The sequence below is a fragment of the Oncorhynchus gorbuscha genome, linkage group LG08, assembly GCF_021184085.1.
Source record: "Oncorhynchus gorbuscha isolate QuinsamMale2020 ecotype Even-year linkage group LG08, OgorEven_v1.0, whole genome shotgun sequence".
Classification (NCBI taxonomy): domain Eukaryota; kingdom Metazoa; phylum Chordata; class Actinopteri; order Salmoniformes; family Salmonidae; genus Oncorhynchus; species Oncorhynchus gorbuscha.
Genome location: NC_060180.1, coordinates 22,099,476 through 22,171,564, shown reverse-complemented (window position 1 = coordinate 22,171,564; position 72,089 = coordinate 22,099,476). Strand labels below are relative to the sequence as shown.

General features: G+C 42.9%; 2 protein-coding genes across 7 annotated transcripts in view; one reads left to right on the top strand and one right to left on the bottom strand.

Annotated features, from left to right (window-relative positions):
* The window catches only part of LOC124041348 (cullin-9-like), a 74,442-nt gene extending 65,526 nt beyond the window's left edge, over positions 1-8,916 (bottom strand). For 2 of the 4 annotated variants that reach the window (XM_046358838.1, XM_046358839.1), the window contains exons 1-2: positions 8,639-8,913; positions 7,037-7,693 (exon numbers count right to left, since the gene is read on the bottom strand). In XM_046358838.1, coding sequence (XP_046214794.1) covers positions 7,037-7,688 — 652 coding nt within the window. In that variant the 5' untranslated portion in view covers positions 7,689-7,693; positions 8,639-8,913. Of the gene's footprint in view, positions 1-7,036; positions 7,694-8,638 lie in introns of all 4 variants that reach the window. The other 2 variants (XM_046358840.1, XM_046358837.1) reach the window with 2 other exon arrangements.
* Positions 8,917-24,585: 15,669 nt separating this feature from the next.
* Positions 24,586-70,746, top strand: LOC124040798 (synapse differentiation-inducing gene protein 1-like). Of its 3 annotated transcripts, XM_046357901.1 has the most exons (5): positions 24,586-25,007; positions 32,294-32,420; positions 36,826-37,471; positions 39,219-39,356; positions 69,510-70,746. In XM_046357901.1, exons 3-5 carry the CDS (start codon positions 36,932-36,934, stop codon positions 69,666-69,668), a joined length of 837 nt encoding a protein of 278 aa, XP_046213857.1. In that variant the 5' UTR covers positions 24,586-25,007; positions 32,294-32,420; positions 36,826-36,931; the 3' UTR covers positions 69,669-70,746. The 3 variants fall into 3 exon arrangements, with proteins under 3 accessions (XP_046213857.1, XP_046213854.1, XP_046213855.1); XM_046357898.1 differs by lacking the exon at positions 32,294-32,420; XM_046357899.1 differs by lacking the exon at positions 24,586-25,007 and having other exon boundaries at positions 29,967-32,420.
* Positions 70,747-72,089: the final 1,343 nt, after the last annotated feature.

The window sequence follows — 72,089 nt, the reverse complement described above, 5'->3', positions numbered from 1 at the left end:
TATCTGGACATGGTTTGACAGCATAGCAAAGGATTGTGATGACCACATAGGAAATAGGATGATGTATGTTTAAATTAATGTTGCTTTTTTTGCAAAAATAAATATATTTTTTTGCTTAAATTCTTTCTATTTTTTTGTTAGCCGGCCTGCCAGCTTAGTTGCATCTGCCACTAGCAGTCAGTGCAGTCAGTTCAGCTATCCCCATTGAGACCGTGTCTGTGCCTCGACCTAGGATGGGCAAAACTAAACATGTCGGTGTTCGCCTTAGAAATCTCACTGGAATAAAGACTTCCTGCCATTATTGAAAGAGATCATGATACCTCACATCTCAAAATAGGGCTACTTAATGTTAGATCCCTCACATCCAAGGCAGTTATAGTCAATGAACTAATCACTGATCATAATCTTGATGTGATTGGCCTGACTGAAACATGGCTTAAGCCTGATGAATTTACTGTGTTAAATGAGGCCTCACCTCCTGGTTACACTAGTGACCATATCCCTCGCGTATCCCGCAAAGGCGGAGGTGTTGCTAACATTTATGATAGCAAATTTTAATTTACAAAAAAAGAAAAACATTTTCGTATTTTGAGCTTCTAGTCATGAAATCTATGCAACCTACTCAATCACTTTTAATAGCTACTGTTTACAGGCCTCCTGGGCCATATACAGCGTTCCTCAATGAGTTCCCTGAATTCCTATCGGACCTTGTAGTCATGGCAGATAATATTCCAATTTTTGGTCACTTTAATATTCACATGGGAAAAGTCCACAGACCCACTCCAAAAGGCTTTCGGAGCCATCATCGACTCAGTGGGTTTTGTCCAACATGTCTCCGGACCTACTCACTGCCAGTCATACTCTGGACCTAGTTTTGTCCCGTGGAATAAATGTTGTGGATCTTAATGTTTTTCCTCATAATCCTGGACTATCGGACCACCATTTTATTACGTTTGCAATCACAACAAATAATCTGCTCAGGCCCCAACCAAGGATCATCAAAAGACGTGGTATAAATTATCAGACAACCCAACTATTCCTAGATGCCCTTCCAGAATCCCTCCACCTACCCAAGGACGGCAGAGCACAAAAATCAGTTAACCACCTAACTGAGGAACTCAATTTAACCTTGCGCAATATCCTAGATGCACCCCTAAATGCACCCCTAAAAACAAAAAGACATTTGTCATAAGAAACTAGCTCCCTAGTACACAGAAAATACCCGAGCTCTGAAGCAAGCTTCTACAAAATTGGAACAGAAATGGCGCCACACCCCTTTTTCTCCCCAATTTCGTCGTATCCAATTGTTGTAGTAGCTACTATCTTGTCTCATCGCTACAACTCCCGTACGGGCTCGGGAGAGACGAAGGTTGAAAGTCATGCGTGCACCCAGCCACCTTGGCTAGCGCACACTGAGCCCAGCCCGCCACAGGAGTCGCTGGTGCGCGATGAGACAAGGACACCCGTACCGACCAAGCCCTCCCTAACCCGGGCGACGCTAGGTCAATTGTGCGTCGCCCCACAGACCTCCCGGTCGCGGCCGGTTACGACAGGGCCTGGGCGCGAACCCAGGGACTCTGATGGCACAGCTGGCGCTGCAGTACAGCGCCCTTAACCACTGCGCCACCCGGGAGGCCACATAAACGGAAGTCTTCTGACTAGCTTGGAAAGACAATACCATGCAGTATCGAAGAGCCCACACTGCTGCTCGATCATCCTATTTCTCCAACTTAATTGAGGAAAATAAGAACAAGCCTAAATGTATTTTTGATACTGTCGCAAAACTAACTAAAAAGCAGCATTCCTCAAGAGAAGATGGCTTTCACTTCAGCAGTGATAAACTCATGAACTTCTTTGAGAAAAAGATCATGATCATTAGAAAGCAAATCACAGACTCCTCCTTAAATCTTAATGTTTTTCTAGAATCTTGACTAGAACCCCAAAATTTGATCATATTACTCCAGTGCTAACCTCGCTACACTGGCTTCCTGTAAAGGCAAAGGATGATTTCAAAGTTTTACAGCTAACCTACAAAGCATTACATGGGCTTGCTCCTACCCATCTTTCCGATTGGTCCTGCCGTACATACATACACATACGCTACAGTCACAAGACGCAGGCCTCCTAACTGTCCCTAGAATTTCTAAGCAGCTAGAGGCAGGGCTTTCTCCTATAGAGCTCCATTTTTATGGAATGGCCTGCCTACCCATGTGAGAGACGCAGACTCGGTCTGAACCTTTATATCTATTTTGAAGACTAATTTCTTCAGTAGGTCCTATGATTGAGTGTATTCTGGCCCAGGAGTGTGAAGGTGAACAGAAATGCACTGGAGCAACGAACCACCCTTGCTGTCTCTGCCTGGCCGGTTCCCCTCTCCACTGGGATTCTCTGCCGCTAACCCTATTACAGGGGCTGAGTCACTGGCTTACTGGTGCTCTTCCATGCCGTCCCTAGGAGGGGTGCGTCACTTGAGTGGGTTGAGTCACTGACATGATCTTCCTGTCTGGGGTGGCGCCCCTCCTTGGGTTGTGCCGTGGCGGAGATCTTTGTGGGCTATACTTGACCTTGTCTCGTTATGGTAAGTTGGTGGTTGAAGATATCACTCTACTGGTGTGGGGGCTGTGCTTTGGCAAAGTGGGTGGGGTTATATCCTGCCTGTTTGGCCCGGTCCGGGGGTATCGTCGGATGGGGCCACAGTGTCTACCTACCCCTCCTGTCTCAGCCTCCAGTATTTATGCTGCAGTAGTTTATGTGTCGGGGGCTAGGGTCAGTCTGCTATATGTGGAGTATTTCTCCTCTTATCCGGTGTCCTGTGTGAATTTAAGTACTCTCTCTCTCTCTCTGGACCCGAGCCCTCTCTCTCTGGACCCGAGCCCTCTCTCTCTGGACCCGAGCCCTCTCTCTCTGGACCCGAGCCCTCTCTCTCTGGACCCGAGCCCTCTCTCTCTGGACCCGAGCCCTCTCTCTCTGGACCTGAGCCGTAGGATCATGCCTCAGGGCTACCTGGCCTGATGACTCCTTGTTGTCCCCAGTCCACCTGGCCGTGCTGCTGCTCCAGTTTCAACTGTTCTGCCTGCTGCTATGGAACCCTGACCTGTTCACCGGACGTGCTACCTGTCCCAGGCCTGCTGTTTTCAACTCTCTAGAGACAGCAGGAGCGGTAGAGATTAGAGGTCGACCGATAAATCTTGAAACCTTACAGTTAACTAGTCTAACACAATAACGACCTGCCTCTCTCTCGTTGCACTCCACAAGGAGACTGCCTGTTACGCGAATGCAGTAAGTCAAGATAAGTTTCTAGCTAGCATTAAACTTATCTTACAAAAAACAATCAATCATAATCACTAGTTAACTACACATGGTTGATGATATTACTAGATATTATCTAGCGTGTCCTGCGTTGCATATAATCTGACTGAGCATACAAGCACACAAGTATCTAAGTATCTGACTGAGCGGTGGTAGGCAGAAGCAGGCGTGTAAACATTCATTCAAACAGCACTTTCGTGCGTTTTCCCAGCAGCTCTTCGTTGTGCGTCAAGCATTGCACTGTTTATGACTTCAAGCCTATCAACTCCCGAGATGAGGCTGGTGTAACCGAAGTGAAATGGCTAGCTAGTGTGTATTCTGGCCCAGGAGTGTGAAGGTGAACAGAAATGCACTGGAGCAACGAACCACCCTTGCTGTCTCTGCCTGGCCGGTTCCCCTCTCCACTGGGATTCTCTGCCGCTAACCCTATTACAGGGGCTGAGTCACTGGCTTACTGGTGCTCTTCCATGCCGTCCCTAGGAGGGGTGCGTCACTTGAGTGGGTTGAGTCACTGACATGATCTTCCTGTCTGGGGTGGCGCCCCTCCTTGGGTTGTGCCGTGGCGGAGATCTTTGTGGGCTATACTTGACCTTGTCTCGTTATGGTAAGTTGGTGGTTGAAGATATCACTCTACTGGTGTGGGGGCTGTGCTTTGGCAAAGTGGGTGGGGTTATATCCTGCCTGTTTGGCCCGGTCCGGGGGTATCGTCGGATGGGGCCACAGTGTCTACCTACCCCTCCTGTCTCAGCCTCCAGTATTTATGCTGCAGTAGTTTATGTGTCGGGGGCTAGGGTCAGTCTGCTATATGTGGAGTATTTCTCCTCTTATCCGGTGTCCTGTGTGAATTTAAGTACTCTCTCTCTCTCTCTGGACCCGAGCCCTCTCTCTCTGGACCCGAGCCCTCTCTCTCTGGACCCGAGCCTCTGGACCTCTCTCTGGACCCGAGCCCTCTCTCTCTGGACCCGAGCCCTCTCTCTCTGGACCTGAGCCGTAGGATCATGCCTCAGGGCTACCTGGCCTGATGACTCCTTGTTGTCCCCAGTCCACCTGGCCGTGCTGCTGCTCCAGTTTCAACTGTTCTGCCTGCTGCTATGGAACCCTGACCTGTTCACCGGACGTGCTACCTGTCCCAGGCCTGCTGTTTTCAACTCTCTAGAGACAGCAGGAGCGGTAGAGATTAGAGGTCGACCGATAAATCTTGAAACCTTACAGTTAACTAGTCTAACACAATAACGACCTGCCTCTCTCTCGTTGCACTCCACAAGGAGACTGCCTGTTACGCGAATGCAGTAAGTCAAGATAAGTTTCTAGCTAGCATTAAACTTATCTTACAAAAAACAATCAATCATAATCACTAGTTAACTACACATGGTTGATGATATTACTAGATATTATCTAGCGTGTCCTGCGTTGCATATAATCTGACTGAGCATACAAGCACACAAGTATCTAAGTATCTGACTGAGCGGTGGTAGGCAGAAGCAGGCGTGTAAACATTCATTCAAACAGCACTTTCGTGCGTTTTCCCAGCAGCTCTTCGTTGTGCGTCAAGCATTGCACTGTTTATGACTTCAAGCCTATCAACTCCCGAGATGAGGCTGGTGTAACCGAAGTGAAATGGCTAGCTAGATAGTGCTCACTAATAGCATTTCAAAAGTCACTCGCTCTGAGCCTTCTAGTAGTTGTTCCCCTTGCTCTACATGGGTAACGCTGCTTCGATGGTGGCTGTTGTCGTTGTGTTGCTGGTTCGAGCCCAGGGAGGAGCGAGAGAGGGACAGAAGCTATACTGTTACACTGGCAATACTAAAGTGCCTATAAGAACATCCAATAGTCAAAGGTTAATGAAATACAAATGGTATAGAGAGAAATAGTCCTATAATTCCTATAATAACTACAACCTAAAACTTCTTACCTGGGAATATTGAAGACTCATGTTAAAAGGAACCACCAGCTTTCATATGTTCTCATGTTCTGAGCAAGGAACTGAAACGTTAGCTTTCTTACATAGCACATATTTCACCTTTAGCCACTAGCCATGTGTAGTGGTCCTTCTGTAGCTCAGTTGGTAGAGCATGGCGCTTGTAACGCCAGGGTAGTGGGTTCGATCCCCCGGGACCACCCATACGTAGAATGTATGCACACATGACTGTAAGTCGCTTTGGATAAAAGCGTCTGCTAAATGGCATATATTATTATTATTAGTTAACTAGTGATTATGATTGATTGTTTTTTTTATAACTTACCTTGGCTTCTTACTGCATTCGCGTAACAGGCAGGCTCCTCGTGGAGTGCAATGAGAGGCAGGTGGTTCGAGCGTTGGACTAGTTAACTGTAAGGTTGCAAGATTGAATCCCCCGAGCTGACAAGGTACAAATCTGTCATTCTGCCCCTGAACAAGGCAGTTAACCCACTGTTCCTAGGCCGTCATTGACAATAAGAATGTGTTCTTAACTGACTTGCCTAGTTAAATAAAAGTGTAAAAAAATATATATACATGCTTTTTTAAAATTATTATTATTATTATTTAATCGGCCAAATAGGTATCCAAAAATACAGATTTCTGATTGTTATGAAAACTTGAAATTGGCCCTAATTAAATCGGTCATTCCGATTAATCGGTCAACTTCTACTCACTACACAGGTTCCCATAGTTAGGTGCAGGATGATGTGCGTTGTCATAAATCTTGCCCTTGGAGGCAGAACTGAGCAATTTCCGCTAGATGGGCAAGCTGCAGAGTCAAATTTGGCTATATTGTAAAAATTCAGGAAAACCAAAACAAGCTTTTTGGTCTGAATTTAAGGTTAGGCATTAGGGTTAGCAGTGTGGTTAGGGTTAAGTTTAGCTTTAAAATAAGATTTTATGACATAGTGGCTGTGCCAGCTAGTGACCTTCTTGCAGAGCTGCATTCAGGGCAAGATTCATGACAATAAATGCCAACCTGCTAATTAGGCTTACCGTTGCCCACAGAATCTCAATTTCAAAATTAAAATGGGAAGTGTTGTCAGTCACTGACAATAGAAAATGCTAGGAAAACTAAAGCTAAATAGATATTAACTAGTGGCTAAATCAATAATTTAAGGTCTTTTTTGGCAAATAAAGCTACGAGTCATGCAGAAATACCATTATTCAGGACAATGATGCTTACAGACGAATATTACACATATTGACTGATTTACCTAATAGGGGTCTGTGTTTTACATTGCAGCACATGCTCAGTCATCCAATAAACAACCACACTCAACAAACTGCATAACCGAAAATAAACTGTGTCCTGCACTATAAACGTGTTTTGGATAGTAAGGGGGAGTGGAACTCCAGGCAGATGGGTCATGTTTTACACCAACACACCAAAAACATCAGGTATCATAGCCTAACGAATAAACAGACTACAGAACCAGTGTGCAGATGTAAAACAGACAGGGGCCAAGTCCTCACATATTAAGTAGACTACACAAAACATTTCCCCTTTTCACAGCTCATCAGTGATAAAGAAATATTAATAGTGGTAAAGGACCGTCTAGGTGAAAGCAAGAGGGCAGAAACACTGCCTAGCCTACTAGTAAGCCTGCTTTTTCTGTCTTGTCAGTTAAGATCAGTGGTCTATATTGAAAGGAAGGTGATAAGTATAGAATGTATTACCACCACGTCTCAGTCTCTCTACTCTCATTTCCAATATGGCTGACACTGGAACAGTATAAGAATGAAATTATCAAAGCCCCACCATACCTGCGTCATGAGAGGCCAGAGCCCGGAGCATCTTCCCAGCACTTCTGCGGGTTTGTTGCTCCTTGTTGCAGAGCAGCTCCATGAGCAGGTCCAGGGCACCCGTCTCCTTGAAGACACCCACCAGTGAGCCGATGCTGGCGTAGGCACTCAGCACATGGATGGTGTGTGTGATGCTGATGGCAAAGTTGCTCTTCTTGGTCATCTGCTTGCGGGCCCTCCTGACCAAGTTCTTGACATCGTCCTTCATGTCAGAGAGCTCCACCTCATCAAAGGTGACATCATTAGGGAAATCTCCGCCGGGCCTCTCCTCTGCCTCCTGAAGGGGCCGCTGGGCATCTGCCTTGCGCTTGCCCAGCAGCGTGGGGCAGTTGGCGTAGACGTCCTCCATTGACATCCACATCAGGATGTTCTCCGTCTTGCTCTCGCCTGAGGTTGAACCGCCCACCCCTGAACTGCTTCCCCCTTCTCCTCCTGTCTCATTGCTCCCTCCACCTGAGCCACTACCGTCGTCTATGGCCAGCAGGCACCAGCGGATCAGGTACTCTGTCTGGCCATCATGAGTCCGCCGCTGCCGGATCAACTCCTCTGGGTAGGCCTGTAGCTTCGGGCCCAGCTGGACAAGCAGGTTTCCATTGCGGCGTTCGCCTAACATGATCGCTGTAAGGAAAAACATTAAGAATGAATGACTAATATCAATACTTGAGGTGGTGATACTTTCACCATATAAGATCAAACTAAAATAACACTGTTGGGCAACTTGTAGCCAGGCTGTATCTTGTTAGCTGTGCACCTCTATGGAAATTAAAGTGAGATACTGGATCAGTGAGGTGTAACAAAAACTACTGGATGGGCAAATCAGCCAATGAATGAAGACTTGGCTTGGCTGTTGATATATAATAAAGCTATTGGTGAATGGCAAGTATAACTAACGTTCGCTAGTTTGCAATACATTTCCAGAAAGTTTCATTTTCATTATGACCTATTTGAATATACATTTTTCGAGAAAAAAAGGTACATATCAACACATATGTAGCTAGCTACTATAGTTAACTAAATAACGGCAGTAATTTGCATAAGAGATTGAGTAGCAGTTAGCTAAGCTATTATACAGCAGTTGCAAATTCTGACGGTCGGTAAACGCTGGCTGCTGCTATAGCGTTCGTTAACTAGTAACGTTAATGTAATTACATTTTATCCATTTTCACTATCAAAGCCCTCTTCAAACATCTGATTGTATCAGCTGGGACGTTAACGTTAGTCACCTTCACTTTTTAAACACTAGCGAAAGTTATCGTCCTATTTACTATGAAAAAGGTGTGGCTGCCAATGTCGCTGAATAACTCCAACAAGTTTACACTACAGACTGCCTCATCAGCAGGGGCCCTTTTTGACAAGGCAACACTGCCTCAAATTATTAAAGAAGCTACATTACCTAGCTAGCTTGCTAACGCCTGACTCTGTTTCTAACGTTAGCAAGAAGATTTTACTAGCTACCAGTAACTAACATTAGCTACACTTTTTTGTATATGTGATTTGGGGGTAATAACTGAACTAGAGCGGCCTAATAACACCAACATAGCAGGGGATCGGTAACTCGTTTACCTCCAGTGCTACAGGGTTTCCCCTTCACTTCTTCCCCGCTCTTCTGTCGATGGAGCTTTCTTCTCCGTTTTAATGTATCGTTTCCCAGCCTGGAAAAAGTTCGTAGGCAGCGTCTGATACTTCGGGGCACACCGCACGGTGACAGCAACGTATGGTTTAGAAACTGAGGTGACGGGTAGGAATTTCCCTGTGAAACGAACGGTTGTTACTAGTTACCACAGCCACAAAGTAAAATGGACTATATCGTGAAACAAACAAAAAATATATATCGTTTTGGTCTTAATTTAAGGTTATGGCTAGGCATAAGGTTAGTAGTGTGGTTAGGTTTAAAACCAGATTTGATTTAAAAAAAAAACATTTTAGAAATGGGCGGGGTTTATAACGTTGTGGCTGTAATAACTAGTGACGACCGAATGAAACCGCTTCACTTCCGCTTAACTTTCATATCATGTCCCCTAATGTCAAAGAGGAAGCGGGGAAGCGAGAGGTTTTACTCCAACCAAAATATGTCCACCAAAATAAGCCCACGAAGTGAGTCATTTTTGTATGGAGGCCAATGAGTGTTGAATTTGGTCAACAAAATGTAGTTGGTCATTTTCTAATATTTAATTGAATATAAATGTCGTAATGGCTAGGTTGATACCAATACACTGATATAGTGGCCTCTCGTGTCATTTTGGTAACATTGAAAAAAAAACGACTTTATATCAGAGTTTTGACTGTTTTCATAAACATAGAGGATTCATCATGGATATGACCCGTTTTAGCATGCCCATTGCCAGTGAGGGCTTCCACCATTTTTAAGTAGGCAACTGGGTGGGGATTCCTATGAGTTGGGAGTGAGTAATCAGCAAATTAATAAGAATACCATTTACTAGTTTAAAATTGAGATAGCCTCAATGATGTTGTCCATGCAGTTACAGATGTTGTCCATGCAGTTGCATCCCGCAAAGGCGGAGGTGTTGCTAACATTTACGATAGCAAATTTCAATTTACAAAAAACAAATGACGTTTTCGTCTTTTGAGCTTCTAGTCATGAAATCTATGCAGCCTATAGCTACTGTTTACAGGCATCCTGGGCCATATACAGCGTTTCTCACTGAGTTCCCTGAATTCCTATCGGACCTTGTAGTCATAGCAGATAATATTCTAATCTTTGGTCGACAGAGTTTACTTCCCAAAACTGTGAGGAATGTCTGAATTCCTTAGACTTTAATATTCACATGGAAAAGTCCACAGACCCACTCCAAAAGGCTTTCGGAGCCGTCATCGACTCAGTGGGTTTTGTCTAGCATGTCTCTGGACCCACTCACTGTCACAGTCATACGCTGGACCTAGTTTTGTCCCATGGAATAAATGTTGTGGATCTTAATGTTTTTCCTCATAATCCTGGACTATTGGACCACCATTTTATTACATTTGGAATTGCAACAAATAATCTGCTCAGACCCCAACCAAGGAACATCAAAAGTCGTGCTATAAATTCACAGATAACACAAAGATTCCTTGATGTCCTTCCAGATTCCCTCTGTCTACCCAAGAACGCCAGAGGACAAAAATCAGTTACCCACCTGAGGAACTCAATTTAACCTTGCGCAATACCCTAGATGCAGTTGCACCCCTAAAAACTAAAAACATTTCTCATAAGAAACTAGCTCCCTGGTACACAGAAAATACCCGAGCTCTGAAGCAAGCTTCCAGAAAATGGAACGGAAATGGCGCCACACCAAACTGGAAGTCTTCCAACTAGCTTGGAAAGACAGTACCGTGCAGTACCGAAGAGCCCTTACTGCTGCTCGATCATCCTATTTTTCTAACTTAATTGAGGAAAATAAGAACAATCCGAAATTCCTTTTTGATACTGTCGCAAAGCTAACTAAAAAGCAGCATTCCCCAAGAGAGGATGACTTTCACTTTAGCAGTGATAAATTCATGAACTTCTTTGAGGAAAAGATTATGATTATTAGAAAGCAAATTACGGACTCCTCTTTAAATCTGCGTGCTCCTTCAAAGTGTTTTAGTACTATATCTCTTGACACAATGATGAAAATAATCATGGCCTCAACCTTCAAGCTGCATACTGGACCCTATTCCGACTAAACTACTGAAAGAGCTGCTTCCTGTGCTTGGCCCTCCTATGTTGAACATAATAAACGGCTCTCTATCCACCGGATGTGTACCAAACTCACTAAAAGTGGCAGTAATAAAGCCTCTCTTGAAAAAGCCAAACCTTGACCCAGAAAATATTTTTAAAAACTATCGGCCTATATCGAATCTTCCATTCCTCTCAATTTTTAGAGAAGGCTGTTGCGCAGAAACTCACTGCCTTCCTGAAGACAAAAATGTATACGAAATGTTTCAGTCTGGTTTTAGACCACATCATAGCACTGAGACGGCACTTGTGAAGGTGGTAAATTACATTTTAATGGCATCGGACCGAGGCTCTGCATCTGACCTCGTGCTGCTTTTGATACCATCGATCACCACATTCTTTTGGAGAGATTGGAAACCCAAATTGGTCTACACGGACAAGTTCTGGCCTGGTTTAGATCTTATCTGTCGGAAAGATATCAGTTTGTCTCTGTGAATGGTTTGTCCTCTGACAAATCAACTGTAAATTTCGGTGTTCCTCAAGGTTCCGTTTTGGGACCACTATTGTTTTCACTATATATTTTACCTCTTGGGGATGTTATTCGAAAACATAATGTTAACTTTCACTGCTATGCGGATGACACACAGCTGTACATTTCAATGAAACATGGTGAAGCCCCAAAATCTCTCTTTTGAAGAACATATCAAGACCATTTCAAGGACAGCTTTTTTCCATCTATGTAACATTGCAAAAATCAGAAACTTTCTGTCCAAAAATGATGCAGAAAAATGTATCCATGCTTTTGTCACTTCTAGTTTAGACTACTGCAATGCTCTACTTTCCGGCTACCCGGATAAAGCACAAAATAAACTTCAGTTAGTGCTAAATACGGCTGCTAGAATCCTGACTAGAACCCCAAAATCTGATCATATTACTCCAGTGCTAGCCTCTCTACACTGGCTTCCTGTCAAAGCAAGGGCTGATTTCAAGGTTTTACTGCTAACCTACAAAGCATTACATGGGCCTGCTCCTACCTATCTCTCTGATTTGGTCCTGCCGTACATACCTACATGTACGCTACGGTCACAAGACGCAGGCCTCCTAATTGTCCCTAGAATTTCTAAGCAAACAGCTGGAGGCAGGGCTTTCTCCTATAGAGCTCCATTTTTATGGAACAGTCTGCCTACCCATGTCAGAGACGCAAACTCGGTCTCAACCTTTTAAGTCTTTACTGAAGACTCATCTCTTCAGTGGGTCATATGATTGAGTGTAGTCTGGCCCAGGAGCGAGAAGGTGAACGGAAAGGCTCTGGAGCAAAGGACCGCCCTTGCTGTCTCTGCCTGGCCGGTTCCCCTCTTTCCACTGGGATTCTCTGCCTCTAACCCTATTACAGGGGCTGAGTCACTGGCTTACTGGGGCTCTCTCATGCTGTCCCTGGAAGGGGTGCGTCACCTGAGTGGGTTGATTCACTGATGTGGTCATCCTGTCTGGGTTGCCCCCCCCCCCTCCCCCTTTGGTTTGTGCCATGGCGGAGATCTTTGTGGGCTATACTCAGCCTTGTCTCAGGATGGTAAGTTGATGGTTGAAGATATCCCTCTAGTGGTGTGGGGGCTGTGCTTTGACAAAGTGGGTGGGGTTATATCCTTCCTGTTTGGCCCTGTCCTGGTGTGTCCTTGGATGGGGCCACAGTGTCTTCTGACCCCTCCTGTATCAGCCTCCAGTATTTATGCTGCAGTAGTTTGTGTCGGGGGGCTAGGGTCAGTTTGTTATATCTGGAGTACTTCCCCTGTCCTATTCGGTGTCCTGTGTGAATCTAAGTGTGCATTCTCTAATTCTCCCCTTCTCTCTTTCTTTCTCTCTCTCGGAGGACCTGAGCCCTAGGACCATGCCCCAGGACTACCTGACATGATGACTCCTTGCTGTCCCCAGTCCACCTGGCCATGCTGCTGCTCCAGTTTCAACTGTTCTGCCTTATTATTATTCGACCATGCTGGTCATTTATGAACATTTGAACATCTTGGCCATGTTCTGTTATAATCTCCACCCGGCACAGCCAGAAGAGGACTGGCCACCCCACATATGCTCCCTCTAATTCTCTCTTTCTTTCTCTCTCTTGGAGGACCTGAGCCCTAGGACTACCTGACATGATGAATCCTTGCTGTCCCCAGTCCACCTGACTGTGCTGCTGCTCCAGTTTCAACTGTTCTGCCTTATTATTATTCGACCATGCTGGTCATTTATGAACATTTGAACATCTTGGCCATGTTATGTTACATCTCTACCCGGCACAGCCAGAAGAGGACTGGCCACCCCACATAGCCTGGTTCCTCTCTAGGTTTCTTCCTAGGTTTTGGCCTTTCTAGGGAGTTTTTCCTAGCCACCGTGCTTCTACACCTGCATTGCTTGCTGTTTGGGGTTTTAGGCTGGGTTTCTGTACAGCACTTTGAGATATCAGCTGATGTACGAAGGGCTGTATAAATAAATCTGATTTGATCACAACCGGCCGTGATCAGGACTCCAATAGGGTGGCGCACAATTGGTCCAGTGTTAGAAGGAGGGTTTGGTGTGGGGGGGGGGGGGGGGGGGGTTTCTTGGCTCATCGCGCTCTAGTGACTCCTTGTGGCGGGCCGGGTGCCTGGAGGCTGACCTCTGCAGTCAGGTGAGGGGTGTTTCCTCTGACGCATTGGCGCCGGCTGGCTTCCAGGTTAAGCGGGCAGGTGTTGAAAAGCGCGGTTTGGCGGATCATGTTTTGGAGGATGCATGACTCAACCGGTTGGGGAGCCGGTTGGGGAGTTGCAGCGATGAGAGGAGATCAAAATTGTGGAGGAAAAAGTGGGTTTACAATCAGAGCACTGTCAGTTTGGTATTTGGTATTTTATTAGGATCCCCATTAGCTGTTGCAAAGGCACACGTAGCATACATATCAATAGATTCACACAAACTATCTAGGTCAAATAAGGGAGAGGCGTTGTGCCGTGAGGTGTTGCTTTATCTGTTTTTGTAAACCAGGTTTACTGTTTATTTGAGCAATATGAGATGGAACGGCGTTCCATGCAATAATGGCTCTATATAAAACTGTACGCTTTCTTGAATTTGGGGACTGTGAAAAGACCCCTAGTGGCATGTCTAGTGGGGTAAGTGTGTGTGTCAGAGCTGTGTGTTCTTATAAAAATAAGTGATGCAGTCAGTCTTTCCTCAACTCTTAGCCAAGAGAGAGACTGGCATGCATTGTATTTATATCATCCCTCTGATTACAATGAACAGCAAGATGTGCCGCTCTGTTCTGGGCCAGCTGCAGCTTAACTAGGTCTTTCCTTGCAGCACTCGACCACACGATTGGACAATAATCAAGATTAGACCAAACTAGAGCCTTCAGAACTTGCTTTTTGGAGTGTGGTGTCTAAAAAGCAGACCATCTCTTTATGTCAGACAGACCTCTCCCCATCTTTACAACCATTTGAATCTATATGTTTTAACCATGACACCACTGCCCAGCTCCAGGGGTCCCTCACCTGTATGAACTGGGATGCACTCGTGTCTGGTTTCAACAACAATATTGATCAAATGGTTACCACAATAACGGACTATATCAAGTTCTGTATACACTGTGTGATCCCCACGAGAACAATCATGGATAAATGGCGAGATCAAAAACGCATTACGTATGAAGATTGCATTCTCCCATTGAGATATGCAGTCCCTACACCAACTGAACATGCCATTCAACATGCCAAACTAAGGTACAAGAACAAGATGGAGGAGGAATTCAGCATGCTAAGCATGCCTTTCAAAAAGTCAGGAAGTGTGCAGGCTACTCCGATAAACCATCTACACAGGCTCATGATGACACAAAGTTAAGTACAAGGCAGCGGGGCCGCACGGGACACCGGGTCGAGTCCTAAAAGCCTGCACTGCTGAGCTCAGCCCCATCCTACTCAGACTGTTTGACCTATCACTATCCATTAGCACAAAAACATCTACCATTGTCCCCATTCCCAAAAAGTCTCCTCAGACTGAGTTCAACCATTATCGACCTGTTGTCCTCGCTTCACTGATCATGAAATGCTTGGATAGACTGGTTCTTAACATCCTACTGCCCACCATTCACTCCTCCCTTGATCCCTACCAGTTTGCTTACAAAGCGAGGAGAGGAACGGATGACTTGGTGGTCTGCATGCTACACAGACTCCTGGAACACTTGGAGGGAACAGGGAATTGCGCACACATCTTGTTCGTGGATTTCAGCTCTGTCTTCATCACCATCCAACGCCACACTATAATCCAGAAGCTCAATAACCTGGACATATCTCCCACCATCGACCTCAGGCCGTGAGGATAGATGACACCCTGTCCTCTGTGCGCATCACCAACACCTGGCGAGCCACAGGGTTGGGTTCTTAGTCCGTTAATCTACACCCTGAATACCAATGACTGCCAAAGCATGGGCCACAATACACTCCTTTTCAAGTACCCTGATGACACAGACATCCTGTCCCTCCTGAACGTCACCCCTTCTCCTTCCAGCAATATCAATCATCCGTTACCCAATTCAGTGAATGGTGATGCAATAACTACCTGGATCTCAACATCTCCAAAACAAAATAAATACCAACCAACTTCCGCAAAAAAAACATGACAACCCTTTCCTCATCACCTGAGAGGCCATCGAAATGGTTCCTTCATTCAAATATCTCGGAATAACAATAGACCACAAACTCACCTTCGAATAACACACCACTGAAATAACTAAGACATCACAGCAATGTCTGTCTGTCATCAGACGTATGTGCAACCTGTCCGTCAAACTCGAACTCCTTCTGCTACTATACCAGAGCATAATTGAACCACTACTCAACTACGGCAGCATCTGTTATCACAATACGCTCATAGTCTTACAACTCAACAAACTGAAGAATTTAAACTGATTGGCCTCCCCAAGTCCTCAACTCTCCCTTCTGAATAATCGCCCTTTCCATCGCAAAAGCCCGCCACATAATCTCCAGCCCAGACCACCCACATCACCTTTGCTTTGATCATCACCTTTGCTTTGATCTCCTCCCATTAGGTCAAAGAAACCAGTTGATTCTGTGCAGCACTGAACATTTCAGGAGGAGTTTAATTCCGGGGCTATCACCATAGTGAACAATTCCATGTAATTTCTCCCATGAAAGGGGGGGGCACAATTTACGCCTGACTGTTTATTTTGTGTTATTACATGCCACCAGGGGAGTAGGGCTGCCACACTGCATCCGAATCAGGTCACTTGAATATAACGAAAACTACCAAAACACAGCACACCCATTGACACACAATAACATTAATCCTGGAGCAGTACTCATAGTTCATAGTTCAATTTGCACTTAATGTCCAATAACTACTCACTATGTCATGTTGAAATGTTATGTTGCAGCTGTGACAGTCACACCAGGATCCATACAGTAAGCAGTCCTGCAGACTGGGCTAAAGGATAGAGCTGCCGCGTTCAAGGAGCAGGACTCTAACCCGGAAGCTTATAAGAAATCCCGCTATGCCCTCCAACGAACCATCAAACAGGCAAAGCGTCAATATCATACGAAGATCAAATCGTATTACACCGGCTCCGACGCTCGTCGGATGTCGCAGGGTTTTCAAACTATTACAGACTACAAAGGGAGGCACAGCTGAGAGCTTCCCAGTGACACAAGCCTACCAGACAAGCTAAATTACTTATATGGTGGCTTTGAGGCAAGTAACACTGAAACATGCATGAGAGAATCAGCTGTTCCGGACAACTGTGTGATCACGCTTTCCACAGCCGATGTGAGTAAGTCCTTTAAACAGGTCAACATTCACAAGGCTGCAGGGCCAGACGGATTACCAGGACGTGTACTCCGAGCATGCGCTGACCAATTGGCAAGTGTCTTCACTGACATTTTCAACCTCTCCCTGTCTGAGTTTGGAATACCAACATGTTTCAAGCATACCACCATAGTCCCTGTGCCCAAGAACACTAAGGTAACCTGCCTAAATGACTATCAACCCGTAGCACTTACGTCTGTAGCCATGAAGTGTTTGAAAGGCTGGTCATGGCTCACATCAACACCATTATCCCAGAAACTCTAGACACACTCCAATTTGCATACCGCCTCAACAGATCCACAGATGATGCAATCTCTATTGCACTCCACACTGGCCTTTCACACATGGACAAAAGGAACACCTATGTGAGAGTGCTATTCATTGACTACAGCACAGCGATCAACACCATAGTGTCCTCAAAGCTCATCACTAAGCTATGGACCCTGGGACTAAACACCTCCCTCTGCAACTGGATCCTGGACTTCCTGACGGGCCGCCCCAGGTGGTAAGGGTGGGTAACAACGCATCCGCCATGCTGATCCTCAACACGGGGGACCCTCAGGGGTGGGTGCTCAGTCCCCTCCTGTACTCCCTGTTCACTCATGATTGCACAGCCAGGCATGACTCCAACACCATCATTAAGGTTGCCAATGACACAACAGTGTGATCACCGATAATGACGAGACAGCCTATAGGGAGGGGGTCAAAGACATGACCGTGTGGTGCAAGGACAACAACCTCTCCCTCAACGTGATCAAGACAAAGGAGATGATTGTGGACTACAGGAAAAGGAGGACCGAGCCTGCCCCCAATCTTATCGACGAGGCTGTATTGGAGCAGGTTGAGCGCTTCAAGTTCCTTGGCGTCCACATCACCCACAAACTAACATGGTCCAAGCACAAGACAGTCATGAAGAGGGCACGACAAAACCTATAACCCCTCAGGAGACTGAAAAGATTTGGCATGGGTCCTCAGATCCTCTAAAGGGTCTACAGCTGCACAATCGAGAGCATCCTGATGGGTTGCATCACTGCCTGGTATAGCAACTGCTCGGCCTCTGACCACAAGGCACTACAGAGGGTAGTGCGTACGGCCCAGTACATCACTGGGGTCAAGCTTCCTGCCATCCAGTACCTCTATACCAGGCGGTGTCAGAGGAAGGCCCCAAAAAATTGTCAAAGACTACAGTCACCCTAGTCAGACTGTTCTCTCTGCTGCCGCACAGCAAACAGTACCGGAATGCCAAGTCTAGGTCCAAGAGGCTTCTAAACAGCTTCTACCCCCAAGCCATAAGACTCCTGAACACCCATCAAATGGCTACCCAGACTATTTGCATTGCTCCCCCCCCCCCCTTTTTACGCTGCTGCTACTCTGTTATCTATGCTTAGTCACTTTAATAACTCTATCTACATGTACATATTACCTCAATTACCTTGACTAACCGGTGCCCCCGCACATTGACTCTGTACCGGTACCCCCTGTATATAACCTCGCTATTGTTATTTTACTGCTGCTCCTTCATAGTTTGTTACTTTTATTTGTTACTTTTTTTTTGTATTTTTCTTAAAACTGCTTTGTTGGTTAAGGGCTTGTAAGTAAGCATTAAGGCTGGTAACTCTGGGTACTCAGAAAACTTCAGTGAACAATTTACAGATATCATATATAAAAGAATACATACAGTATAAGTAGAAGCAGATCAGCCTATAGTTAACAGCAACATGAACATGACCATATCCCCAGCCAACTGCAGTAGGTCAGACAGCTACATCCCAACGCCGATGTCCATGTACCCCAGAACTCCCTTATCCCCATATCACTCCTCCTCCTGTATGAGAAGTCGCTCATCAGTAGGGCCCCCTAAAGCTCCCTTGTCTTCTCCTGCATCACCCCAGGGTGCCAGTGGAGGGCTGGAAGGCCAACCAAAGTAGACAAAGCAAGGACATTTCTAAACAATGGGCTTATAACATTTTGTTCAGGGTTGGTGAAGGTACTGGGTAAGCCATCCTCACATAAAACATAATAGCCCTGGCCTAATTCTGCGTGGCATTGTTAATTTCACCCCTTTGGGCAATTATATATTCTTTAGATGTCATCCTCCATAACCTTCAAGTTAATATATATAGAGAAGCACATCATAGACCAGGGCTATACACTGAGTATACAAAACATTAAGAACAACTGCTCTTTCCATGACAGACTGACCAGGTGAAACCAGGTGCACGCTATGATCCCTTATTAATGTAACTTGCTAAATCCACTTCAAATCTAATTTTATTGGTCACCTACACATGGTTAGCAGATGTTATTGCAAGTTTAGCGAAATGATTGTGCTTCTAGTTCCGAAAGTGCATCAATATCTAACAAGCAATATCTAACAATTCCACAACAAGTACATCATATACACAAATGTAAGTAAAGGAATGGAATAAGAATATATAAATATAAATATATGGATGAGCAATGTCAGAGCGGCATAGGCTAAGATGCAATAGATAGTATAGAAGACAGCATATACATATGAGATGAGTAATGCAAGATATGTAAACATTATTGAAGTGGAATTATTAAAGTAACTAGCGTTACATTTATTTCAAGTCTGTATGTAGGCTGCAGCCTCTCTGTGCTAGTGATGGTTGTTTAACTGTCTGATGGCCTTGAGATAGAAGCTGTTTTTCAGTCTCTCGGTCCCAGCTGCACCTGTACTGACCTCTCCTACTGGATGGTAGCGGGGTGAACAGGCAGTGGCTCGGGTGGTTGTTGTCCTTGATTTTTCGGCCTTCCTGTGACATTGGATGCTGTAGGTGTCCTGGAGGGCAGGTAGTTTACCCCCGATGATGCGTTGTGCAGACTGCACCACCCTCTGGAGAGCCCTGCGGATGTGGGGAGGGGGACAGTAGCCGTACCAGGCGGTGATATAGTCGGACAGGATGCTCTCAATTGTGCATCTGTACAAATTTGTGAGGGTTTTAGGTGACAAGCCTTCTTCAACACACTGTTTGTGTGGGTGGACAATTTCAGTTTGACAGTGATATGTATGACGGGGAACTTAACTTTCTACCTTCTCCACTGCTGTCCCGTCGATGTGGATAGGGGGGAGCTCCCTCTGCTATTTCCTGAAGTCCACGATCATCTCCTTTATTTTTATGACGTTGAGTGAGAGATTATTCTCCAGAGACCACACTCCGAGAGCCCTAAGTCTACTACTGTCTGAAAACTTGATGATTGAGTCGGAGACATGCATGGCCACACAGTCATGGGTGAACAGCGAGTACAGGAGGGGGCTGAGCACGCACCCTTGTGGGGTCCCAAGCTTGAGGATCAGCAAAGTGGAGATGTTGTTTCCTACCTTCATCACCTGGCGCGGCCCGTCAGGCATTCCAGGACCCAATTGCACAGGGCGGGGTTGAGACCCAGGGCCTCAAGCTTAATGATGAGCTTGGAGGGTACTATGGTGTTGAACGCTTAGCTATAGTCAATGAATAGCATTCTTACATAGGTATTCCTGTTGTCCAGATGGGATAGGGCAGTCTGCAGTGTGATGGAGAACGCATCATCTGTGGACCTATTGGGGCGGTAAGCAAATTGAAGTGGGCCTAGGGTGACAGGTAAGGTGGAGGTGATAGGATCCATGACTAGTCTCTCAAAGCACTTCGTGATGACAGCAGTGAATGCTACGGAGCGATAGTCATTTAGTTCTGTTACCTTTGCATTATTGGGTACAGGATCAATGGTGGCCATCTTGAAACATGTGGGGATAGCAGACTGGGATAGGGAGAGATTGACTATGTCCGTCAACACACCAGCCAGCTGGTCTGCGCATGCTCTACAATCAGTGTAGATGAAGCGGGGAGACAGGTTAAAGAAGGATTTTTAAGCCATGAGACAATTGAGACATGGATTGTGTATGTGTGCCATTCAGAGGGTGAGTGGGACAGACAAAAAATGTAAGGGCCATTGAACAGGGCATGGTAGTAAAAAATAAAAAATAATTCCTAATGTTTGGTGTCCTCAGTGTATGTTTAGATTTTTTTCTCTACATTTAATAACATTTCTTGTTCTTCCTTATGTAAATATTATTTGAACCATTCTTACTCTGATGAAGCAATTGTGGGTTGTTTTGAATAGCAGGACATAAAGTACCTAACGTTGTACTTATGTTGAAGAGACAGGTTGAAGAGATCTGGCTGGGGTTATAGAGAATTGTCCCCATGTAGTCACAGAAAACCATACATCAGACATCGCTGCTATTATTGGTTTGACATCACACAAAATGTCAGTGGCTATACATGATGTTGTTGGTAGCGTCTTATAGAATCCTTGTGTCATTGATAAACTAATAGTACAAAAAACTTTTATCAAATACTGTCTATGTCTATTTTTTGGCTAATTTTGTTATACAAGGTGACTGTACTGATAGCTCGACTGATTAATTGGGACACAGCTCGAATTATAGCTTGCTTTGTTAATAGGTATATCATAACTGCATACGTTTTTAGTAACGTTTTCAACATTTTCATGTCTCTGTCCAGTATGAAGGAAGTTAGATGTAGTTTTTCAAGCCAATGCTAACTAGAGTTAGCACAATGACTGGAAGTCTATGGGTATCTACTAGCATGATCGCAATGACTGGAAGTCTATGGGTATCTACTAGCATGCTAGCAGATAACCATAGACTTCCAGTCATTGTGCTAATGCTAGTTAGCATTGGCTCAAAAAACTACCTCTAACTTCCTTCTTACAAGACAGAGAGATATGCCATCAAAATGAACATAAAATCGACATACCATTAAGGATCTGGCTAAAAATACTTGAATCAGTTGTAGAGCCCACTGTCCTTCATGGTTGTGAGGTCTGGGGTCCGCTCACCAAACAAGAATTCACAAAATGAGACAAACGGCAAATTGAGACTCGCATGCAGAATTCTGCATAAATATATGCAAATAATGCATGCAGAGAAGAATTAGGCCAATACCTGCTAATTATCAAAATCCAGAAAAGAGCAGTTAAATTCTACAACCACCTAAAAGGAAGCGATTCCCAAACCTTCCACAACAAAGCCATCACCTACAGAGAGATGGATATGGAGAAGAGTCCCCTAAGCAAGCTGGTCCTGGGGCTCTGTTCACAAACAAACACACCCCACAGAGCACCAGGACAGCAACACAATTAGACCCAACCAAATCATGAGAAAATAAAAAGACAATTACTTGACACATTGGAAAGAATTAACAAAAAAAACTGAACAAACTAGAATGCTATTTGGCCAGAATACCTGACCACTGTGACTGACCCAAACTGGAGGAAAGCTTTGACTATGTACAGACTCAGTGAGCATAGACTTGCTATCGAGAAAGGCCGCCATAGGCAGACCTGGCTCTCAAGAGAAGACAGGTTATGTGCACACTGCCCACAAGATGAGGTGGAAACTGAGCTGTACTTCCTAACCTCCTGCCCAATGTATGACCATATTAGAGACACATATTTCCTTCAGATTACACAGATCCACAAAGAATTCAAAGACAAACACGATTTTGATAAACTCCCATATCTACTTGGTAAAATACCACAGTGTGCCATCACAGCAGCAAGATTTGTGACCTGTTGCCACAAGGTCAACCAGTGAAGAACAAACACCATTGTAAATACAACCCATATTTATGCTTATTTTATCTTCCCTTTTGTACTTTACCCATTTGTACATCGTTACAACACTGTATATATATACATAATATGACATTTGTAATGCCTTTATTCTTTTGGAACTTCTGTGACTGTAATGTTTACTGCTCATTTTTATTGTTTGTTTCACTTTTGTATATTATCTACTTCACTTGCTTTGGCAATGTTAACATACAGTAGGGCAAATTTAGTCAGCCACCAACTGTGCAAGTTCTCCCACTTAAAAATATGAGAGAGGCCTGTAATTTACATCATAGGTACACTTCAACTATGACAGACAAAATGAGAAACAAAATCCAGAAGAATCAGGATTTTTAATGAATGTATTTGCAAATTATGGTGGAAAATAAGTATTTGGTCAAAAACAAAAGTTTATCTCAATACTTTGTTATATACCCTTTGTTGGCAATGACAGAGGTCAAACGTTTTCTGTAAGTCTTCACAAGGTTTTCACACACTGTTGCTGGTATTTTGGCCCATTCCTCCATGCATGGCCCATTCCTCCATGCAGATCATAGAAAGATTTTCTATGGAGTTGAGATCTGGAGACTGGCTAGGCAACTTGAAATGCTTCTTACGAAGCCACTCCTTTGTTGCCCGGGCGGTGTGTTTGGGATCATTGTCATGCTGAAAGACCCAGCCACGTTTAATCTTCAATGCCCTTGCTGATGGTAGGCTTTGTTACTTTGGTCCCAGCTCTCTGCAGGTCATTCACTAGGTCCCACCGTGTGGTTCTAGGATTTTTGCTCACCGTTCTTGTGATCATTTTGACCTCACGGGGTGAGATCTTGCGGGGGAGCCCAGATCGAGGGAGATTATCAGTGGTCTTGTATGTCTTCCATTTCCTAATAATTGCTCCCACAGTTGATTTCTTCAAACCAAGCTGCTTACCTATTGCAGATTCAGTCTTCCCAGCCTGGTGCAGGTCTACAATTTTTTTCTGGTGTCCTTTGACAGCTCTTTGGTCTTGGCCATAGTGGAGTTTGGAGTGTGACAGTTTGAGGTTGTGGACAGGTGTCTTTTATACTGATAACAAGTTCAGGTGCCATTAATACAGGTAATGAGTGGAGGACAGAGGAGCCTCTTAAAGAAGAAGTTACAGGTCTGTGAAAGCCAGAAATCTTGCTTGTTTGTCGGTGACCAAATACTTATTTTCCACCATAATTTGCAAATAAATTCATTAAAAATCCTACAATGTGATTTTCTGGATTTTTATTCTCATTTTGCCTGTCATGGTTGAAGTGTACCTATGATGAAAATTACAGGCCTCTCTCATCTTTTTAAGTGGGAGAACTTGCACAATTGGTGGCTGACTAAATACTGTTTTGCCCCACTGTATGTTCCCCATGCCAATAAAGCCACTTGAATTGAATTGACATACAAATGGTATCCACGATTTCATCTGACTCTGGGGAACTAGATAAAGGGCCTCATTGCCAAAATCCCAAAGTGTCCCTTTAAACAGAAAATATAATACAACTGTCTCCCATTCTTTTATTTTTAGATTTGTGTGTATTGTTGTGAATTGTTACATACTACTGCATTGTTGGAGCAAGGAAATCAAGCATTTCGCTACACCCGTAATAACATCGGCTAAATATGTGTATGTGACCAATCAAATTTGATTTGATGTGCACAAATAGAGCAAGCGAAAGCACTGTCCTCATACACAAAATGTTCTTCATGTTTTCAGTGATTATGTGGTGGTACTTCGTGCCTACAGATTTCTTCTCCCTCACTATGCTGCTGCAAACACTGGGCTCCAGGCTGTGCTCGGCTGGGCTCCAGTGCTAGTGCACATGTATTAATGGGCTCCTGAAACCGGAAATAGCAAGATGTCAGCCCCCACAAATTGGTGTATGCAACCATGAGTAGATTAAATTGAAAACAATGGTCGACCATCTTGGAGGCTGTCTCTAGTTCTTATTAAAGCTCAATGTTCCAAACCTGGGACCTGCAGTACATCAGCCCTTATTATTTGTCGGAAGTGTAGCCTACACCTGGGGGCAGCATTGGATTATTTGATAGGACAAACAACAGCGAGGTAGAGACCGAGGTCAATCACTCTTCATCATTCACGACATTAAATTGTCATATTTGTGAGTCAATATACAATTCAGTATAGGATTTACCTATAGTACCAGATGGGTTACTAAACCATAGTTTATTGTAAACCTTTGATATTGTAATCCCCTTGAAATATGGCATAAAATCCCTATTTCAGCACAAAACATGTTGAAATAACAGGCATTCTTTAGGACCATGGGGTGAACTGTTCCATTTGACTGGTACCTTCACACTCACCCAGCACTAGATTGATAGCCGGTAAAGTCTGAAATGCTGCTATTTGACACTTTTACATACAAAGCACAATGCAGCTGCCTTCACTTCACAAGTAAGAACTGTGGTAGCTATAGCCGGTGGTGTGTGTCTGTCTGTCTGTATGCTGCACGTGGTCCCCGCTGTATTTTTTCCCCATCTGAGCAGAAGACAAAATGCAACTCCCCCATTGCAGGCACACAAACTACAAATGTCATTGATGTCTTTCTTCTGGTTGGACATCAGACTATTGAGGCTTTGGTTTAACACTTTTTGTTAGATTAGGTGGAGACGGAGTCCTGGATAGATTTATATGGGATAGCCTGTAGAGAATTCCTATTGAAAGGGAAGGATCGCTGACGGATTGTTAAACCCTCGGTCCACTTATGTTTCCGACGGGATCTAGTCTACTCGCCACAGAACGCGCTTTCACGTTGGAAGGTAAGTTTGTGTGAATGCCTTGCCAGTCAGATCACGAACTTGCAGGTTACAGCAACAATAGAAGAGACTGCGGAGAACACAAGCAAGCTAATACATGTTATTTTCATTGATTCGTTTTGGGTGATTCTGGTTAATTATAAAACGATAAATGGTATGCATGTAGACTACTAGTTTAAAAAAATGTATATATGTGTCAATGTTTCACTTACAAACATTGCCGTTTCTCCGCGTGGGCCATAGCCTATAAGGCTATTTTGATTTATTTATTCTGGAGTGAGCTGTTTGGGAACCGTTCAGTGCTCATTAAAAACACGGTAAATAAAGGACATTGAATGAGAGCTCCGTGGACAACTCCTCCGTTCACCCGGAGACTTATTGCAACTATTTTGATCCGCCGCTGACCACGTTTTAGCCTACTTCTCTGTTTACATTGTGTCATAGCCTACACTTGGTCTCTTCGACCCTGTTCCCGGAGAGCTACCGTCCTCTAGGTTTTGGCTCCAACCCGAATCTAGCACACTTGAATCAGGTTAGTTCAGCGTTTTCCAAACTCTGTGTTGGAGACCCCAAGGGGTGCACGTTTGGGATTTTGCCCAAGTACTACACAGTTGATTCAAATAAAAGCTTGATGATTATTTGAATCAGCTTAGTAGTGCTACGGCAAAACAAAATGCGCACCGAGTTTGGGAAACGTTGGGTTAGTTAAGTCTGGGGTTGGATTGAAAACCTACAGGAGGGTAACTCTTCAGGGACAGGGATGGAGAGCCCTGCCCTACACTGTAATTCATTCAACTGGATTCCTTTACTTTACCAGAATTGCAATCTAGTGCATGCTCGATTTTTGGAATTAAAATCCTAGGAAATTGGGCATGCGTATTATGTATGCGTATTATGTTACCCGTTGCACACAACCCACAAAGTTATAGTGCATTCGGGAAGTGTTCAGACCGCATTCCTTTTATTGTTGTTTAACGTTACAGCCTTATTCTAAATCGGTTCAATTATTTTCTTATCTCAATCAACACACAATACCCCACAACGACAGTGAATACAGTTTTTTATTTTTTTTATTTTAGCAAATGTATTTGTTTTTATTTTGAATACCTTATTTACGTGAGTATTCAGACCATTGCAATGAGACTGGAAATTGAGCTCAGGTGCATCCTTTTTACACTGATAATCCTTTAAACGTGTCTACAACTTGATTGGAGTCCACCTGGAGTAATTTCAATTGATTGGACATGATTTGGAAAGGCACACACCTGTCTATATAAGGTCCCACTGTTGACAGTGCATGTCAGAGCAAAAACCAAGCCACGAGTTTGAAGGAATTGTCCGTAGAGCTCCAAGACAGGATTGTGTTGAGGCACAGATCATGGGAAGGGTACCAAAACATTTCTACAGCATTGAAAGTCAGGGAGGTTACCAAGAACCCATTGGTGACTCTTACAGAGCTCCAGAGTTCCTCTGTGGAGATGAGAACTTTCGAGACGGACAACCATCTCTGCAGCACTCCCAACAATCAGGCCTTTATGGTAGAGTGGCCAGCCCGCTTGGTGTTTGCCAAAAGGCATCTAATTCTCTGGTCTGATGAAACCAAGATGAAGCTATTAGGCCTGAATGTCCGGTGTCACGTCTGGAGGAAACCTGACACCATCCCTACAGTGTGACTGACCATCTCGAATCCCACCGTACCTTCTCCGCTATGCAATCCGGTTTCCGAGCCGGTCACGGGTGCACCTCAGCCACACTCAAGGTACTAAACGACATCATAACCACCATCGATAAAAGACAGTACTGTGCAGCCGTCTTCATCGACCTTGCCAAGGTTTTCGACTCTGTCAATCACCATATTCTTATCGGCAGACTCGGTAGCCTCGGTTTTTCGGATGACTGCCTTGCCTGGTTCACCAATTACTTTGCAGACAGAGTTCAGTGTGTCAAATCGGAGGGCATGTTGTCCTGTCCACTGGCATTCTCTATGGGGGTGCCACAGGGTTCAATTCTCGGGCCGACTCTTTTCTCTGTATATATCAATGATGTTGCTCTTGCTGCGGGCGATTCCCTGATCCACCTCTACGCAGACGAAACACCATTCTATACACTTTCGGCCCGTCATTGGACACTGTGCTATCTAACCTCCAATCGAGCTTCAATGCCATACAACACTCCTTCCGTGGCCTCCAACTGCTCTTAAACGCTAGTAAAACCAAATGCATGCTTTTCAACCGATCGCTGCCTGCACCCGCATGCCCGACTAGCATCACCACACTGGATGGCTCCGACCTTGAATATGTGGACACCTATAAGTACCTAGGTGTCTGGCTAGACTGCAAACTCTCCTTCCAGACCCATATCAAACATCTCCAATCGAAAATCAAATCAAGAATCAGCTTTCTATTCCGCAACAAAGCCTCCTTCACTCACGCTGCCAAGCTTACCCTAGTAAAACTGACTATCCTACCGATCCTTGACTTCGGCGACGTCATCTACAAAATTGCTTCCAACACTCTACTCAGCAAACTAGATGCAGTTTATCACAGTGCCATCCGTTTTGTCACTAAAGCACCTTATACTACCCACCACTGCGACTTGTATGCTCTAGTCGGCTGGCCCTCGCTACATATTCGTCGCCAGACCCACTGGCTTCAGGTCATCTACAAGGCCATGCTAGGCAAAGCTCCGCCTTATCTCAGCTCACTGGTCACGATGGCAACACCCATCCGTAGCACGCGCTCCAGCAGGTGTATCTCATTGATCATCCCTAAAGCCAACACCTCATTCGGCCGCCTTTCGTTCCAGTACTCTGCTGCCTGTGACTGGAACGAATTGCAAAAATCGCTGAAGTTGGAGACTTTTATCTCCCTCACCAACTTCAAACATCAGCTAGCTGAGCAGCTAACCGATCGCTGCAGCTGTACATAATCTATTGGTAAATAGCACACCCATTTTCACCTACCTCATCCCCACAGTTTTTATTTATTTACTTTTCTGCTCTTTTGCACACCAATATCTCTACCTGTACATGATCATTTATCACTCCAGTGTTAATCTGCAATATTGTAATTATTCGCCTACCTCCTCATGCCTTTTGCACACATTGTATATAGACTCCCCTTTTTTTTCTCTGTGTTATTGACTTGTTAATTGTTTACTCCATGTGTAACTCTGTGTTGTCTGTTCACACTGCTATGCTTTATCTTGGCCAGGTCGCAGTTGCAAATGAGAACCTGTTCTCAACTAGCCTACCTGGTTAAATAAAGGTGAAATAAAAAAAATAAAAAAATAAAAGTGTGGTGGTGGCAGCATCATGCTGTGGGGATGTTTTTCAGTGGCAGGGACTGGGAGACTAGTCGGGATCGAGGGAAAGATGAATGGAGCAAACTACAGAGAGATCCTTAATGGAAAACCTGCTCAGGAACTCCGACTGGGGTGAAGGTTCACCATCCAACATGACAACGACCCTAAGAATACAGCCAAGACAACGCAGGAGTGACTTTGGTACAAGACTCTGAATGTCCTTGAGTGGTCCAGCCAGAGCCTGGATTTGAACCCGATCAAACATCTCTGGAGAGACCTGAAAATAGATGTGCAGCGATGCTCCCCATCCAACCTGACAGAGCTTGAGTGGATCTGCAGAGTAGAATGGGAGAAACTTCCCAAATATGGGTGTGCAAAGCTTGTAGTGTCATACCCAAGAAGACTTGAGGCTGTAATCGTTGCCAAAGGTGCTTCAATAAAGTTCTGAGTAAAGGGCCTGAATACTTACACTACCGTTCAAAAGTTTGGGGTCACTTAGATATTTCCTTGTTTTTGAAAGAAATCACATTTTTTTGTCCATTATAATAACATCAAATTGATAAATACAGTGTAGACATTATTAAGAATGTAAATGATTGTTATGGCTGGACAGTGCAAATGTTTTAATGTAATTGTACGCCTATGTAGATGAGGCCCATTATCAGCAACCATCACTCCTGTGTTCCAATGGCACGTTGTTAGCTGATCCCAAGTTTATAATTTTAATTGATCATTAGAAAACCCTTTTGCAATTATGTTAGCACAACTGAAAACTGTTGTGCTCATTAAAGAAGAAATAATACTGGCCTTAAACTAGTTGAGTATCTGCAGCATCAACGTTTGTGGGTTCGATTACAGGCCCAAAATGTCCAGAAACAAAGATCTTTCTTCTGAAACTCATCAGTCTATTCTTGTTCTGAGAAATTAAGGCTTTTCCATGTGAGAAATTGCTAAGAAACTGAAGGTCTCGTACATCGCTGTGTACTACTCCCTTCACAGTACAGCGCAAACTGTCTCTAACCAGAATAGAAAAAGGAGTGGGAGGCCCCGGTGCACAACTGAGCAAGTGGACAAGTACATTGAAGTGTCTAGTTTGAGAAACAGAAGCCTCAAATAGAAAATCTTTGGAGGAAGTTGAAAGTCTGTGTTGCCCAGCAACAGCCCCAAAACATCACTGCTCTAGAGGAGATCTGCATGGAGGAATGGGCCAAAATACCAGCAACAGTGTGTGAAAAAACATTTACATTTAAGTCATTTAGCAGACGCTCAAAACCTTGTGAAGACTTACAGAAAACGTTTGACCTCTGTCATTGCCAACAAAGGGTATAAAACAAAGTATTGAGAAACTTTTGTTATTGACCAAATACTTATTTTCCACCATAATTTGCAAATAAATTAATTGAAAATCCTACAATGTGATTTTCTGGAATATTTTTCTTCTCATTTTGTCTGTCATAGTTGAAGTGTACCTACGATGAAAATTACAGGACTCATCTTTTTAAGAGGGAGAACTTGCACAATTGGTGGTTAACTAAATACTTTTTTGCCCCACTGTATATATATATCTGTTGGTCACAGATGCCTTTAAAAAACAGAAAGGCGTGGATCAGAAAACCAGTCAGTATCTGATATGATATGACCACCATTTGCCTCATGCAGCGCGATATATCTCCATTGCATAGAGTTGATTGTGGAATGTTGTCCCACTCTTCAATGGCTGTGCGACGTTGCTGGATATTGGCGGAAACTGGAACACGCTGTCGTACACGTCAGTCAAGAGAATCCCATACATGCTCAATGGGTGACATGTCTGGTGAGTATGCAGGCCAGAAGAACTGCAACATTTTCAGCTTCCAGGAAATGTGTACAGATCCTTTTGGGAATGAGGGGCTGTGCATTATCATGCCGTAACATGAGGTCTTGTCACGGTATCTCCGTGCATTCAAATTGTGACGACCCTTCTACTCTGTCTGCTGTATTCTTTCTCTTTGCTCTTGTTTTACTTATTAGTATGTTCGGCAGGAGGTGCTGGGCGAGTCGTCAGCGACATGGGGACACACCTGGTCCCGTGATAAATACACCTCTTCCCCATTCATTGAGGAGACTCTCTCCATGCAGACACACTGTTAGATTTTGGTTATGCCATTTTTGTGGCTGTTTTGTTTGTTTACTTTGGCACCTTTCAACACCCATCATAATCACATTTTTATATACGCAACCACTCACTTACACTACTGATTACAGACTACACACACCATTGTTAATTGTATTTACGTTACCGCTGATAATAAATATATTTTTTGTTATTCCTAATCTCCACATTGTCTCCCTTTTTTGTTACGGATTTCGAGACGGTTCGTGACAAGTGGGGGCTCATCCGGGATCTTGAAGGTATTGTGTTTGGGAGAAACCGTGGCGTTAATGTTTGAGAACTCTGTAGGTGCTTTGTTTGCATCTTTTGTTACAGCTTGTTTGAGTTGTAATGTTTGGTGCCCAGTATTGGTTGCCTTTGTTTGTTTGGTAAACTTGCCATTGTGGTGGATAGTTGGTTGAGTGCTGCATTGAAGAGAGTACATTGTTTAGTTTCCAGGCCCCTGCCCAGGCTGGAGACTCTTGCTCTAATCGCTGTTGGGACAGCGGTCCGAGGAAGTTAGTACAATTGGCTGTGTACCTCAGTGGGAGATTTGAGTAGGGTAGTGACACTTGCTACCCGGAGCTATAGCTTTTCTTTTTCTCCTGTTAGGCTTAGCGATGTGTTTCACTTTGGAATATGTTGGGCGTGGTTATTTTTGTGTGGTGTCCGTGGACTGAGCAGTTGTCTCGGGTGCACATCTGTGGCTTGCAGGGAATCAGCCAGCATGCTGGGTGTTTTTTACCTTGCCAGCGGGCTATAGTGCATAATTACCCACTGCAAATCCGCACGAAGACTAAGGTTGAGTTATTGTGGGGTTTGGGGAATCTCCATATATTTCATCTCTCTTCTGTGGTGCCCAGTGTGATTGTCATTTATCTTGTTGTGGTCTGGTCTGGTGTGCTCAGCAGAGGGGAAGAGCGAGATGTTTTTTGTTGTTGTATTTACTTGTGACTATGGCGTCTAATGTAGACGAGTTCATTCACTTTCCATCAGAGGAACTGTTCGAATTATGTGCTAAAGAACAGCTGTTGAAGATTGCTGAACACTACAAGATTAAAATTAGTGATGAATGTAAAACATTTGATTTGTTATGTTGATATTGAAAGCCAATCTGATTGAGAGTGGTAATTCTTGAAGTTAACACTGGGGAAGCCTCTGCCGAGGACTCGCCTTCTCCCTGTTTCGCTACAATGGCCGCCACATCTGTTAGACCTAGTGGTCTGCCTTTTGAACAACAGAAGGAACTGCTTCTGTTACAACTAGAGCATGATCGTGTAAAGTATGAAAAGGAATTGGCATTTAAACAGGATTTGCAGCGCGCAAAAATCAAGTTGCAACGAGTGGCTACAGTTGGTTAGGGAAGTAAAGCTCTCGGGAGAGTTTCCTCTGGGAAGGTGACCCAGATTTACCTAGGGGTCGCTCCTCTCTCGGTCATGCCCCTGACTTATTTGATATTGTTGGAAACCTAACGTTGTTGCCAAAATTTAATGAGAAGGATCCTCATACGTTCTTTTCGTTGGAGCTTATTGCTCTTTCTGAATGTCTACGTGACTGACCATTTGTTTATTTTGTTTGGTATTGTCCTGTTCTGTCGCTCCTCTCCGCTCCTTCTGGTCTCGTTTTCTTCTTTCCTCTTAAAGGTTGCTTCCTGTGCGCAAAGGTTGCTGAGGTCTGGGGAGGACGAGGTTGGCTGGGGCAAGTGGAAGTGTGAACACATGGCTTTGGGATGCTGGTTGGGTCAATTTGGGATGCAGGCTGGGTCTTCTGCTAGTATCCAGGGCAGTATTTTTTGTTTGTGTGACGACCCTCTCACTCTGTCTGCCGTATTCTTTGCTCTTGTTTCCCCTATTAGGATGTTCGACGGGAGGAGCTGGGAGACATGGGAAACACCTCGGCCCGGGTGTGTCCTGGGATAAATACACCTCTTCCCCATTCATTGAGGAGACTCTCTCCATGCATGCCATTTTTGTGGCCATTTGGTTTGTTTGCTTTTGCACCTTTTCAACACTCATCATTATCACATTTGTGCACGCAACCACTCACTTACACCTACAGATTACTGACTACACACACCATTGTTAATTGTATTTACGTTACCTCAGTTAATAAATATATTTTTGTTAATCCTAATCTCCACGTTGTCTCCCTTTTTGTTACGGACTTTGAGTCGGTTTGTGACAAAATGGCCATATGTAAAATGCAATTGTGCTCGTTCTCCGTAGCTGATGCCTGCCCATACCATAACCCCACCGCCACCCTGGGGCACTCTGTTCTCAATGTTAACATCAGTAAACCGCTCGCCTGACGCAATGCCATACACGCTGTCTACCAGCTGCCCGGTGAAGTCAACCGGGATTCATCTGTGAAGAGCACTTATCCAGTGTGCCAGTGGCCATCAAAGTTGAGCATTTGTCCACTGAAGTCGGCTATGACGCCAAACTGCAGTCAGGTCAAGACCCTGGTGAGGACGACGAGCACGCAGATGAGCTTTCCTGAGACTGTCTCTGACAGTTTGTGTTGAAATTCTTCTGTTGTGCAAACCCAGTTTCATCAGCTATCCAGATGGCTGGTCTCAGACGATCCCACAGGTGAAGAAGACTGATGTGGAGGTCCTAGGCTGACGTGGTTAGGGCTGGGCGGTATGATGATGATATACAGTTGAAGTCGGCAGTTTACATACACATGTTGGAGTCATTCAAATGATTTGTTTTTCAACACCTCCACAAATTTATTGTTAACAAACTATAGTTTTGGCAAGTCTGTTAAGACATCTACTTTGCATGACACAAGTAATTTTTCCAACAAATGTTTACAGATAATTTTACTTATGTATCACAATTCCAATGGGTCAGACGTTTACATACTGTTGACTGTGCCTTTTAAACAGCTTGGAAAATTCCCCAAAATGATGTCATGGCTTTAGAAGCTTCTGTTAGGCTAATTGACATAATTTGAGTCAATTGGAGGTGTACCTGTGGATGTATTTCAAGGCCTACCTTCCAACTCCGTGCCTCTATGCTTAACATCATGGTACAATCAAAAGAAATCAGCCAAGACATCAAAAATAATTGTAGACCTCCATAAGTCTGGCCCATCCGTGGGAGCAATTTCCAAACACCTGAAGGTACCACGTTCATCTGTACAAACAATAGTATGCCAGTATAAACACCATGGGACCACGCAGCCATCATACCGCTCAGGAAGGAGATGCATTCTGTATCCTAGAGATGAATGCACTTTGGTGCGAAAAGTGCAAATCAATCTCAGAACAACAGCAAAGGACCTTGTGAGGATGCTGGAGGAAACGGGTACAAAAGTATCTATATCCACAGTAAAACGAGTCCTATGTCGACATAACCTGAAAGCCCGCCCAGCAAGGAAGACTCCACTGCTCCAAAACCGCCATAAAAAGCCAGACTACGGTTTGCAACTGCACATGGGGAGGAAGATTGTACTTTTTGGAGAAATGTCCTCTGGTCTGATGAAACAAAAATAACTGTTTGGCCATAATGACCATTGTTATGTTTGGAGGAAAAGGGGGGATGCTTACAAGCTGAAGAATACCATCCCAACCGTGAAGCACGGGGGTGGCAGCATCATGTTGTGGGGGTGCATTGCTGCAGGAGGGGCTGGTGCACTTCACAAAATAGATGGCATCATGAGGAAAGAAAATTATGTGGATATATTGAAACAAAATCTCTAGACATCAGTCAGGAAGTTAAAGCTTGGTCGCAAATTGATCTTCCAAATGGACAATGAACCCAAGCATACTTCCAAAGTTGTGGCAAAATGGCTTAAGGACAACAACGTCAAGGTAGTGGAGTGGCCATCACAAAGCCCTGACCTCAATCCCATAGAAAATTTGTGGGCAGAACTGAAAAAGCATGTTCGAGCAAGGAGGCCTACAAACCTGACTCAGTTACACCAGCTCTGTCAGGAGGAATGGGCCAAAATTCATCCAACTTATTGTGGGAAGCTTGTGGAAGGCGACCCAAAACGTTTGTCCCAAGTTAAACAATTTAAAGTCAATGCTACCGAATACTAATTGAGTGTATGTAAACTTCTGACCCATTGGGAATGTGACGAAAGAGATATAAGCTGAAATAAATCATCCCCTCTACTATTATTCTGACATTTCACATTCTTAAAATAAAGTGGTGATCCTAACTGACCTAAAACGGGGGATTTTTACTAGGATTAAATGTCAGGAATTGTGAAAAACTGAGTTTAAATGTATTTGGCTAAGGTGTATGTAAACTTCTGACTTCAACTGTGTGTATGTATATATTAGGCCTATATTTATTTTGTTTGCAACTGTAGTTGAAGTGTTTTCTATTTACCTTTTTAGATTTCTTACGTTCATATTTTATATTGTTACATGCTTAATTGAAAATGTGCACAGGTTCTAAATAAAAGGAAATTAAATATGAGTACGTACCTTTTTTATTTGTTGAGTATAATTCAAAATGTAATAAGAAATAGGCATTTACATGTGGTCATTTTATGTAAATTATTTTTTCATTGAATTTACAGAAAATGTGCTATATCTGGATATGAGATTTTGTCCATATCGCCCAGCCATACTTGTGGTCTGTGGTTGTTAGGCCGGTTGGACGTACTGACAAATTCTCTAAAATGACTTAGGAGGTAGCTTGTTGTATGAGAAATTAACATTCAGTTCTCTGGCAACAGCTCTGGTGGACATTCCGGCGTCAGCATACCAATCGCACGCTCAACTTGAGACATTTGTGGCATTGTGTTGAGTGAGAACTAGTTTACTTCCCTAATCAACTGTAGTATAGCATTCTAGTGGCCTTCTATTGTCCCCAGCACAAGGTGCACCTGTAATGATCATGTTGTTTAATTAGCTTGTTGCTATGCCACACCTGTAAGGTGGATTGATTATCTTGGGAAATGAGAAATGCTCACTAACAGGGGTGTAAACAAATTCGTGCACAAAATTTGTGAAGTTTTTTGTGCGTATGGGACATTTCTGGGATCTTTTATTTCGGCTCATTAATAACGTGTGACCAACAGTTTACATGTTGCGTTTTATATTTTTGTTCAGTGTAATATATCTTCAGGAAAAGGACTGTGCCATTATTGTCCTTATTGCAATTAGGCTCAGTTGTGAGTTAATCCTGTAAAAGCTTGTTCTTGTAATGGCCACTTATGTTCATATGCTCAGAGATAGCACTATGTCATTGAGCCAAAATGTGACCAGAGATTTTGTCATGTTGAACAGTTGTCCCTTCTATAGGCTTTAGCTTTGACCTTAGCTTTGATTTTTGAAGGGGATCGAAATGGAATAGTGGCAGTCCATTTTAATTCCACTGGAGCCTTTAATTTGCTAATGAACCATTCATTTGCTAATGTTTTGATATGTGCTTAAAGGCTGTTGGTTTACTGTCCCTGAGGCATTGAATACAAAGCAGCACGTTGAACTCTTTTGCAAAATACAAAAAAAGCAAACAAATAAAGGATTGAACTCGAGCCAAGGGAGTCCCAATACCTCCCACATTCAGCGAGGTGTCTAATTAGTCACAGGATGCTGCACAAGAAGCTGCTCTCACACACTGTGGCAATACAGTTAAAAGCTGACTTTGACATGGCATCCATTAAAGCCTCATCCTGCACACACAGTTTACTGCTGAACCTAGCAAAAAGAGCCTTTCTGTTCCAGGCCTTGGCAAGGTATAGCATGCAGATAGATAATGCAATGGTGGAATCTATGGCTCTGACATGCAACGTTACTGCTTACGCAGGGACTATTTTGGCATGGTTGAGGACAAAAGCTTGCAGGGCTGAGAGGGAATGAGGGGGGTGAGGTGTGTGCATGTGCACATGCAGTCATGTATGTGTTTGCCAACAAAATGCATTTGTTGGTACACACCCCACCAGATGAAATGCAAAGTGATGTAGGCCTGGGAGTTAAAGTGCCTTAGGCAGCACCAAACCTCTCAGGATTTAATGCTTGGCAGGGTTGATGTTTTGTAACTGGCAGCTGTGCAATTAAATCTTCATAGAGATGGTGGATGTTAATTGATAAAAACACTCTTCACTTTTTGATAACCCCTTTACCTGACCATGTTTCTGACTGAGCTGGATTTACCAAAATAACTCCGCACAATTAAATACATTTACAACTGAGTGCAAGATTACACGAAAATAGGCAGAAAGCCAATCACTGATTAAACCCCCTCAAAAAACTCTGTTTTTATCATCTGAATTACCAATTCAGTAACATGAATAGAGGAAGCATGTACAGGCTTTAAGCTCTGTCTGTGTTTTATACTGCTTTTGATGGAGGAAAAAACAACAATGTAAATCGAATACAAAAGCCCTTTTTTATCTGATAAGCCATTTTAATCTGACCTCCCACAGGAGAGTGCAGCCTACCATCCCATGCCTTCCCCAACCCAAGGCCCCTATGAGAGAGGCCTTTAAAGAAGAGGGGATTTGACCAAACAATCCAGCTCTGTAAGTCGGGATGGAGGGTGGACAGGGAGCAGGGTCGTGCTCCAGCCAGGCTGTGGAGGCTGAGTACCCCGCCCAGGGGACAACTTCTCCAGCCAGGGGAGGAGGGGATGCAGGGCTGGGCTCTTGCAAGCACAACGGACTGATCAATACCCACAGCTTGATGGTGGAGACTAAGGAAGGGCTGGTGTCAGTGTACTCGGGGTCACAATACCAGGGTCACATGGTGGTCAACCTATCCCCCCAGCAGGAGCAGAATGGCCAGGGAGGGGGACACCCACAGCTGCTCAACCCCAGCGCTCTGCCCCAGGGCATGGACCCATGCTTCAGGCCCGACCTGATCCTGTACTCTGAGAACACGCTGCGGGCCTGGGGGGATGGAGGAGTCGGGGATTGCTGTGAGACCACCTTCATAGAGGACTTGGCATCCGGTTCCTCTGCCGCCTCCAAGGATACGCTGATGTTTGCCGATGGCAAGTTCCTGGACATGTCTGTGGAGGATGCAAAGATCCAGACCCTGTCCTATGACGATGATGAGTTCCAGGACCTGGAGGTAAGGCTTGGGGCTCTGTCTTTTATCATAACACATTACACTGTAAGAAATTTAAGAAACGCATGAATATATTGCTGTATGGTTAGACGTTTGTGTTATTGCATTTAGAGACAAATAATAATGGACCAGATGGATTTCTGAGGTTTTTGTTTGAAGGAGAAGGATCTCTTGGGTTCTTTAAGATGTCTCACCACCTCTGATTCAGCAGGCATTTCCCTGCTCAATAGGCCTCAGGACAGACCAGGCAGGAAAATACATGTACATTATGTGGGCTCAGGTGGCTGTCTTGTGGATATATTGTTTCCCTATCCCTGGGTCTATGTGACCTTCAAAGACTAGTTATTTTAATACTAAATGTTTGCAGGAAACATTTGAGTCCACACTAAATTGTTAGTTTCTGGTGTTGCCATGGTTTCTGGTGGTTGTCACTGGAGCAGTCAAGGTATGCAACATTTTTATAGCTCATTCTTAATTAATATGATCTTTGTTACAGTATGTTGTAAAATTCTAGAGAAAGCAAAAAATACCTCCCCTGCTTCATTTGGCCTTTTATTCACTACAAAAGTAGCTCCTTGGATTCTCAACGTGGGTTGTTTGAAATACACAGCAATTTAATCATTTGTGAGGTTCCCACAGAATATTTGTAGATGATGACCATCCTTAAAATGTATTGCACATACTGTACCTCATACTTAGAGATTCTCTGGTAGTTTTCTATACTCAGCCAGTAGCCGACCTTCACAAGCCAAAAGTGGTCCCCGAAAATTGCATACTACGTCACGTGTAGATATGTGCACACCATATTGCTCTGTCTTTCACTCTGCTGTGTGTGCATCTTGCTAGCTGTCACTCAAATAGCAAGGGGTTAAAGCTCATTGGCTGGAACTCAAATTGCTTGGGGGCTGGCCCCCATGGGGGAAGTTTTTGGGAAAATGGTGCTGCACAGCCTCCAGTAAACAGTCACTTTCCAACTAGGGATTTTGTGGCTAATTGAGGTAAAACAGGAATTCTGCTTATAGATTATGTTCTTACAGTACTTTTTGAGTAAAACATGTCTAAACCTTCCAAATTTACATCGGCTGTCTAGGTTACTATTTAAGTCTTTTCAATATCTTATAATTTATTGTGCCCTCTGACCTTTTTATTAGCGTCAGATTTAGGCACTGTGTGTGGAATGAGATTTGTGAATTATACATTTTTGGCATCTTGTTCAGTACCCATCTGAAGTTAATCAGCAAGTCTGAGGAGGTGCAATGATTTGTAGTGTCTTACTAATCCACCCTCCAGGGCAAGAATGACCTCATAATTAGGGCCAAGCTTTTTGGGCTTTTTGGGGGGCATTTTGCTTTTACAGGTATTTCAAGCATGATCCACTAGGTTTGCTCAAGCTGATTGTAGCTATATAAAAAATAGGTCAATTTAGGAGTAATTTGGGAGAGTCAATGAAACCAACCATGGAAGTATAATGTTGTGAATTTGGGGGTAGCCCAGACCGGTTTGAGATACCCTATATTGGCTTGGCAGTCATTGGACCCGGGTTTGAGTTTTCCCATCATTGTCCAATTGGCATGACTCAGTGCCTGAACAAATGTGTTGAGGTGAGGAAAACCAGAGCCATCTGAAGTAAAGAGAATGAACATTTATTTCAACAACACATCAGCAAGACCACCATATAGTGCAGTCTTCTGTAAACCTCTGACCTTTTCTTGACCTGCATCTAAAGTAGTCACTCTTTGTGCTTTCACAGAGCGAGTACTCGAGCGACTCAGAGAGTGAAGACAACTTTCTCATGATGCCACCGAGGGACCACTTGGGCCTGAGCGTCTTCTCCATGCTGTGTTGCTTCTGGCCCTTGGGGATCGCTGCCTTCTACCTGTCCCATGAGGTAAGGACTACTACACTGTCAATGACAATACACACACCATGGTTGCGTCACCATTAGTAGTTACAGTAAATATCAAGGCAGTCTTCGGAGAATGTGTATACTCTCACACAATAAATAACCTAAAGAAGTAAATCATTTGTAGATTTAGGTCATCATAGTATTAGGTGCAAGGCTCAAAAGTACAGTGCCTAGTGAAAGTCTACACACCCTTTGCACACATCTTCACATTTTGCTGCCTTAAAATTTAATCTAAAAAGGATTACAGTTTTATTTTATTTTTTATCTACACATTTTCAAAGTGTCGTGATGAATTAATGTCTTGATTGTGTATGTCCTCACACCCCTGAGTTAATACTTGGTGGAAGCACCTTTTGGCAGCCATTACAACAGACAGTGCCTGCAAAAAGTATTCATACATTTAGTTGTTACAGCCTGAATATATATATATTTTTTAATTGTTTGCAGATTTATTGAAAATAAAATCAAAGAAATATCTAATTTAACACAACTGAGTTATTACTTTGTAGAAGCACGGTGCTTACAGCTTTGACTCGTCTTGGGTATGTCTATATCAGCTTTGCACCTTTGGATTTGGGGATTTTCTCCCATTCTTTCTTGCAGATTTTCTCAACTCATAATTATCAGCTTCCATTCAGTCAGCGCATAAAACCGCCTCGCCAGGCCAAATATATACAATATTAACAGCCTTTATATCTATTATAGACATAGGCCTTCAGTGTGTGACAGGTTGGTGATTCTGAAAGGACAGCAACCGTAATACCAGCCGACTCATGTAGGAGAGTGCACTTTCTGTTAAACACAAAGGGCCAATGGAGGGTATACGCAGGTATAAGCCGTATACCCACTTTTTCAGTGGGCATTGCTTATACTCACTTCGTATTCCCTACTGATGCATATCAAAATAGTGAAGTGGAGGTATATGATTTATCAATTATGTAGAACAACAGGGAAATCATGCACAAAGTAACCTACACAATCGCAAAGCATGTGAAATATATTCACATAGCCTAGTTTCAGCGGAATATCATCTGCAGGCAGCAAGAGTGTACATCTCTCAACTGGTTTTGGCATGGAGCAGCTCACCGAAGAATGACATCGGTAGCTGGTACGGTAGAAAAGATGTTTGAACTTATATCTACCAGTAAATGCTAACTAAGGCAACAATGGGTATACAAACCAGGTATGGAAAAAGTTAAGTCCGAAGTGTTGGTTAGTAGGCTATTTGTGATGTGCAACTGTCATGTGCTGTTTGCGTCAGGGGCCTAGTTATGAACCGGGCCTGGGTGGCTTGGGGAGCCAGGCCCTGACAGGCCCCCCCCCAATCAGATTGAGGTGGTTTAAGGGGGGGGGACTTTTTGGCAAAATTAGAGTATACCCCCTTCTCCAGGCACCACTGAATAGGGCCAATGGAAAGACAGCAGTCACACACAACATGATGTTAAAGGATAAGCAGTCCATACACTTGGACATAATAAGCCAGTAGGTCCCAATTAAAAGAATACAAAAACACAACTTAACCAGCTCTGCTACAGCGGGTGAAAAGGTCAGACTGAGATGTTCTCTCATTTTTTTCTGGAAGTAGCTAGCTAGCCAACGTTAGCCAGTCAGCTTGAGTGATTTGGTTGGGACAAGCATGCATTGGCTGACAAGCTGCAGAAGGATGAGTAGGCTATAATTCCCCATCGTTTATCAGTGCAATTGTGACGGCCAATTAGCTGACATTTCAGAGTGTTTGTCTAATGTTCCTTTGTTAGATTTGAGCTCATCTTGCTCTGGCTAGCATTAGAAGTTGATCTTGTTGATATGCATAACTGAGGGAGAGCGAGAGTCTACCTTTTCATGGTTGTTTGATCAATAGGACTGTAAAGTTCCCAAATTTAAGAGGACTCCTGTGGTGTTTACATATTTGTAGAAATCCATTCAGGTGTATTTTGTGGCTTTTGGCAAATGCGTTCTAATGATCTAATGTCGTGCTGTTGCAACTGCCTGTAAACGCAGTCTAGTTCAAAGTGAATGATGGCAGGCCCATGTTGCAAATGACTTATTTGTATAAAGGTCTATTGTAGATCTGATTGGCTATAGCACACCGGTCTGTGTAGACTCTGGTACTGGACGAGACATATGTTTTTATTTGATTTCTGAGGTTGTATATGAACATATTTCAATAAGATTTTATGTTGATAAAATGCTGTCAGTTCCACTTTAAGTGCAACAGTGTTTCACACACACAAGTTATTTTCAAAGAAATGGCTAACAGCAAGGGCGTTGCAATAAAACAAAGTTCCACTCACCAGGTGATGATCATTTGAAACTTAACTTCTTCTTGAAAGTTCTTCTTGAAAAGAGAGAAGATCACAAATTAGCAACAACATCCTCTTTAATAACACCTGCTCCAGCCGCTGCAAACTAGCCGACAACAAAAGCTAGCTAGCTGGACAGTGGGAAAACTACTGGTCCCTATTGCACAGTGACTTGTTGGCCTTCAAGAAGGCAGAAGTTTCCATAGGTTTGAGTAAAAACTTGAGATGAAATCGGAACAGCATTGAAAATAATATCATTATCATTATTAGAATCATTATTTTATAAATCCTTCGCCCTTCTCTGAAGGTGTAGAAAGCCCATTGTTCCCCACTGTATTTGGGGTTAGCAATAATTTGTAGAGTGGCTCTATTTTCCCTCAGCATGCATTTTTTTCACTATTCCGAATTTCTAAAGAATACATATGTTCTGAAATATGAATATAGAAATACTGGACATTTTGAACTCTTATGGTGGTGATTTGACACAATTACAATCATGGTCTTGAATTGGGCTCGCATTCTTCTGGTCTCAGTCTCGCCCCTCCTCCGGTCTTGGTCTTGACTTGGTTTCGATTTGCCCCGGCCTTGGTCTTGAATCTGTCTCACTTTAGGTGGTCTCGAACACAACACTGTTTCATGGTAGTTATGGTGTTGGACGGTTGATGAACTGTGATTGGTTTTCTCCAGACATAGCACTTTGCATTCAAGTAAAATAATCATATTTCCGTCTCATCAGAATACAGAATCTTTTTCCTTATGCGCTCAGTCTTTCACAATCCTTTTTTGCAAACTTCAGGTTTGCTGTCGTGCTTTTTTCTCAGGTGTGGCTTCTGTCTGGCCACTCTCCCATAAAGTTCAAATTGGTGAAGTGCTGTAGTGACTGTTGTCCTTCTGGAAGGTTCTACCATCTCAAACAAGGAACTCTGTAGTTCTGTCAGAGTGGTCATTGGGTTCTTAGTCACCTCTCTGACCAAGGTCCTTCCTGCCCTGTTGCTCAGTTTGGGCGGATAGCCAGCTCTAGGCAGTCTGGGTAGTTCCGAATTGTTTTCGGTTTCCCCTTTGATGGAGACCACTGTGCTCTTGGAAACTTTCAACACTTAGAAATTGTTTTGTACCTTATTACAATTCAATCTCAAAGATCTACAGACAGTTCCTTGGACTTTATGGTATAGGTTCTGCTTTGACATTTACATTTACATTTAAGTCATTTAGCAGACGCTCTTATCCAGAGCGACTTACAAATTGGTGCATTCACCTTATGACATCCAGTGGAACAACCACTTTACAATAGTGCATCTAAATATTTTAAGGGGGGGGGGTGAGAAGGATTACTTTATCCTATCCTAGGTATTCCTTAAAGAGGTGGGGTTTCAGGTGTCTCCGGAAGGTGGTGATTGACTCCGCTGTCCTGGCGTCGTGAGGGAGTTTGTTCCACCATTGGGGAGCCAGAGCAGCGAACAGTTTTGACTGAGCTGAGCGGGAACTGTACTTCCTCAGTGGTAGGGAGGCGAGCAGGCCAGAGGTGGATGAACGCAGTGCCCTTATTTGGGTGTAGGGCCTGATCAGAGCCTGGAGGTACTGAGGTGCCGTTCCCCTCACAGCTCCGTAGGCAAGCACCATGGTCTTGTAGCGGATGCGAGCTTCAACTGGAAGCCAGTGGAGAGAGCGGAGGAGCGGGGTGACGTGAGAGAACTTGGGAAGGTTGAACACTAGACGGGCTGCGGCGTTCTGGATGAGTTGTAGGGGTTTAATGGCACAGGCAGGGAGCCCAGCCAACAGCGAGTTGCAGTAATCCAGACGGGAGATGACAAGTGCCTGGATTAGGACCTGCGCCGCTTCCTGTGTGAGGCAGGGTCGTACTCTGCGGATGTTGTAGAGCATGAACCTACAGGAACGGGCCACCGCCTTGATGTTAGTTGAGAACGACAGTTTGTTGTCCAGGATCACGCCAAGGTTCTTAGCGCTCTGGGAGGAGGACACAATGGAGTTGTCAACCGTGATGGCGAGATCATGGAACGGGCAGTCCTTCCCCGGGAGGAAGAGCAGCTCCGTCTTGCCGAAGTTCAGCTTGAGGTGGTGATCCGTCATCCACACTGATATGTCTGCCAGACATGCAGAGATGCGATTCGCCACCTGGTCATCAGAAGGGGGAAAGGAGAAGATTAATTGTGTGTCGTCTGCATAGCAATACTTACTGTCAACTATGGGACTTTATATAGGCAGTGTTTCCAAAGTATCATGTACAAACAATTGAATTGGCCACAGGTGGACTCCAATCAAGTTGTAGTGATGTCTCATGGATGATCAAAGGAAATTGGATGCACCTGAGCTCAATTTAAGTGTAATAGCAAATTAGATATTTCTGTATTTAATATTCAATAAATGTGCAAATATTTCTAAAAATATGTTTTCACTTTTTCATTATGGGGTATTGTGTGTGTAGATGGGTGATAAAATAATAATATTTTAAAAATAAATCATTTGGCCATAACACAACAAAATGTAGAATAAGTCAAGGGGTATGAAAACTTTCTGAAGACACAGTGCCTTGCTCAAGCTCAGTAAATTTAGGTTGCGAAGCAATGATGGACACCAATGTTCAAACATCTCAGATTTTATAGGACATTTAAGTCAGGACTGAAACTGAACACTCAACCCCTTGTAGAAAGCCATGCTGGTGTGTCTTTGGCATGAACATTTGTGTTATTTTCACAATGACAAATGTAACTATCTGGGGGTAGAGTGAGGAGGGTTTTCCTCTAACCTTTTACCTGGGCTTTGCTCCCTATTTCTTTTGATCCTGACAAACTCTGGAATAAACAAAAACATACAGTCAATAATACAGTTGAAGAAAATCTATATACAGTGTGTGCAAATGAGGTAAGAAAAGGGAGGTAAGGCAATAAATAGGCCATGGTGACGAAGTAATTACAATTTACCAATTAGACACTAGAGTGATTGATGTGCAGAAAATGAATGTGCAAATAGAGATACAGGGTTGCAAAGGAGCAAGATAAATAAATAAATACAGTATGGATATGAGGTAGTTGGATGGGCTATTTACAGATGTGCTATGTACAGGTGCAGTGATCTGTGAGCTGCTCAGACAGCTGGTGCTTAAAGCTAGGGAGGGAGGTAAGAGTCTCCAGCTTCAGTGATTTTTGCAATTCATTCCAGTCATTGGCAGCAGAGAACTGGAAGGGAAGGCGGCCTAGGAGGAATTGGCTTTAGGGGTGACTAGAGAGATATACCTGCTGGAGCGCGTGCTACGGGTGGGTGCCGCTATGGTGACCAGTGAGCTGAGAAAAGGCGGGGCCTTACCTATCAGAGACTTGTAGATGACCTGAAGCCAGTGGGTTTGGCGACGAGTATGAAGTGAGGGCCAGCCAACGAGGCTGTACAGGTCGCAGTGGTGGGTAGTATATGGGGCTTTGGTGACAAAACGGATGTCACTGTGATAGACTGCATCCAATTTGTTGAGTAGAGTGTTGGGGGCTATTTTGTAAATGACATCGCCAAAGTCGAGGATCTGTTTCACTCTGTGTTGTATTAGATTTGACCCAAACGTGTGTGTGTTTTTGAATTTAGGCCAAAAAGTACATTTCTTTGCCATGTTGTAAGGCTGGGCAGTATACCGTATTTTACGAAATACTGGTATTGAGGCAAGGACCAGTTTTGGTTTTTATGTTACCTTCTATAACAGTGTTTGAATGTTTGGTTTGTTAAATGTGATACACCATGTGAAACGTCCATTTTTCCCCCCAAGCGTTCTAAAATTACACTTAGTTTGTGTTTCTTACATCTGCAAACAGCTAGTTTGTCTTTTCTTAGCAAGTTGGGCCTAAATCGTGTTAGCCGTTAATGCTAATCGCTAGTTAACTGGCTAGCTTGTTAATTAATGTACTGAGACAGAACAAGCGTAACTGGCTATACAGCCTGATAATACCAGTATTGGGATAGACTTAAATCAGTATGTTGTTTGTGCGACAGTATCTTCTAAATCGAAGAGGAATATGCAAAGCATGAATATTGTAGCTACATGAAGTATTATAGCTAAATATTAATTTTCATAAATGTTTTGATTTTTTTTTTAAAGCAGCAGAATGTGACGACTGCAGGGGGCGTGTAGACATTCACTAGGCACTTTTTTGTCAAGATCTACTGGCAGGAAGGTATTCATTGTTAAAATGGAAATAAAGTAGCTCAATATTCTTTATTCCTTTCCAATGTGCCAGACAGTGGATCTGCTGCCTGTGTGCCTGTTTTTTAGTTGGATGCATCATGTATTCAATATCAGTATTCAATATTCCTGTGTGTTTCAGTATAACATTTTGTAATATAGGACAGCAGAGCTACGGTCCCAGGGGGCTGCCTAGTAGGTAGAGAGCGTGATGAAATCTCTGCATTAGCTTTTGCTTTTTTTCAACTCAGGTCACCAATGTCAGTTAGAAGAACAGATGAAGATTCTTTATTTTCATATAAAATAAATCAGGGTCCTGACTTAAGCTTTTTTTCAGTCCATCTAATGTTGGAAAAATAGGACAATTTGTTTACAGCCAAAGCATGCGCCTAGAAATGTTATTTTCTCTGTAATGTAAACCATGGGTTTGTTATGGCACCATGGGGACCACTAAGGACACCATGAGATTGAATCCTTGCTATTTGCAGGAAGGGCTTAGCTGTAATAACAGTATAACACAAAAAAACATGCCTTTAGTGAAAAGTCCCTGTTGTTTCAGACCATGTACAACATAAATCCTCTATAAAAACATGTAACCTTGTACTTTGTATAGTGTTACCATCTTGATTGCGTCTTAGAACCAGGAAAATGAGCAAAAGGACATTGATTCAGTTGATAGATGAGAGTGGGCTTGATGAAGATGTTAGACAGTTGTTTTCCGTATGTGTGTAATGATCTCATATCTCTGTGAGCTACTCGAAGCCTCTGGCAGCAGCCTGCAACCCACACTGAATCACTCTGGTCTGACTGCATGTCACGACTCAAACACCTACATCTCTCTCTTATGCTCCAGGTTTTTATAAAGTCTGCTCGGTTGGCATGGGCAACACAGCCCACGCTAAAATCAATTTCCTAAAATTCAACTACAAAGCCTTGTAGGCACAGGATACAAAATGTTGCAGGCTGAAATTAAAACAGAAAGCCACATCGCCATGGTGGTAGGTTTTGAAGAGCTTTAGGGCACGTTTCAAACTCAAGCCACAGAGGGATTGTCTGCTGGCTTTTGCTCCTCTCTTGTACTTGATTGATTAATTTAGGTCACTAATTAGTAAAGAACTTTCCCCATCTGGTTGTCTTAGTTAACAGGAAAACCCCACAGACACTAGGCCTTCCATGGAATAAAATTGACACCCCTGGTTTAGGGTATCATCAAAGATAAGCTATTCAAAGCAACCATTATAAGTTCCTGAAAGGAACAGGAAAACGTTTTGAGTCTCAGTGAATTGAAAACCAATCCACAAGTATTTTTTGAAACCTCCCACTTTGGGCTGGATTTGTCGATTCTATAGTTCATATTTTATTTATTTAACCTGTATTTAACTAGGCAAGTCAGTTAAGAACAATTTCTTATTTACAATGACTGCCTAGGAACAGCCTTGTTCAGGGGCAGAAAGACCATTTTTTACCTTGTCAGCTCAGGGATTCGATCTAGCAACCTTTCAGTTACTGGCCCAATGCTCTAACCACTAGGCTACCTGCCGCCCCGTATCTGCATAATCTATGAGCAGAATGACTGTCTTTCCTCAATTAGCCATGAAGTGACTGTTTTCTGGAAGCGGTGCAGCGCCATTTTCCCTACATTTTCCCACACTTGGGCCCGCCCCCCCTAGCAATTCGAGTGTCAGCCAATGAGTTTCAGCCCCTCGCCATTTGAGTTCCAGTTAGCAAGATGCAGAGGGAAAGAGAGCGCAATGCACATATGTGGCGTAGTACGTCATTTTCTGGGTCCACTTTTGGCTCGTGATTGACTACTTTCAGAACTATTGTCTTAAAAATTATACAAAATTACCGGAGGAATCTCATGAATTAAATATCTGCGGATCATCTTCTTCCTATGAGTTGTTGGCGTTTTAGGAAAATCGAAGGTGGTCTGCAAAACATAATGAAATCAAGGAAAATGCAGTCTTGAGAAAGCCACCTACAGTGCCTTGCGAAAGTATTCGGCCCCCTTGAACTTTGCGACCTTTTGCCACATTTCAGGCTTCAAACATAAATATAGATATATAGATATAAAACTGTATTTTTTGTGAAGAATCAACAACAAGTGGGACACAATCATGAAGTGGAACGACATTTATTGGATATTTCAAACTTTTATAACAAATCAAAAACTGAAAAATTGGGCGTGAAAAGCTGTTGAAATCATCTCTTCAAAAAATGTATAGATGCAACTTCCTGTTTGTGCAGAATGGATCGGCTCTGACATAGGTTTATTGGATCAAGAGGTAGAAGCCAGAACATAATTAAGAACATTATTGGTGTTTACATTTATGTAAATTGGGTAATGTGACAATGTGATAATTGGATGGAAATCCATGAATAGATTGACAAAGGAACTGCTTCAGTAAGGCTCAACAATTTTCTTCTCCAGCCTGTATTTGTGTAATATAAAGATAATCCATGTTGTCTACAGCCCACACATACAGAGTGTGTGCCATAGCATAGATTTCCTTTCAGCACCTCCCTCGGGAGTTTGTTTCAAATATCAATCACCTTGAGTGCACTTTAATCAAGATCAGGTTATTGCTTATGGGCCTCTCTGTGAAGATGTGCCTCAGTCTCACGCTCAAAGCAGAGCAGAAAGCAGCTTCTGTGTCGATTGGTAGAACGTTAATAAGAGCTGTGTTTTGAGTGGTGCACTTGGTTTCTGCATCTCAAGAGCAACTAAAGGCCGTTGCCCCATTTTAATTGGTTCCCGTTCCCTTTTGTTCAGCTCAACACTCCAATTAATTTCCTCCTTTTGAGGAGGAACGAAGCAATCAATACACAGCTCTTTGGGGCGACGTGGTGTAGGGGGAAAAAAGCTTTAATCACAACCCATCTAGATTTCATGGGTGAGATTGCAGGGGACCCACCCCCCTCCCCCACCCTCTCTATTAGATAGGCAACCGTATAGCTACTGGGTTGTTTGTTAAAAGGTAAATAAATCTGTCAGAATGACTTGGATTTCTGCACAGTATTAGCTGCAGTTTGTACTCATTAGTATTTTTCTTCCTCCTATTCTGTTGTGACGACATATCAATGTGATCCATTGATGACTTTTTGGAAAGCCAATCAGTTTAAGAGAATTTTGTCTTTTGTTCACCCAACTTTGAACATAAATCCAATGCCATAGTGACATAATTTTTTTATTTCGTGTTAGTTGACAAGTCAACCAAATGTAATTAAAAAAATAGACGTTGAACTGACGTCTGTGCCCAGGGGGATCCTTACTCTCTACTGTTACTGTCTCAAACTCAAAGGAGAAGCATGATTTGGCTTTCATCAACGCAAAACTCCCAGACTGACTCTAACAGAATTGATGGCAATTAGGCTGAAACTTAAGCCTGTTTTGTATAATAATAATACATTTTAATTTGTTTAGCGCTTTATATTAGTTATCTCAAAGCTCTATTGAGGAGTTTTATATATATATAACATCATACATTTAGAATGAAAGCAGGTAATAGTGTGCTAGGTGCTAAATACATTTTAGATTGGGACTAGGACTCAGAAATATATAGTCTGATGTAGTGGATTTTAAGGCCAGTTTTAAAAGTTCAGAGTGATGGAGTGGCTCTCAGATGGTCAGGGAGACCATTCCATGGGCAAGGGAGCAGAAGGCTCGGTCCCCCATAGATGTGTCTTGGAGACATGAAGCAGTAGGGAGTGGCTGGAGCGGAGAATGTGAGGTGGCTTGCTGATTGAGATGAGGTCGCTGATGTAGGTGGGACTCCATCCAATCAAGGCTTTAAATACAAGCATGAGACTTTTGAAGTTGATCCGGTAGTTGACCAATAGCCAGTGGAGTTGGGCCAGGATTGGGGTGATGCGGTCTGACTTCTTGGTCCTGGTCAGGACACTGACAGCACTGTTCTGGATTGGTTGGAACGTCTGGGGGTCTCGCAGCAAAATCACTACAAACAGTGCTTTGTCGTAGTCGATCCGAGAGAAGATGAAGGCGTGGATGAGTTTCTCTGCGTATGTCCTGTCAATAAATACTCAGATCATTGCAGACACAGTTTCTGTTTTTCTTTTCCTGAAAGTTTCCTGGGGTAAGGAATGTTTTGGGAATTTTCAAGTCCCTCAGTTGCCTGATTCTCTTTTTTTTGTTGTTCAAGCTGGACTGAAAAGTGTTTGGTCCAGTTTCATTACTGTTACCTGCAGTGAAACAGTTGAGGATGACTATGTCCCTCTGACTCATCTGGCAGAGTGGAGAGCTCCGTTGATCATGCATATTGCAACCACCGCCACACTACTTCCCATCTCTTCTGGGACTTAGAGGGAACTATCAGAGCGAGTAAATTGTGAAATACATATTCAAGCAGGGGTTGATCTCATCTCTAGTTAGGCACCAACCCAAGGGAAACCTGGAGGAGAACGGGCCGGTTTGGAATGAAATCCTTCCATTTATCTCTGGGGATGCTATTTGGGGAACATGCATATCTCTTTCAACATTTTAAAGTGCATTTCTATGGGGGTATTTCCCTGGTTTGAATATACCATTTAGTATTTCATTTTAGTGCTGGGCAATATATCGAATTCATTTGAGTTTATGTTTTAGCTCGATATTCCAAATGCCTGTATTGTAAGAATCAAGTTTATTTATGTTATCTTTTAGTTTTTTTATGAACCCTTATGTCTGCTTGTTCTCATGTTGTCTTTTTGGTCTTGTCTCCTTCGCTCCTTCTGCTGTGACTGTGCACCTATGCTGTGCACCTTCCCATTTACACACACACACACACACCAAGCCCCTCCCCCTGCCACTCATAACAACAACAGATGAAAGATCACCTCTTCCTCTTCCTCTCTTGACAACAAGTGGATTCCACTCGTTATTTGCATACGTAGAATGTATGCACACATGACTGTAAGTCGCTTTGGATAAAAGCGTCTGCTAAATGGCATATATTATTATTATTATATTAGAATTGGTTATATGGACACCGAAACACATTGAGACAATATTTTACTGTAGTAGACGACAACGTAACCTTTCTAACAAATACCCTTTTTCTGTTTCAACTCCTTAAATTTTGCAAAGAGCACACCCTACTAAAACGGTAGTATCAATGAACATTGATTCTGGAAATGAATGAATGCACAGTTTTTATCTGCACGTGTGTACTGCTGGCAGCATTTTTGCCACAGACTATTATACTGTCTAGTTTGGTCTTTATAAATGTGCATAAGCATAAAATACTGTTATATAAGGAATTGGGAACTTGTTCTCATTCTGAAAAACAAGGTAGGCCACATGATTTCAACATCCTGAACAAAGTAGACAGGCTAGCATGCTGTTCAAACAGTTGGAGACGGACAGAAGGATGTGTTCAGGGTTGCCAGGTCTAGCTAAAATTGAGCCCAAGGACCACTCAACCCGGCCAAAAGGCCTGAAAACTAGCCCCATTCTTTTTCACAGCAAGAGAAGAGTTGATGTGTTTATATAATAACTCATTTTTTCCCCATAACGTTATCGAGCCAATTAAGAAGGAATATCGTAGTAACTTGTAACGTAATTAAAAGAGTAAAAAGTATTATTTTTCATGGTCTGATATACCAGAGAATATAATTGTTTTCTAATTGTAAATAAATCCCCTCTGCGGATGTGCATAACTATAGAGAAATCGGACAGGAGAGTTTGAGTGATGAAAGTTGGACAGACGATCTGAAAATCTCTGATCAAGAAACAGAGGAAGAACATAACAAAAACCTTTTGGTTATTTTCTGACAATTGTGCTGTTATTATGTGCCAGATGTTAAGACTATACACCGTTATAAATGGCCTATTTGTGTGATTGACATTTCAATAGGCATAGGCTACAAACTCAAATCTGGCTTTAGGATTGTAATTGAATTTTGACATGGGTTTGCTAAGATAAAGGCAGGTAGTTTATAGCCCCTGATAGGCCTACATCTCATTTCAGATAGTCTATAGTAGCCTAGATAAGATGTAGGCAAGATGTGAACTGAACGATTTAGCAGCTTGCTTAGTTCAAATTAACAGACAAATTTATCCAACATTAATAGATTATGAGGTAAGAAGTGCTTGTGTTTCCCAATAGCCTGTTGGAATAGGCTACTGAGGATGGGTGACACAATTTCAAACATAAATGTTAATAATATGGATATGAACTGAATATGCTGGTCAACAACAACCAATGTTTCTTTTTTAGATTTTTTTAACCTGTAGTCTAATCTGTTACCATCAATCTAATTATTTCTAACAACTGATCTGAAATTGCGATAGAGTTTGATAAGTTCCAATTGAATGAACGAAACATGTCCATTAATAATTGCATAACAGTAATTGCATAACATAAGGATACAACAACAATAAACGGAAGTTATAGGCGATTTATTCAATTGGTTTGCCAGCTCCAGGTAGACTACACAAGTGGCACAAATTTATTTGAAATGACTCCAGTGATATCGCCATGTCAACATTTATTGTATCAAATGGTAGCCTACAATGGCATATACATTAATAGGCTACTTAATGGCAGATGGAAATGTAACCCCCCCCGGGAGTGTGTAAATGTGCTTTTTTTATCATAGCATTTTTGTATGTTCCCTATAGTTATGTATTTGAAAATGTATAAATTGACCAATTGCGCACATTATTTAGGCAAACTTCTGGCAGACTGTTGTGTAGTAATGTAATTCTTCACAGGAACTTTGCACACACACTGCTGCCATCTTGTGGACAACATCTAAATTACACCTAGAATCCTATCTTAATGTATAGCTTTTCGCTTACATTTCAAAGATGATTTTAAAAAACATGCGTTTAATTCTTCTTATTTTTTTTGTATTATCTTTTACCAGATCTAATGTGTTATATTCTCCTTCATTCATTTCACGTTTCCTTTCAAATGGTATCAAGAATATGCATATCTTTGCTTCAGGTCCTGAGCTACAGGCAGCTAGAGGGGTTGGGTATGTAATTTTAGGTGGAAATTGAAAAAAAGGGTCCGATCTTTAAGAGGTTTTGGAATACAGTTTAGACTCCCTCCGAGCGAATTTATGTAATGCGCTCTAGTGTGCCCGAAGTCATTATTTCCATTATTTTATGATATTCATCAGTTCTTGCTAATTAATATGTTTTACTGAAAAAGTGTTGGAAATAGGTGCCTACGTAATAACAATTTAAATACCACGTTCGGGCATGCTGCTCCCTCTCCTCTCACGCACGTGACTCAATAGCTGTAGTGCTCTCTCAACACACACACACACCCCTCCGGCCCTCCCCACCACTCACTCAGCAACAGCCTGACTCACTGCCTAACAGTCAGCAGCAGATCACAGTGAAATATATATGTTTTTAAGGAAGATGCCATAGCGGCCGCGGTGCAACCCAGAAATAGCCCAAAAACTTGCCACGTGCGACCAATACATTTTCACCCGCGACATAGTTTTCAAAGTAGCCCAATTGTGGGAAAACAGCGAACATGGCAACACTGGGTGTGTTCATAACAATTAAACTGTTCTATCTTGTTAGCTGGCAAATAGATCCAAGTTAGCTGGGCTTTAAATATAAACAATTGCTGACCACTCACTAGCAGGTGGGCTTGTGCTTGAGAGATTGTTTATGAGACCTATAATACCTGCTACAGGAAGTTTGTTATTATTAGTGAATGTGTATTATGCAGGGTTCTGGCTAAATCTGTAACAAAATGGGCATTTTCATAGACGGACAGTGATTATTGCAACAACAACAAAATGCAGTTTCAACTATTGGTAGTACACACCGTTGTACAAGATCTTCAGTTTCAACTATTGGTAGTACACACCGTTGTACAAGATCTTCAGTTTCAACTATTGGTAGTACACACCGTTGTACAAGATCTTCAGTTTCAACTATTGGTAGTACACACCGTTGTACAAGATCTTCAGTTTCTTGGCAATTTCTCGCATGGAATAGCCTTCATTTCTCAGAACAAGAATAAACTGACAAGTTTCAGAAGAAAGGTATTTGTTTCTGGGCATGTTGAGCATGTAATCAAACCCACAAATGTCCCGATACTCAACTAGTCTAAGAAGGCCAGTTTTATTGCTTCTGTAATCAAAACAACAGTTTTCAGCTGTGCTAACATAATTGCAAAAGGGTTTTCTAATGATCAATTAGCCTTTTAAAATGATAAACTTGGATTAGCTAACACAACGTGCCATTGGAACACAGTGATGGTTGCTGATAATGGTCCTCTGTACACTATGTAGATATTCCATTAAATATCAGCAGTTTAGAGCTACAATAGTCATTTTCCACATTAACCATGTCTACACTGTATTTCTGATCAATTTGATGTTATTTTAATGGACAAGAAATGTGTTTTTCTTTCAAAAACAAGGACATTTCTAAGTGACCCCAAACTTTTGAACGGTAGTGAATATCGGGTGAACAGTTTAGAAATTACAGCACTTTTTGTATGTAGTTCCCCTATTCTAGGGGACCAAAACTATTGGGACAAATAACAATAGCATATGTTTCTAAACACTTCTACATTAACGTGGAGGCTACCGTGATTACGGATAATCCTGAATGAATCATGAATAATGATGAGTGAGAAAGTTAGACGCGCAAATACCATACCCCCTCTTACCATTTTTTTAGGGGGGATATGTGTGTCTAAATTTCAAAAGCATTATTCACGATTCATTCAGGATTATCCGTAATCATGGTAGCATCCACATGTAATGTAGAAGTGCATGGGTCCATTTACTGGCCCAAAGATTGATTAAACTGGGAGCGCACTGTCCAAACAAATTGAACAGCCTAAACACAGGATCTGTTGGAGATTAAACTGGTCATATGACTGCTGTGTAAGAATACTGTAGGTAACACCTCATTTAGTTTAGGTTGAGACCAGTATAGTGTGTCTCCACAGGATTTCCATTATCAAAGCCACAGATGCATGGATAAACAAGAATAGTCTTCTATGATTCCGTTTCAGTATTTAATAGTCACATGTACAGGGTTGCAGGTGTGATTGCAGGGTACAGTGAAAATCTTAGGCTTTGACCTCCAACATGCAGGACCAGGCAAAATAAAGAATATGGTAATAAATAACAACAATGGAAATAGAACTATATACACAATAACAACTGTGGCAGTGATGAATAAATAAATGTCCATTGAGGTAGAGGCAGAATAAAGACTGTTTAGGGGGTGTGGGGGAATGACCATAAGGGGAGAAGCCTGACCATTGAGGGGGTGTGGGGATCAAGTGAAAAAAAATCTATAACAATTTTAATGAAAAAATTATAATATACATATATTATAATTTTTTCATTAATATTGTTATAGATTTTTTTTCACTTGATCCCCGCAACAGTGACTGTCATTGGGGTGGGGGCAAAAGTCTGTGGGGTTGGACTGTCCATCGGGGGACACATATGTAGCAGGGGGAAGAGCTGCATGAGAAAGACTGTCCATAGGTGGAGCAGCATGTAAGGTAAGTGACTGTTGAGGGTGTGAGGGAAAAATGTCCATAGGGGGAGTAACAGGAGCAGGTGGTGCTCCTGTAGAACACTGTGCAGGCCCTCCGGGACAGGCCAAATTTCTGCTGTCATGACATCACTACGTTGTCCGTGTGGTTAGACCATTTAATCTTCTCTGAGATGTGTACGGCGGCCCTGTTGATGGGGGCGTGTCCAGCCTGCTTCCTCCTGAAGTCCACAATCGGCTCCCTTGTTTTGCTGTCAATGTTGAGGGAGAGGTTGTTTACCTGGCATGTTTACTATCACCTGTAACACTCAACCGTTTCTTCTGTCATTGGCTGAATTGTTTTGATTCATTGGTGTCGTCAAGGAGGATTGTATTGGGATTGTTAAAACTACTCTCCTGAGCATAATTTTTGCCATGTAGTTGTTATTCTTTAAATAAGGCGGTGGTGTATACAGATGGTGAGATGGAAAAACACAGGATTATATGTGCAGCTTAATAATGACCTTTTTTTTGTCACAAGATGATTATTATTACTGTAGATCTTATTTAAATCAATCTCCGTCATATCACATGGGCAAAGTTGAATAGGTCCCGACACCTAAAGTGACGTCTCAATGTTACGATACCAAACTGCAACAATCTGTTTTTGCTACGCCAGTGTGTATAATCTGATTCACTGCTTTTAGAGCATGCTCCACACAAATTGGCTAAGCTTTTTACATAATATTTTGGCACGATTGTGTGAGAGTGGGCCTTGTATGGAATAAGCTAGGAACGAAAATCCTCCTTGAGCGATGGCGGACATATTCCACAAAGCAAAGGTTTTCTACCATGTATAAAACAAATTCACTCATAGATACAGTGGCAAGAAAAAGTATGTGAACCCTTTGCAATTGCCTGGATTTCTGCATAAATCGGTCATCAAATTTGATCTGATCTTCATTTAAGTCACAACAATAGACAAACACAGTGTGCTTAAACAAATAACACACAACTTGTTGTATTTTTCTTGTCTATATTGAATACATCATTTAAACATTCACAGTGTAGGTCGGAAAAAGTATGTGAACCCCTAGGTTAATGACTTCTCCAAAAGCCAATTGGAGTCAGGTGTCAACTAACCCGGAGTCCAATCAATGAGACGAGATTGGAGATGTTGGTTAAAGCTGCCTTGCCCTATTAAAAACACTCACAAAAATAGAGTTTTCTATTCACAAGAAGCAATGCCTGATGTGAACCATGCCTCAGACAAAAGAGATCTCAGAAGACCTAAGATTAAGAATAGTTGACCTACATAAAGCTGGAAAGGGTTACAAAAGTATCTCTAAAAGCCTTGATGTTCATCAGTCCACTGTAAAACAAATTGTCTATAAATGGATAAAGTTCAGCACTGTTGCTACTCTCCCTAGGAGTGGCTGTCCTGCAAAGATGTCTGCAAGAGCACAGTGCAGAACGCTCAATGAGGTTAAGAAGAATCCTAGAGTGTCAGCTAAAGACATACCGAAATCTCTGGAACATGCTGAGATCTCTGTTGACGAGTCTATGATACGTAAAACACTAAACAAGAATGGTGTTCATGGGAGGACACCACGGAAGAAGCCACTGCTGTCCAAAAAAAAAAACATTTCTGCACGTCTGAAGTTTGCAAAAGTGCACCTGGATGTTCCACAGCGCTACTGGCAAAATATTGTGTAGACAGATGTAACTACAGTTGAGTTGTTTGGAAGGAACAGACAACACTATGTGTGGAGAAAAAAAGGCACAGCACACCAACATCAAAACCTCATCCCAACTGTAAAGTATGGTGGAGGGAGCAACATGGCTCTGGGCTGCTTTGCTTCCTCAGGGCCTGGACAGCTTGCTATCATCGACGGAAAAATGAATTCCCAAGTTTATCAAGACATTTTGCAAGAGAATGTTAGGCCATCTGTCCGCCAATTGAAGCTCAACAGAAGGTCTGCAACAGGACAACGACCCAAAACATAGAAGTAAATCAACAACCAAATGGCTTCAACAGAAGAAAATACGCCTTCTGGAGTGGCCCAGTCAGAGTTCTGACCTCAACCTGATTGGGATTCTGTGTCATAGACCTCTGCGCCACCCAGGAGGCCCTAAGGCGCTGCATCGCAGTGCTAGCTGTGCCACCAGAGACTCTGGGTTAGGGAGGGCTTGACCGGCAGGGATATCCTTGTCTCATCGCGCACTAGCGACTCCTGTGGTGGGCCGGGCGCAATGCACGCTGACCAGGTCGCCAGGTGTATGGTGTTTCCTCCAACACATTGGTGCGGCTGGCTTCCGGGTTGGATGAGCGTTGTGTCAAGAAGCATTGCGGCTTCGGAGGACGCATGGCTCTCGACCTTCGCCTCTCCCGAGTCCGTACGGGTTTTGCAGAGATGAGACAAGACCGTAACTACTACCAATTGGATACCACGAAATTGGGGAGAAAAAAGGGGGTAAAAAAAAAATGCTGTGGCATGACCTCGACAGCAGTTCACACCAGACATCCCAAGAATATTGCTGAACTGAAACTGAATGGCCCAAAATTCCTCCTGACCGTTGTGCATGTCTGATCCGCAACTACAGAAAATGTTTGGTTGTTATTGCTGCCAAAGGAGGGTCAATCAGTTATTAAAGCCAAGGGTTCACATATTTTTCCCATCCTGCACTGTGAATGTTTATGCGGTATGTTCAATAAAGACATGAAAACCTATAATTGTTTGTGTGTTATTAGTTTAAGCAGACTGTGTTTGTCTATTGTTGTGACCTAGATGAAGATCAGATCACATTTTATGGTATTTCCAAAGGGTTCACATACATACTTTTTCTTGTCACTGTATATCCACAATTACCTATACTTTCATGTAGTGTATACAGTACATGTATGTCCCTGTGGATGATAGTGTAGGAGCACTAAGTGTTTTGTTGAAATGTGAAAGATTATTTTCAGTCAACGCCCTCAGATCTCAAGGGTAGAAGATAATTGTCTAATGTGTTTGTAAAACACGTTTTTCATTCTGAAAATGGTTGTTTTCTCTTTCTCCTTACTGCATCTGAGGAACTGCGGTTGCTCCGTGGTTAATTCGTTTTTGTTTTGACTTGATTGTAATTCATTAAGCCAACTTAAATTGAACCAGTAATTACAAAGAACTGTTTCTCGCCTGTGCAGAACAATAGGGTTGTTAATCATATTTACATACTTAGTATGCTCATTAACTGCTGGGGAGGGCTAGGTGGAAAATGGTAGTGTCTGTAAGACTCAACAAAACCCTATGTGGCATCCTGTAGTTAAAACTGAGTATAGTTAGAATAACGAGACACAGACTGAGAGCAATGTGGCATTTTGTTACATTTGTCAGTCATCTGAAACAAACAGTCTGTATTTTTGAAGGGCTCATGAGAGTTACTAATAAATCTTGATCTCAGTATGTTATCCTCCTCTTATCCTTTAAATAATAACATTGAAGCCATTCTATAGAGATATCTCTCATACACTGAGTGCACAAAACATTAGGAACACCTGCTCTGAAGCTATGATCCTTTTTGATGTCACAATCAGTGTAGATGAAGGGGAGGAGACAGGTTAAAGAAGGATTTTTAAGCGTTGAGACAATTGAGGTATGGATTGTGTTTACCATTCAGAGGCTGAATAGGCAAGACAATAGATTTAAGGGTTCCCAAGTGGCACAGCAGTTTAAGGCACTGCACCTCAGTACAAGAGGCACCACTACAGTCCCTGGTTCGAATCTAGGCTGTATCACATCCGGCTGTGATTGGGAATCACACAGGCCCGGTGCACAATTGGCCCAGCGTCGTCCGGGAATGGCCGGGGTAGACCGTCATTGTAAATTAGAATTTGTTCTTAACTGACTTGCCTAGTTAAATAAAGGTTAAATAAAAACAAAGTACCTTTTTGAATGGGGTATGGTAGTAGATGCCAGGCGCACCAGTTTGAGTGTGTCAAGAACTGCAACACTGCTGGGTTTTTCACACACAACAGTTTCCTGTGTGTGTCAAGAATGGGCCACCACCCAAAGGACATCCAGCCAACTTGACACAACTGTGGAAAGCAGTGGAGTCAACAGGGGCCAGCATCCCTGTGGAACGCTTTCGCCAACTTGTAGAGTCCATGCCCCAAGAAGTTGAGGCTGTTTTGAGGACAAAATATTAGGAAGGTGTTCCTAATGTTTTGTACACATTCATCAACAGTCATTTTCATGTCCACCTGCATGTTTCATTGTCCTCATGTACAATTCTGCTGGCAGCCTAAACAACCATTTCCGCTGACCTTTTCAAGTATGCAAAAATGACTCATATTCTGTTTTGTACACTGTATGTAATGTGATAGACAACACAGATCTATTAGGGTTCATTGTCATGTTAACAAAGGCCTATATTACCTTCGCATAACTCTGTGAATGATTATACTGTGCATGTGTACTCACAACTTGGAGATAGTGAAGGTCATTAGTTGTGTCATGCCCGACTTCCCCTCCCCCCTGCGGAAATGTGTGTTACATCAAATACAGACACTAGAGTAATAACAAAAGCTTCAGATTTGAGTTCTTTAGTTCAGTTTTCTGCGTTCGACAGCGTTCAACAACAGCAAACATACGTTGTGCTCCGGTGACGTAGTAAAATCTTTCTCAGACTTCCACTATAACTATGTTGTTTTTCGGTTTGGTTTATTTTTTGGTTTATTGGTTTATTAGAATCCCCATTAGCTTTTTCCGAAGCAGCAGCTATTCTTCCTGGGGACCACAAAGAACACTAAACATGGCAAGCAACAAAACCTGATACAGTGAGAGACAAGGAAAGTCACAGATGTAAAATACAACGATATACAAAAATGATGGTACAAACGATACAACTAAAATGTGTGTTTGTGTGTCCCCACAGTCCCAGTCGTCCCATAAAATGTTTTGTCTATTTTTCAAAGGTAATTTTGCTGTTTGCTTGAGTAATTGGAGATGGGAGTTCCATGCAGTCATGGCTCTGTATGTTGGAAGCAGTGGGTGGGAGTTTGATCTCTTCAAATGAAATAATACAATCAAGCCCAGATTAACTATGGATCAGGGATCCCCACGCAGGGGATGATAATCAGCCTTTGGTCCTCATGGTAGCATTGTTTGGAGTTGGACAGTTGGACAGAGACTGTGTGCGGATTTGTGTGTGTGTGTGTGTGTGTGTTAGGGGTGGGTTGTCCACCAAAACACAGTAAATGTAATATATTATATACATAAGAGAGTATATTTGACCTCAATGCGAAGCAGTAGCAAAAACTGCAATGAATTGTTTGAATTACCTTGATTACCTTGGCTTCCAAGAATTAAGCTTTTTGATTGGAGAAATCATTATGCTTCCTTTTTTAAAGATGATTACCTTGTTTTGTATATATCCTTATCTCTAATGAGTACTAGGTTTAAGTTTATATTACCAATTTTCAAGTAGGAGGATTTTTAATCAATCTGAAAATTAAAACGATTATTGCGTAATATATTATTGGCCTTCTTCTCTCTTGTAAATACGTCTTTAGTATATTTGTCATTGAGGGACGTAGGCAAGAGGGTGAAATCACATCTTCAATAAACTTTTTACAGTTTGGAGTACCATTAAGTTATTCAGAGCTAGGGTTAGTCTTGTTGACATAGTAAGTCATTAGGTAATGTCCTCATTGATTCAAGCACATTTTATCCGCGGTGAGTCAAATGAAAAACAAGATAATAGCCTTCCATGAAAGCTTCTAACTGAGGCTGCAGACAGGACTGAATCCAAAAACCGAATTCTCTGTTCCTCAGGCCTAGACATACGCCAGTAATATAAATAGAGCACAGAACTCCCTGTGCTCAAGGACAGAAATGTATGTCCTGACAGGAACCATTACATACATCTATTTGACTTGAGTTTGCATTGCAGGGCCACAGGGATAAGTGTACAGAGGAACCTTATGTAGACTAAGGGGGCATCGGCACACACCGTGGACGTGGTTGCTTTGTTAACAATGGCACTCCACGATCATGTGTCAGTGAAAAGATATTCCATCACATTGACTGAATTCGATATTTCTGTATTACAGAAAGCAGTGGACTGAATGACGGCTGTGTCTCTCCTCCAGACTACATTAAAACTGCTATTGTATTGATCATTGTAATGGAAAACATTTATTTATGTTTTGGCATGGCACGTGCATATTTAATCATTCTAGGCATCATGAGAACTATGAGAGAAAATGCATGTTCACTTAACCTATTAGGTTTATCTAGTTTATATGATGGAGCAAGAGAAGAATCCTGGTTCTTTTGAACATAAAAGCCTGGAATTTATGAACGATCCCACAACTTGGGTCACAAGTTACACAGATCCTAACACAAAGGTGGTGTTATCCCTCCCTGTGATTCCACATGATTGGTTATGGTCTTTTCACACACTGGTAACACATTTGAATTGAACTATGTGTCAATTATTCCAACACCTCTGTTCTTTGGCACTGTTTGGTGTGAAAATGAAATTGTCATGACAGGAAGGACCGGTTCCACTGAATGACATCTCCGCTGCCAGCCTGGTGTTCACAATTATCAATTAGCCCCAACTCTGTAACCTTGAACAGCATAGGCTGTTACACAGGCAGCTCAATTCTGATATTTTTACCAATTATTGACAAAAGAGCTGATATGATATGAAAAAATACCAATTAGTGATAAAAATATCAGAAAGAGTTAAGAAAATATTTACTAAATAAAACAAAAAGTAACACAATAAAATAACAATACCGAAGCTATTTACAGGGGGTACCAAAACCGAGTCAATGTGCAGGTGTACAGGTTAGTCGAGGTAATTTGTACATATAGGTAGAGGTAAAGGGACCAAGCATAGATAATAAACAGTGAGTAGCAGCAGTATAAAAACAAAAGGGCTTGTCAATGTAAATAGTCAGGGTGGCCTTTGATTAATTGTTCAGCAGTCTTATGGCTTTGGGGTAGAATCTGTTACCTCTTAAGTATTAGCCCTTTTTTTTCAATTTTCCCCTAAATTGACATACCCCAATCTAAATGCATGTAGTTCAGGCCCTGAAGCAAGGATATGCATATTCTTGGTACCATTTGAAAGGAAACACATATCACCTCCACCCTACCTGACACCCTAGACCCACTCCAATTTGCTTACCGCCCAAATAGGTCCACAGACGATGCAATCTCAACCACACTGCACACTGCCCTAACCCACCTCGACAAGAGGAATACCTATGTGAGAATGCTGTTCATCGACTACAGCTCGGCATTCAACACCATAGTACCCTCCAAGCTCGTCATCAAGCTCGAGACCCTGGGTCTCGACCCCGCCCTGTGCAACTGGGTACTGGACTTCCTGACGGGCCGCTCCCAGGTGGTGAGGGTAGGCAACAACATCTCCTCCCCGCTGATCCTCAACACGGGGGCCCCACAAGGGTGCGTTCTGAGCCCTCTCCTGTACTCCCTGTTCACCCACGACTGCGTGGCCACGCACGCCTCCAACTCAATCATCAAGTTTGCGGACGACACAACAGTGGTAGGCTTGATTACCAACAACGACGAGACGGCCTACAGGGAGGAGGTGAGGGCCCTCGGAGTGTGGTGTCAGGAAAATAACCTCACACTCAACGTCAACAAAACTAAGGAGATGATTGTGGACTTCAGGAAACAGCAGAGGGAACACCCCTATCCACATCGATGGAACAGTAGTGGAGAGGGTAGCTAGTTTTAAGTTCCTCGGCATACACATCACAGACAAACTGAATTGGTCCACTCACACTGACAGCGTCGTGAAGAAGGCGCAGCAGCGCCTATTCAACCTCAGGAGGCTGAAGAAATTCGGCTTGTCACCAAAAGCACTCACAAACTTCTACAGATGCACAATCGAGAGCATCCTGGCGGGCTGTATCACCGCCTGGTACGGCAACTGCTCCGCCCTCAACCGTAAGGCACTCCAGAGGGTAGTGAGGACTGCACAACGCATCACCGGGGGCAAACTACCTGCCCTCCAGGACACCTACACCACCCGTTGTTACAGGAAGGCCATAAAGATCATCAAGGACATCAACCACCCGAACCACTGCCTGTTCACCCCGCTATCATCCAGAAGGCGAGGTCAGTACAGGTGCATCAAAGCTGGGACCGAGAGACTGAAAAACAGCTTCTATCTCAAGGCCATCAGACTGTTAAACAGCCACCACTAACACTGAGTGGCTGCTGCCAACACACTGTCATTGACACTGACCCAACTCCAGCCATTTTAATAATGGGAATTGATGGGAAATGATGTAAATATATCACTAGCCACTTTAAACAATGCTACCTTATATAATGTTACTTACCCTACATTATTCATCTCATATGCATATGTATATACTGTACTCTACATCATCGACTGCATCCTTATGTAACACATGTATCACTAGCCACTTTAACTATGCCACTTTGTTTACTTTGTCTACACACTCATCTCATATGTATATACTGTACTCGATACCATCTACTGTATGCTGCTCTGTACCATCACTCATTCATATATCCTTATGTACATGTTCCTTATCCCCTTACACTGTGTATAAGACAGTAGTTTTGGAATTGTTAGTTAGATTACTTGTTGGTTATCACTGCATTGTCGGAACTAGAAGCACAAGCATTTCGCTACACTCGCATTAACATCTGCTAACCATGTGTATGTGACAAATAAAATTTGATTTGATTTGATTTGATTTGCCTTTGAAGTTTGTGGAAATATGAAAGTAATGTAGTAGACTATAACACAATAGATCTGGTAAAAGATGATACAACAAAAAAAACTGTACTTTTGTATTGTTTTTGTACCATCTTTGAAATGCAAGAGAAAGGCCATGATGTATTATTCCAGCCCAGGTGCAATTTAGAGTCTGGCCACTAGATGGCACCGGTGCATGTGCAATGTTTTAGACTTGAACCATTGCATTTCCAATGAACAATTGCATTTCTGTTCAAAATGTTGTATCAAGACTGCCCAAGTGTGCCTAATTTGTTTATTAATAACTTTTCATGTTCAAAATTATACACTCTCCTCAAACAATAGCATGGTATTATTTCCCTGTAATAGCTACTGTAAATTGGACAGTGCAGTTAGATGAACAAGAATTTAAGCTTTCTGCCAATATCAGATATGTCTATGTCCTGGGAAATGTTCTTAGCGGTACCGCTTGCCTTATGGTAGTCGAGAGGACAGTCTATGACTTGAATGACTGGAGTCTTTGACAATTTTTGGGGGCCTTCGTCTGACACGCCTAGTTTATAGGTCCTGGATGGCAGGAAGCTTGGCGCCAGTGATGTACTGGGCTGTACTCACTACCCTCTGTAGCGCCTTACGGTTGGATGCCGAGCAGTTGCCATACCAGGCGGTGATGCAACTGGTCAGGATACTCTCGATGTTGCAGCTCTAGAACTTTTTGAGGATCTGGGGACCCATGCCAAATCTTTTCAGTCTCCTGAGGAGAAAAAGGTGTTGTCTTGCCCTCTTCATGGTGTGTTTTGGACCATGTTAGTTTGTTGGTGATGTGGACACCAAGAAACTTGAAATTATCGACCCGCTCCACTACAGCCTCGTCAATGTGAATGGGGGTTGTTTGGCCCTTTTTTTCTTGTAGTCCACGATCATCTCCTTTGTCTTGCTCACATTGAGAGAGAGGTTGTTGTCCTGGCACCACACTGCCAGGTCTCTGACCTCCTCACTATAGGCTGTCTAATCATTGTCGCTGATCAAGGCTACCACTGTTGTGTCGTCAGCAAACTTAATGATGGTGTTGGAGTCGTGGTTGGCCATGCAGTTGTGGGTAAACAAGGAATACAAGAAGGGCCTAGCACGCACCCCTGTGGGCCCCCCATGTTGAGGATCATCGTGACAGATATGGTGTTGTGGGGGGGGTGTAGAACGCTGAGATGTAGTCAATTAACCACATTCTCACATAGGCTTCATTTTGTCCAGGTGGGGAAGGGTAGTGTGGAGTGCGATTTGAAATTGCGTCATCAGTGCAGCTTGTGGCTGGGTTTCCCTTTGTAGTCCGTAATAGTTTGCAAGCCCTTCCACATCCGATGAGCATCAGGGCCGATGTAGTAGGATTCAATCTTTGTCCTGTATTGATGCTTGGCCTGTTTTGATGGTTCGTCTGAGGGATAGCGGGATTTCTTATAAGCGTCCAGATTAGTGTCCCGCTCCTTGAAAGCGGCAGCTCTAGCCTTTAGCTCAGTGCGGATGTTGCCTGTAATCCATGGTTTCTGGTTGGGATATGAACGTACGGTCACTGGTACTTCCAGCTTTAGTTTTTGCTTGTAAGCAGGAATAAGGAGGGTTGAATTATGGTCAGATTTGCCAAATGGATGGCAAGGGAGAGCTTTATATGTGTCTGTGTTTGGAGTAAAGGTGGTCTCTGTTTGCACATGTGACATGCTGGTAGAAATGAGGTAAAATTGATTTACGTTTGCCTGCATTAAAGTTCCCGGCCACTAGGAGCCCTGCTTCTGGATGAGCATTTTCTTGTTTACTTATGGCTTTATACAGATCATTGAGTGCGGTCTTAGTGCTAGCGTCGATTAGTGTTGGTAAATAGATGGCCGCGAAAAATATATAGATGAAAAATCTTGGTAGATAGTGTGGTTTACAGCTTATCATGAGGTACTCTACCTCAGGCGAGCAATATCTCAAGACTTTCATAATATTAGACATTGCGCACCAGCTGTTATTGACAAATGGACACATAGCACCACCCCTCATCTTACCATACATAGCTGTTCTGTCCTGCCGAAGCACGGAAACCCCAGCCAACTGTATATTATCTGTGTCTTCATTCAAAAGTAATCATCCCCCTTGGCCTTTTTCCTATTTTGTTGCATTACAACCTGTAATTTAAAATAGATTTTTATTTGGATTTCATGGAATGGACATACACAAAATAGTCCAAATTGGTGAAGTGAAATGAAAAAAATAACTTGTTTTAAAAAAAATCAAGAAAAATATGGAAAAGTGGTGCGTGCGTATGTATTCACCCCCTTTGCTATGAAGCCCCCAAATAAGATCTGGTGCAACCAATTACCTTCAGAAGTGACATAATTTGTTAAATAAAGTCCATCTGTGTGTCACATGATCTGTCACATGATCTCAGTATATATACACCTGTTCTGAAAGGCGCCAGAGTCTGAAACACCACTAAGCAAGGGGCACCACCAAGCAAGCGACACCATGAATACCAAGGAGCTCTCTAAACAGGTCAGTGACAAAGTTGTGGAGAAGTACAGATCAGGGTTGGATTATTAAAAAATATCCAAAACGTTGAACATCCCACGGAGCACCATTAAATCCATTATTAAAAGTAAAGTATATGGCACCACAACAAACCTGCCAAGAGAGGGCCGCCCACCAAAACTCACGGGCAAGGCAAGGAGGCCATTAATCAAAGAGGCAACAAAGTGACCAAAGATAAATCCTGATGGGGCTGCAAAGCTCCACAGCAGAGATTAGAGTATCTGTCCAAAGGACCACTTTAAGCCGTATACTCCACAGAGCTGGGCTTTGAAGAGTGGCCAGAAAAAAAGCCATTTGCGTAAGAAAAAACATAAGCAAACACGTTTGGTATTTGCCAAAAGGCATGTGGGAGTCTCCCGAAACATATGGAAGAAGGTACACTGGTCAGATGAGACTAAAATTGATCTTTTTGTCCATCAAGGAGAACTCTGTCTGGCACAAACCCAACACCTCTCACACCCATGGTGGTGACAGCATCATGCTGTGGGGATGTTTTCCATCTGCAAGGTCTGGGAAACTGTCCGGAATTGAAGGAATGATGGATGGCGCTAACTACAGGGAAATTCTTGGGGGAAACCTGTTTCAGTCTTCCAGAGATTTGAGACTAGGACGGAGGTTCACCTTCCAGCAGGACAATGACCCTAAGCTTACTGCTAAAGCAACACGTGAGTGGTTTAAGGGGAAACATTTAAATGTCTTGGAATGGCCTAGTCAAAGCCCAGACCTCAATCCAATTGAGAATCTGTGGTTTGACTTAAAGATTGCTGTACACCAGCAGAACCCATCCAACTTGAAACAACTGGAGCAGTTTTGCCTTCAAGAATGGGCAAAAATCCCAGTGGCTAATTGTGCCAAGCTTATAGAGACATACCCCAAGAGACTTGCTGTCACGGCTGTTGAAGGATGAGGAGCAAGGTGCAGCGTACATTTTACTTTATTTAAGAAATGACGCTGACAAAACAATAAACCAGACAAACTGTGAAGCTTAAGGCTATGTGCCATCAAACAAAGTTAACTTCCCACAAACACAGGTGGGAAAAGGGTACCTAAGTATGGTTCCCAATCAGAGACAACGATAGACAACTGTTCCTGATTGAGAAACACAAAACATAGAATGCCCACCCCAACTCACACCCTGACCAAACCTAAATAGAGACATAAAAAGGATCTCTAAGGTCTGGGAGTGACACTTGCAGCTGTAATTTCTGCAAAAGGTGATATTGACTTTGGGGGCTGAGTAGTTATACATACTCAAGTTTTCTGGGGTTTTTTTGGTCCTATTTCTTGTTTCACAATTTTTTAAATTGCATCTTCAAAGTGGTAGGCATGTTGTGTAAATCAAATTATACAAACCCCACACAAATCTATGTTAACAAAATAGGAAAAATCCCAAGGGGGATGAATACTTTGGCAAGCCACTGTACTCGTGATACATAAGATATTACACTTGTTAATGTCACTTCGTTGAGATAGTCTCGAACGGTGCTCATCCATTTTATTCTCCAGTGATTACACATTGGCCAATAGAACTGATGGTAGAGGCGGGTTACCAACTCGCTGCCGAATTTTCACAAGGCACCCCCTCCAGCGCCATTCTTGGTCGTACGGATACAACTCTATTATGTGTGGCCTGCAGTAGTACTGCATGGCCGTGAGGCATAACCTTCACAATTGCAATTTGCATATTAAGTAATCATAGGTTCCTCTAAATGAAAACACATTCGTAGCTACCTTGAGAAGAACGTGAGCTAAAACGAACAGACCATGAGTACCTCTTGTATGCTATAAGTACTATGGTTTAATTGACTACCACAGCACCGCTTTAGTCATTCCTTGTTACGACTACCCTTTCCTCACTCTCCCTCTTTCTTTGTCCTCTCTATCGCTGACGTACTGTGTCTGAGTGATGGTGTAAAGCTAACGTCTCAGTGGGGCTCCCGTGGGACTCTGGGGTCGGCTACATGCATTAATATTTCAGCTACCCTGTCACGGGCCACATTCACACAGAAGCAAACATGGCATCAAATTCCAATCATTTTAGAAGAAAAAAAATCATAATGGAGCTTTCAATAGCCCGCAGGACTCCATCTCCTCTGACGCCCTTCCTCCCTCTGCATCAGTTGTTTCACTGTAACATTGTGTTCACTCTACATTCAAATGTGAAATAAAGTTTTCTTGCCCCAGGGAGCCCTCCACATGAGTCCATGTTATGCTCCTGTCTGAACATAGAAAATAACAAGATAAAAACATCACAATCCCTTAATCTCCTGTCTTCACCCTCCATTTACCCAAAGGACAGTTTTTTTTTCAACCTTGGGCCAAGCACCAGTAAGGTTATCAGCTTTCAGCCGCTACCCACCTCGAGATGAACTTTGTCTGGAATCTTTAAATGAGGATTGGGTTCATTAATAAATGTTTTGGTATTCAAACTTTCACAATTAACAATGTTAGAGGGGGCCTGTCTACAGGCGGCCTTTTGATTGCTACCCATAATGCTGAAGATAAAAGGCCTGCTTGCTAACAAACCAAGAATGGTCCTCAGCAAGGTAATATGGGAGGTCAGGGCGGTATATAGATGACATAATAAGGAATACTTCTAGGGTATTGAGCTATATTAATCAGAATATCCCTCTTTAGTCTTGATAATGTCTCGTGGACTTCAGAATTATACTGGCCCAGTTGGAGAGTTGAGTCTCAGCGGATTTAGTTATTTATCCGCTGTGGGTTGCCATGTTTTGCTGAGCGCCTCCACAAGATCCCCCATACATTTCACTGGAAAGGGACAATTTACTGTTTAATTTCCTCCTATTAATTGGGTAATTCTGTCTCTCTCTCCCCTTTGCCCTCGGTCTCTCTCTCTCTCTCAGACAAACAAGGCGGTGTCTAAGGGGGACTTGCACTTGGCCAGCTCCAGCTCCAGACGTGCCCTCTTCCTGGCTGTGCTGTCAATCACCATCGGCACAGGCATATATGTGGGCGTGGCTGTAGCGCTCATCGCATACCTCTCCAAGAACCACCACTTGTAGCCTTGCCCTGCCCCCACTGCACTGTACTGACTGCGCTGGGGGTATGGTTCACTTGGGGGCAATTGAACAATGGAATATGGGCCTGCAAACTATGGGACTATCAGGATGGACAGAACCTGGCCATATGATTGACACAATTCGTGAGCTCTAACATGAGGTTCTTGATATGGATAATGGTATTTTAACGCTCATGCTATTCTCTCATTTTCACCAAGAAAAAACAGAGACTGTTAGTCGTTCCATTCACGACTTCTTTTCTTTTATAGATGTTTCAAATTGGTTTGAGTTTTACCAAGGCATAACACAGCCTGTGAGAGGTCAAACCAACATGCACTAAATATTACCTGTACCAAGAGCATATTGTATGTTTTACGGGGCATGTTCAATGCTCAGTTAACGGTGAGTTGTGGATGTCCAGCTACATTCACCACACTAACAGTCACATCTGGCAGCTCCTGTCGTGGATAAAAGATGTCACTCATCCAAACATTCAACCTGTATACATTTATTCAACGTCACATTGAATTGATCCGTGGATGTGACACAGTGCAGCTCAACTGGATCATTTCTCGGTTGAATATTACAAATTCTATGAAGTAATGTGATGGTTTATATATGATGCCTACAGAAAGTATTCACACCGCTTGATTACAGCCTGAATTTAAAATGCATTCAATTGAGCTTTTCATTGCCACTGGACTACACACAATAAACCCATAATGTCAAAGTGGAATTATGTTTTAGACATTTTTACAAATTCATTAAAACATTTACAAGCTGAAATGTCTTCAGTCAATAAGCATTCTACCCCTTTTGTTATGGCAAGCCTAAATAAGTTGAGTAAAAATTATGCTCCCATAATAAGTTTCATGGACTCTGTGTGCAATAATAGTGTTTAGCATGATTTTTGAATGACTCCATCATCTCCGTACACCACACGTAAAATTATCTGTTGGGGGGGCAGACATTGAATATCCCTTTGAGCATGCTGAAGTTATTAATTACACTCTGGATGGTGTGTCAATACACCCAGTCACTACAAAGATACAGGCCTCCTTCCTAACTCAGTTGACAGAGAGGAAGAAAACCTCTCAGGGATTTCACCATGAGGCCAATGGTGACTTCAAAACAGTTATAGAGTATAATGGCTGTGATAGGAGAAAACTGAGGATGGATCAACAACATTATAGTTACTCCACAATACTAAACTGAGTGAAAAGAAGGACGCTTGTGGGGTATTGTGTGTAAATGTGTGAGAAAGAAAATCTATTGAATCCATTTTGATTTCAGGCTGTGTAGCAACAAAATGTGGAATAAGCCGAGGGGTATAAATACTTTCTGAAGGCACTGTACATTAAAGTGACACCACACTCCAATACAGTATCTTGGTGGCCCTATTATCTCAAGGGAGAACTGATGTTTCCTCGTAGCACAATATTTTTTAACACGTTTCACACCTGAAACATGGAGCTTTTGTTGTATCCCTACGACGACATGCTTTTGTGTTCTGTCCGGGATAGGAAGTGCACAGGCTGCAGCTCCCCAACAGAACCAGCATACACAGAGATGCAGTACCTCAATGTTGATAGGCACAAATAAGGGGGGGGGGGAAGCCGACGGGTCCTTGGAGGCAGAAGCCATGCTGTAAATACCTCTATGCTTTTTATTTATAAACATACTGGAATAGATGTGATACATCATTTTTTTTTGCAATATTTTTTTCCTTCTCCTGCTGTATACTGCTACTATGTCAACTGTCAATGTTTTGGAGACTCATTGGGAGAGTCAGTGTTTGACATAAAAGTGCTTGCAAATTAAATGTAGTGTTATGTCTGACGTGCCTGTGGTTTCACAATCTGACTTTGGTTGGTTCAGCTGCAACTTTCTTAAAATGATTGTATTTTTTCTTCATGCACAATAGCTTTGCTTATTACAACATATACAGTATTAACACATGAAACAGTCTGGTTCAAATGTTTTACAGGTTAGGCTATTTTGTTGCATATGCTGTGCATTATAAAATATGTTTAAAATAAATTAATAATATACACAATATAAAGGCTTCTAAAAAAACAAATATTATTAGACACACAAAAAATGATTGAGTGTTTATTGAAGTCCGCACAGATCTAAATGATGGACACTGCTCAAGCATCAGGTTTCTCCACTCACTCCCCTAATTCCCTCAGCTCACCTCCACTGCACATACTAGTACAACTACATTCAGCCTTTCCCCAAGAATGACTAATGACCTGCACGCACTGCATATTTCATGGCAGCAGAAACCTCTCGCTGCCTGTCAAATATTAGCTTGCCAGACGATTCATCCATTTTACATGACATCGAGGGCGCCGTAGTAGTTAGCGCGGCTCTAAGTGCATGCCAAGACTTCCATGTCAGAGAGGTGGGTAGGGAGAGGGT

Excerpts from the sequence above, each read along its gene's own strand:
- LOC124040798 (XM_046357898.1), top strand. The coding sequence starts at position 36,932 with ATGGAGGGTGGACAGGGAGCAGGGTCGTGCTCCAGCCAGGCTGTGGAG. Across the intron at positions 37,472-39,218 it reads ATGAGTTCCAGGACCTGGAG|AGCGAGTACTCGAGCGACTC; the intron begins GTAAGGCTTGGG and ends GTGCTTTCACAG. Across the intron at positions 39,357-69,509 it reads CCTTCTACCTGTCCCATGAG|ACAAACAAGGCGGTGTCTAA; the intron begins GTAAGGACTACT and ends TCTCTCTCTCAG.